A 72,089-nucleotide genomic window follows, 5' to 3' on the forward strand; every position below is an offset into this window, starting at 1 on the left:
TATAGCTCATTTAGTTGATATATATCACTTTTTTGCTGAAATAAAGAACCTTGAAAATGTAGTCTCTATGACTGTGTCACCTTCTTTCTGCTGTTCTTGTTTTGTTTTTTTTGTTTTTTGCTTGTTTGTTTGTTTTTCTGAAAACTGTGTTATGTTCCGTAACCAGAACTATCCTGGATATGTAGCTATATTGGTCTCAAACTCGTGATAATCATACTACTTTAGCTTCCAAATGTTGTTGTGTCCTTTAAGCTCTTGTTAGCATCTGTTTGCCCAGTGATAGTATTATCTTTCAATTACCACACCATGTCTGGATCAGTGGTTCTCAACCTTCCTAATACTGTGACCCTTTAACACAGTTCCTCATGTTGTGGTGACCCCCCCCCCCACACACACACCCCAACCATAAAATTATCATTGCTACTTCATAGCTGGAATTTTGCTACTGTTATGAACCATAATGTAAATATCAGATATGCAGGATATCTGATATATGTGACCCCTTTGAAAGGGCCATTCAACCCCTCAAAAGGGTCACAACATATAGATTAAGAACCACTGGTCTAGAACTATAAAACCTGTATGAAATCAGTATGTTTTAGTTTGTTTTCTGTTGCTTTCAAACATTCATGACTTAAGGCAACTTGAGAAGGATTGAGTTTATTTGGATTACATAATTGAGGGAAGCCAGAACAGAAACTCAAGTGTAGTAACTGAAGCAGAAAATATGGGAGTGAGGAATGGTGCTCACTGGTTTGTTCTTCAGTTTGTTCCCAGGCTCATGCTCAAATAGCTTTCCTATAGAGCTGAGGAAAACCTGCCCAGTGATGGCACTGCCAATGGGGAGCACAGTTTTTGAGGCTAAAATATTTGTTTCCAACATCTCTTATTCTTAAAGGTTGAGGGAGTGTATGATTATAACAAAGAGAAAAACAAAATTATGAGTAACTTTCATTTAAACTGAAAATATTTTTTAGAAGAAAATAATTATTGTTGCTGGGGTTAGACTCCAGCCTGTGCATAAGTAATCTTCTAACTTCTTCCTTCCAAATATCCATGGCTACAGGCATGTGCCACCACACTCAGTGAGAGATAACATTTCCTCAAAAGTAGAGGTCTTGGGCTAAAAGTCAGTGTCAAAGCACTTAGCATGTCCAAATCCCTGGAGTCCATACCCAGAACCTTACAAGTCATCAAAACATTTCACTGTTGGTCATTTTTACCTGATTTCAGCCCTGATTTAAACTAGAATAAGCCAACCTGTTATGTCAGATAGAAGTTCTGAGCCATATATTACATATTGATCTATTAGAAAATAATATCACTCATTTAAACAATAACAATGTAAGCATTTGCTGTATATATGACAGCATGTTTAGATAAAGAAGAGGAATGCTTCTATAATTTGAAAATCACAAGGCACATGGAGAAATGGCATAATTTGGAATTTCATTAAAATATGTGGAGCAAGTGAGAATATAATCCTCAAAGAAATCATAACACACACTCATAAAAAAGTGGCCTTCTCTGTCTATAGAGGAGGATGGAGTATATTCAAGAACATTCTCAGGCCTCCATTTACAATGTCCCTACCTCTATACCCACTATCACATGCATTTAGTTTCCCCCTTTTTTGCAATAGAGTGAGCCTTTATAGTATTTTTGTCAAATGGCTCTTATTGTCTTGATACTGATGTGATGCATTCAAGTGAAAACAAATAAACAAACACATGCTGGATTCTGTCTAAAATGGAAAGAGGTAGCTATTAGGCTGCAAAGACTGTTCTGCTCTTACAGTATTTCACAAAAATAGCTCTTCATGCTGGCACTCATTCACTGAAAAATATAATTAGCTCTTTCTGTGATCCACCCACTGCAATGTTCAGAGTGCTAATTCACAGAAAAATAAACACTAAGCCCTGACTATGCGAACGTTATGCAGTGCTGAAAGAGCAGAAAGCAGTGTTTGAGGCATTCCTATTTGTCACTGTACATGTGTCCATTTATTGGGATGCTGTGTGCCTGAGGCATTAAGCAATACATGTATTAGACTAGAGGGCTGCTTTCTATTGGACTCATCTCCTTAACCACTAAGTGCAGTGTCTAGAATATAGATGATATAAATACTCAGTAAATAAATAGTTGTAATTATTAATTAACTTAGGTAATTATTCCTTTAGGCATTGGTAAAGTTGCTATAGTGATGTTTTTAACAGATATACAATTAGTCAGTACTTGGAACTTGGTAAGCTGATGTTCCTGCCTGAGCTAATAGTATCCACTGAAGGCTTTAGTAGGTATAGACCCCCTTCACTCATCAGTATCCCATCTAATTCTACAATAGACCCTTGGAACTGATTCTTCAATACACAATCACATGTTCTTCTAACTGGAAATGTGTTTGTACAGAACATGCTTCCTGGAACTTCCCAGGGCTCTGATGGCCTCACAAGACAATATCGTCAAATAGATTCATTAGTGGATAGAGGTCAAGTACATACTTAGCTAAGAGGAAGCTGAGAGAACATCTTCGTCCAGTTTAGATGAGACTGCACACCTTCTAGATTAGGTGAATCTCCTCTTCTAAGTCCGTTGCTAGGAAGCAAAAGAGAAAAGATGTGTTCACATGCCCATGGTAGCAATTTTTAAATGGAAATAACAATAAGTAGAATAATGGCGCTAATGATAATAGCAAAGTCAGATGAACGTGTAAGAGATTGCAATTCCATCAGCCCTGCAATTTCCAAGCCATTCAACCCACTAGTTGAATGGTACAGAAATACAAAGCATTTTCAAATATTGTTAAGCTTAATCCCTATTTGTACCATTGACTAATATTATACTGTATAAAACAAAATAACAACTAGAGATTTACTCAGAGAAAATTATTTTAAAAATCAGGTTGGATTATAACCGAAATATCATCTCATTCAACCATTATCCCATGTCTGAATTCAGCCTTATCATCAAAGAAAATCTCCATCTTTTGATTCATTTCACTTGACTGTCCTCTAGAAGCTGCAAAAGTAAACAAACAAAAGCAACAACAACGACAAAAACTGTTATCAGAGTGGCTTCAAAAGTCACATTTTAACCACTTTCTGATGTATCTTTTGTTAATGATAAACTAAATACATCAGAAATACAGTACATAGAAATGCAGACCTCATTTAAGAGTCTTCTTTGCAGCTTGTCTTCTTTGAGGGTGGGCTCTAGTGATTCAGGTCAGTTTCAGGGACTTTCTGAAGCTATTTTGAGTTGTTTACCCTTCCTACTTAAGGTACTTCCCTGCTGGATAGAATTTTTCAATTCCAACGGAAACTGTTACATACCACCAGTCTATACACATAATATATTGTTCATTTATTCATCAAATCTTTACACAGTACCCCACATGCAATCAATATGTTCAGTAGTACATGGGAAACAAGAAGAGGACAAATCCAAACCCCCACCGTTAAGAACAATAGTGTTAAAAGGTGATTAACGTTTGAGTCAAACTTACAGTCCACTTCTGCTGTTTACCAGGGTCACATTCAACATGTCACTTTACACCTTAGGGATTCTAGTCTTTCGACTTTTCACATACAACATAACAGAGGGTGGAGAGATATCACCATGAGATTGCTTGCTGCACATGCATAGAAACCTCTGATTAGATACCCAATGCCCACCTAAATCAGACCAGCTGCCTGAAAGAAGCAGAAACCAGCTGAACTGACTGGAAGAGGCACAGACCAGCTAACTGAGTCATGTGGCAAAAACACTCTCCAACCTGCAGACTGTGCTGGGTGCTCTAGGTTCCCCACTCTTGGGAGCGGTCACCTGTGCTGCGGTGGGCTTTGGTGATACAGCTGTCTTTGCATCATTTCTGCTCCTGTAAGTAACTCTTCATTCCTATTCCCATAAATAGCCCCAATTAAATTCATTGGTTCAAGTTAGAACAAAAAAAAAAGAAAGAAAGAAAGAAAAGAAATGCAGACCTCAAAGTTACATACTGTTGAATAATTTTGAGGATTAATTTGTCAAATACATAGTGACTATTATTTATTTGTTTGTTTGTACAGGTGTTTTACCTGTATATCTGTGCACCACATGCATGCCTGCTGCCTGTAGTGGTCAAAAGAGAGTGTCAGATCCCCTGGAATTAGAATTACAGATGGTTGTGAGCCATGATGTGGATGTGGAAAACCAAATTTGGCTCCTCTGGAAGAGAGCCTTTCCACTGAGCCATCTAACCATCCCCTGGTGCCAGACTTTACACAGAGAGATAAAAGTAGACACAAGAGAGAAAAATCAAGGTGTTCTAAGAATAGTAAGAAAACCAGAGATAGATAGTCTGTGGAAATGGGATATACTCTAAGAATTTCAGGGCCATGAATTTGAGTTTGTTTTGTTAAAATCACCCACAGCTAACAGGGTGGCATTTTCCTCAATGACTCACACACTCCCTAATTCTAATAAAATTGCTTGATTAACTTCTGTCTGAAACAGGACTATTGCTCAGAAATCAGTGTCATTGTAATATTCAAAAGATGAATTCTGGAGACTGAGTGAGTTGGAACTCAGTGTTTTCAAATACCTTGTGACTGTAATGTCTCAGGATTGTGTTCTATTTCTCAGGCTGGAAACCAATGCTGAAATTCATCAACTGTGTGATATACACTTTCTGCAATGATCACCTTGGGCATGTTTATTCTTTCAGGAGCATGAAGATACTAGTTGCAGTGAAGGTGAGATTATCAGATGTGGTAGTTTATGGAAACTTATCATCTCCTCGTGAGTTGTGGGTACCTCCTGCATGACAGAGTTCTCTAGTGCAATCATTACGTAGCCTGGCTTAATCATGCTCTAGAAAAACAACTACTTGGGTTTGCTTGTGGATCCTATCAATAACTCTGGTTGTAATGACATGCATAAATCACCAAATACAAAATGTGTCTTACTTTCTGAATAAAAAAAAATGAATAGCATTTTCTCCAACAAGGTAATTATGACAGCTTCAGTAGTTTTTAGTTGTAAAAACAACTTTTATTTCTGGGTAGATTAGGTATCCTTACTCACATAATAGTCATATCGAGATTGTTATCATAAAGACAAACTTCTCCAGCTCACAGACAGCAGGAAAGAACTGGACAAATTGAATCATAAACCATTATTAGAGGTCATCTGGTTAGACTTCCCAAATAAATGTCAAAACGACTTTAAAACAAAAGATAAAATCTGGTAATTTCTATTTCTATAAGCCATGCTACAAGAGAATGACGAGTTGGTTTGTCATTGTTAATAAAGTATCATACCATCCAATGACCTGTATTGGATTTTATATAATATCTGTGTGGATCCACACATGCTTGCATAATATAGACATATAAGCATAAAGATATTTTTTTTTATTTCCAGGTGTTTACAAATGAATGCATATGCATGAGCATACCCATACCCACAAATAAGTGTGTGCACATTGCCCATTTATACAATTTCAGATTGGTCTCTATCAATAGTGTTTTATGCACGCATTATTTTCTCTTCATGCTTTAGAAGGTTAAATGCTTCTGGATTTTAAAGTGTGATTGGTTTTTGATGAGGAGGAGTTATAATAAAGCCCCCTATAAATGGAGTGGCATCTAGGAGGGCATGATTGGAAGCATGAAGAGCAGACATGGAGCTATGCTATGTTTGGCACAAATGGTTTGCATTTGGAAGGAGAAGTAATAATTTACCTCCTTGTGAAAACTGGGAATGGTATCACAGGATATTCTGGACAGCAAGAATATAACAAGACAGATAGACAGAAGTAGCAAGTTCTTGACTTTTCTTACACTCTACGCATGCTGATAACTTTGATGAAATTTTGTCAGGTTTGCTTCACTGAAATGATGGAAAAGCGACAAAACTCATAGAAAACACAACATGACAAAGATTTCATCCATGTATAGACATTAATTTAGGCATTAGAGAGTTGACAAACAGCTCTGGGACCCCAAGGAGGCGTGTTATTTTTGTATTCAAGTCTTGTGCATTTCACAATGATCACTGAGAACCCATTTATTCCCAGCTGGATCAAGAACAGAAAGGGAGAATGAGGAATAACAGATCATGATAAATGAAGATCACATGAGAACAGGAATAGGCAGAGTGCTCGAGAGGTCCCCAGAAATCCACAATGATATATCCTCTGTAGACTGCTGGTAATGCTCTAGAGAAAGCTTGATCTGACCTAGTCTGGTGATCAGATGACTAAACACCCTAACAGTCATCTTGGAACTCTTTTTGTGTGTTTTAAATATGAGATCTTGGGGACAAATGAGAAAGGAATGGTTATGGCTTAATAGTGATGTGTTTGTGTGTCAAGTTGACAAGGGGTCAGTTATACTGACTATTTTTGTGTCAACTTTATATAAGTTAGAGTCATCAGAGAGGAAGGAGCCTCAATTGAGGAAATGCTTCCATGAGATCCAGGCATATAGCATTTTCTCAGTGATCAATGGGCCAGGGCCCAGCCCATGGTGCATGGTGCCTTCCCTGGGTTGGTGGTCCTGGGTGCTATAAGAAAGCAAGCTGAGCAAGTCAAGGAAAAGCCAGTAAGCAGCACCCCTCTGTGGCCTCTGTATCAGCTCCAGCCTCCAGGTTCAGTCCTGCTTGAGTTCCTGTTCTGCCTTCCTTCAATACTGGACTGTGATCTGGAGGTGTAAGTCAAATAAAACCCTTTCTCCCCAACTTGCTTTTGGGTAAAGGTGTTTCTTCACAACAATAGAAACACTAAAATAGTAGCTTCTACAGATAAATGCATATTTCTTATCTATATTTCACCATCATTTCATTTTCAACCTTTTTAGGAACACTGATGGCCTCCCTTATCTCTATAACATTTAGCCCTCCCCTCTAATATCCACTTTTTGCTTTCTTCAGTGTGCTTAACCCCCGCACAGTTAAAACCCAGCTCCCCCAAATGCTCTTGACCCCATATTTACCTGTACCTAGAATAGCTCTCTTCCAGCTGAAGGTTGTGTTTTGTGGTATGAGGAGTGTGTGTGTGTGTGTGTGTGTGTGTGTGTGTGTGTGTGTGTGTGTGTGTTTGTGTGGTTCCTGAGTATTATATGCATATGCTCATGCATTAGGGCTTACAAGGCACTTGTGTGAGTGCCTATGGAAGTCAGAGGTTGACACTGAATGTCTTCTTTGACCACTACTCCATGACACTGAATGTCTTCTTTGACCACTACTCCATTTTATTTATCAAGGCAGGGGCACTCACTTGAACCCAGAACTTGCCTAGTTAGCTACACTAGCTAGCAGTTTGCTCTGGAAATCCCCCCATCTTTACTTTCCCAGTGCTGGGATTACAGGAGGCTGCTATGCCTACCTGGAACTTACATGGATTCCAGGGATCTGAACTTGGTTCCTCATAGTAGAACAGCAAGTTCTTGATCCACTGAGTAATCTCCCCAGCCTCCATCACTGTATTTCAGTATTTTACATTCCATGTTCCATTCCCTACCCCCAGTCTGACTCAGTGAGCATTCTTTCCCACCACTCACATAAATATCTCTTTTAATGTGCCAGCGGCTGCTGTGTTATCACTTTAAAATCCTCAGATGTTCAGTTGTCACCTTTGTTGGCATCCAAAGCCTCCTCCTTTGTTCAACTGATTACCCCCTCTTATTGAAATGCTTTGGCTATCATAAATCACCTACTTTCTCTTATTATTTGCTCGTGCTTTTCAGGCTCTCTTCTCTCAAGAGTAATTTTTACCACATCATAGTCGTGGTCACCAAATATTCATAAATGAAGACATGTTTTTAAATCTGCCAATATTTCCTACCTATGCCCTCCTGATATGATTTTCCTTTATCTGGAGTCATAAAAAATTCAGGATATCTAAAAGAAACTCACTATTTCGTATGAATGTTTGCAGTATTTATCGAATAGTATTTTCATACACTCACTTTAACTAATAAATAAACTAGGATTTCCTGTTTCCAACTACTCCTCAATCTCTAAAACAGGTTCACTGAGTTCATTCCTTAAATACTTCCCATATTTTCTTCAAAGCTAAGGCATCTTGGTTTACATTATCATTTTCTCTCATCTGGATGCTGCAATTTCCTGCTAATTGGAGTATTCATATTTCCTTCTCTAATTTGCTATTCCTCCCTCCTCCTCACCCTTACCCTATTTCCATCTGCCCCTCTCCCCACAAAAGCCAAGAGAATGTAATCACACCACACCGCACATGCACACTGACTTAAGACATAAAAATGACTTTACTCTGCCCTGAGGATGAAGATGGAACTCCAAATGGTAGCTAGGATTCTGCTCCTCCCAACCTCCTTCTCTTGATGTGCTGCACATCACTTTTCTCACATTGTGGGGACCATTTCTGAATTCAGTCTGAAAGATCCAGTTTTTAAAGTTTTCGAGTCACAGGACATTTCTGTGGAATGTATTTCCCTTACCTCCATCCATCCCTTCTGTTTTACCGGGATAGACTTTTGCTAACATTGGCAGGCTTCACTCGTGATCTGTATTCAACCACTACACGATCTGTATTCAACCACTACACACAGACAAAGCAAGCAACACTAGTATTGTAGATAAAGAAAAGGCAGCCAATCTTAAATGGCATTGCTTTGTTGCTATGTGCACATTTAATAGGTATCAAAATTTCAGGGAAGCCCCATCCAATGGAAAAGCATAGTCCTGGCATGTATTTCCTGCTCTATTTTTATGAGGGAATATGAACCAACTATTCTAATTTTTCTTATCAATTTCTGAATGACATGACTTCTTGGAATTCACAGATTTTCTAAAGGGAGGGAATGCCTTCCTTCATGCTAGCCTTGTGTATTGCCTGTGCCTGGTTCCACTGAGTAGTCTCTTTTCCCACTCCAGATCTGATAAGACAAGAATCAGATTATATTTAACTATGGCTTCTAAAGTAAGGAAATATTGCCACTATGGGGTAAAATTTTGTACTAGATTAGGAGAAAATGAGCCTCATTTTAGAGTAGATATAAGCACGGGATATAAAAATGAAGATACAGCCTATCAATTTCTATGGTGTAAATGTGTTCCCCAAAACCATGTGTTGGAAACAACTCCCAAACTCATCTGTGAGTGGTATTTTAAGATTAAGCCTTTGAGAATAACCTAAGATTAGATAAGATCAGGAGAGTGGAGCCCCATGATAGCCTTGGTGATTTTATGACAATTTAGAGAGAAATATGACCTAGCTTGCTTGCTTTGCTAAGTGACATGATGCCCTCCAGCATGTTATGAGCCAGCAAGAGAACCTTCCACAGATGTTAACAAGATGCAGGTGCCCTGCTTGGACAGTCTCCAGATCTATGAGCTCAATAAACTTCTATCATTTATAAATTACCCTGTGTGGTATTTTGTTAGAACAACAGAAAATGAAGTAAGACATCTGTGATATTAAAGTTTCATGTGGTGGGAGAGGTGTCTAAGGAAAATGATGGGTAAAAAGTGTCCTGAAGGAGAAACTATTGAAGCATAAGTTTGCAAAACCCTTTTATGTCCTCTAAGCACCTTCACATAATCCCATTTCTTTATCCTTACAAAAGAATGCAGTTAGTCTTTGGGAAACAGCTTGCCAAGTCTTTGCACATATGAAAATTCTTGTGAGTTAAACATCGAATGATGCATTCTTTCTTTGAGAACTCTTTGTGAGAGCACCAATAATGTTCAACTATATCAGAGCACCTAATACTCTAAATGTAGAGTATTTTTCAGTCTTCCTGAGTCCAGACAGTAAACTACAATTTGAATTTGCCATATTCTCACTATGGATATAGTCTTCCCAAAATAAACCTGTTAAGACTGTGTCTCTTAAGAGATAATATTGCGAGATGTTCTGGACCCTTAAGAGACAGGTCCTTAAAAGAGATGGGACTTAATGGGAGATTATTGATCTCTAGGGATGTGCTCTCACAAGGGAACACATGATTCTGGTCTCATCATCTTTCTCTTTTCTGATTCATAACGTTGGAAGTCTGCTCTAACATTCATTTTTCCATAAAAGTTGCCGTAAGTACATTAACCCAACATACAATTACAGAGGCACTAAATCCTGGATGGGAACCTCCATTACTGTTTGATACATATACTACATCTCCTTAGATGTTAATTGCCTCTTATATTTTGAGGTAGAAACATTAAAGGTAGCTAATATAATTTTACATTCACATGCCTTCTCTTGGTATGTGATACCAACAAGATTCTAAATGCTTGATAACAAATAAAATAGTAGCTACAATTGATTTCATGACAATTGCTTACAGATACTAGGATTTCACTTTAATCATGTGACCATGAAATAACCCTTTTGTGTTGCTATTCATATTACCACAAAGTCTATGAGATTAAGGAGCAATATGGCTTGATCTAGGTCATACATATGAAATATGACAGGCCCTAGTACTATGGTCTATTTGTTCAAATGTTTATTTATTTTACACTTGAGGGTCAAACATTCCCACCCTAGAAATGTAGTTATACCACTGTATTATATTAAACACAGTCATATATCTCTTTGTGCACTAGCTTCAGCACATTGATACATAGTATATAAAAACATCAGTAAGCATCTCTGATGGTAAAAACAAATACATACAGTGTGACTGATTTCATGAAGGCAAAAATTCCTCATCTGATAGACCAGTGATCAGTTTCAAGTATTCTAGAATTCTGAAAAACAAAATCCAGTGAAACTCTTATGAGTTAGCTACTGTTACTGCAGAAGCTTAATATAAAAGGTGGGAGAACTAGATGTTGGTTTGTTGGCTGGAAATTGGAATGGTACAGGGAGTTTAGCAAAGTCTGCCATATCTTCCTGGCATTATCTGTAGATCAGGACATAGAACTGGATACAAACACAGCAAGATAATTCTCTGCTCTCTGCTCTCTTGGAAATCCCAGAAGGTACAGAATCAATAAGACCCCATCTATATTGAAACCAATGCATTCCCCTTCAGTAGATTCAAGACAGATTCCCAATGAGAAATCTGGTTTGTACAACTCTATTTCAGGTTGTAGTAGAGAATCTTGATAGTCTGTTTACTGTGATCCAAATAATATCACAGAGATGACTATGTTTATGTGTCTTCTTGCCTGGGTCCAAAAGTCAAGCATTCTCACTGTTCCTGTGATGGTGTTTGTAGACGAAAATAACACCTAAATCATCAAAAGGAACACAAGTAGGTGTCCTTCATAGGTATGAGTGGACCTCACTCAAGGTCTGAGAGAAGAAATGGCTTGCTATGCCCAGGAAGAGATTTCTCTTTGCTAGTGGCCTTTAATCTGGGCCATTAGTTTACTTCCAAGATTCAGTTTTGAAAAGAAAAATGGTGTCCTAATTATCAATTGTTCTCAGTTATCTGCACATCTTGTGATGTGTCCTTTTCCATAATCACACAAAAGATTCTTTAGAATGCATCTCTTCTAGGTATGAATATATGTGTGTATGCATAAAATCAATAGGATTCATATATATCAGTATCAAATATAGATTATAAATTCAATCTATTTTATACTTATGTCTATTGGTCTGTCTGTCAACTTACTATTCCTTATCTATAAACTCATCATTAGCCTGTCTGCACATATATCTTAATCATCAATATGTCTGTGTATGTAAACACATACATACATTGAATGATAAACACTTTTGTTGAGTTTTCTTCATGAATAATAAAATTAGCTTTAGTTTTATCCATTTATGATGGCTATTCTTAGTGATCAGTTTGACTACATCTGACATTAACTAAAACCCCAGCAGTTTAGAACACTTGTGAGTGAATTTTCTTAAATCATTTGAAGTGGGAAGGATACCTTTTGTCAAGATCTTCAATCTGGGCCACACCTCCTTGTGTCAGCCTATAGAAAGAATATAGAAGAAAGAACCTTTGTTTCTTTGTCTGATTGTCCTCACCCTCGCTGGCAAGTTCATTCTTCACTGATGTTAGAATTTGTTTCTGATGTTTACCTAAGACTTGCTGAGACATCTAGTCATTTACCTCCTGTGAGATCAGTACAAGTCAAGGGAATCTGAGGTTAGATGTCACTCTAAACTTGGAGACATGAATCACATCCAAACAGCTACACTTCACTTCTGACTATTTGATTAATATGTATAAAATATAGGCTTAAATAATAAAAAATACTGTGCTGTAGCTGCTACTCATGGGGGGAGGTGAAGTGTATCAGAAGTAAAAATAGCAAAGTACCTGAGGAACAATGTACTGGAGAGAATATTCACTGAGCAAGAATGGCTATTGCACCTGTTTCAACCTCTACATTGACTTTTGTTAAGACTCAAAAATTGTACATCTTAATCTTGCCATTTCTGAGTTCACACAGCTGGACCAGGTACTCCTGTGTTTCCTAGGTAGAAGGCCATGTGGTTATATTTATAAAGCAGTGGCACTTCATCAGTGACTTATTATATCCCCTCAAGGTTTAAATGTCCTGCTTTTGGAAGTGTCCACTCCACTATTCTGTAAGCAACAGGAAATAATAATGGACAGTGCTTCAGGATGATTGGCATCCAGAGAGAAAGCAGGTGTCTGCAGGGCTCCTTTTCTTCCTACATTTATTTCTAGCTTATGACAGTGGACAGGCAAGAGCACTTCCCTCATTGTAGTTAACATGCTAAAACACTGCATCATTAAAACAAATCTTATCTGGTACTTCATCATCCATATTCTATTTCACAATTGGGTGAGGAATCCTCTTGAGGCATTGGCTTACTTGAAAAATGTTATTTCAATTAGTTGGATATCATTCTTTACAAGATTTAGGTCAAATGAGGGGCAGTGCTAAATCCAAACCAAACAATATGTGTCTGCAATAAATTTCCATTCCTGAATTATTCATGCACAATGGCATAGGTGACTCCTGAAGCATTCTGAATTAAGTAGAATTGATTTCTCACTTTTTTATGCTCTGTTGTACAAGCCTTTTTGTACTTTTACTTCTCTCTAACAAATAAAGTATCGATTCATCTCCGCCGAACATGTTTTATTTAAACTTTGTTCTTTGTCAGCAACTTCATCCTTCCTTGGTACCCACAATTCTCTATTTTAACTTCCCAATTGTCTTTTGATCTTGAAGGTGAAGTTCTTTAACCTGGCTGTTTAGCATTAAGTAACAGAAGACTTGGTGAAAAACCTTCTTAGAACTGTGTCCCAGGGCCCTTTGACATTCATTCAGAGACTCTAACTCTATTAGACATCCAAAAACAGCATCCTTGAAAGTATTGTTTCTCTGAGGGAACTTAGAAATGAACAATGGACATTTTACATGGTATTTTGTCTTAACACTATCATATCTTTTCTTTCTAGAGCCATGAAAAATCAGATATGTCCATAAGTAGACTAGGAAGAAACTGAGTATAGAAACAATGTCAATACAAGGCACATGGCCTGAATAAATGTTACACTAAAACAAATACCTCTCTAGCAAATGAATGAATCAATTTTGTATCATGGTTTACTTAGCTCTCTGAAAGAGTTGACAGAACATGAGTACAAACCCCAAGCACATAGCTTGTGCCTGCTGACTCACTTGCTAGCATCTAATGTAGATACATGTCTACATATATATGATATATAATATATAGTGTATACAGTGTATGAATGTGATTTATATGTACACACACACACACACACACACACACACACACACATATATATATATATATATATATATATATATATAATCATATCATATCAATTATATTCACCACATACTCCTCAACTCCTACCAGATTCCATAATTTCTCAACTTCAGGATCTCTGAGTTTTTGAGTATAGCCAGTTAGTCCATAACCAAACAGTCCATTTATCACTGCTCATATATACATGGTTGTAGAGCCATCCTCAGAAGCATGGTCAACCTATCACAGACCATATGCTAAAAGAAAATGTACGTTTCCTCCTATTGAAGCTATCAACTGTCAATTGTTGTATATAAAAGTAAAATTATGCAACAATTGAATGAATTATGAAATATTTTTGTTGAGGAGACCTGACTTCCAACCATAGACTTTCAGTTAAATGTGGTAACCTTAACTTCTGCCTGAGTTTTCCACTTGAGTTAAGAAACCACTGTTTTAGACAATATCTCTTCTTGACCTCCCTCCATTTGTCAGCTTATGCAAGTAGAGTAAAACAAATATGTTTGTTGTGATTGATCATTGCATGGTTGGAGCCAGGCTTTGTGTCCTCTTCTTATCTAGGTTGCATATGGACTGCAAGTAGCCCCCAGCTAAGGTTCTGAGCACTTGCCCACAAATTCATTGTGAACTAGTCACTATTTGCAGACTTGTTGAAAATACCCAAAGTGATACTTCCAGTCACACAGCATGTATCCACATAACATCTCCTTTCTTTGTCAAAGCATGTTTTCTGATGTTAGTCTTGTGCCCTTTGGAATGACTGAAGACATCCATTATTCAACATGTGAGAATAGCTTTTCCTTATAAGCCATGGAACAATCTGCTATAGCCTGATGCAGCTTTCCAAGTCTTCTCTAGCACAAAGATCTGGAGCACATTCCCTGGGCACATTGTCTTCCTCTGCACTAGAATGGTTGCTCATGATTCACAGCTGAGGTGGGCACAAGTCTTCTGAAGTTTGGTGGCTTCTGTGGGAGACACATATAGACAGGCCTTTCCATGTAGGTATATCTTAGTTACTGACATGGATGTCTCCCACATCAATGTTCTCTCTGGTTATCAACCTGTATAAGCAATCATATGGAAAAGCATTGCCCTTTCAGGACCACATGGCTTAGCAATAGCAATTTGAAATGTTCTTCTCTTGTGAATTTAATGGCAGTTTAAATTTAAGTTATATATCTTGTTTATAGTCTCTTTCTCAGTTTCTTTTAATGTTAGTTCTTTAGAGATCCTATAACTGCAAATCTCAGACCACAATAATTCTACACAATTAATTCTCCCTCTGCAACTTAGTGCTGAACACTGAGTTCAATTCCCAGTGCTTGCTGATCTTGCTTGATCGTGCTGTACCCTGGAAGAGCATTTCCTGTATCTTAGTGATGTCTTCGTGAAAAGTGTCTGCACGTACCTTTCCTCCTGAGGTTTAGGCAACCCCCCTTTATTCTTTTTGCTTTATAGATGATGGTTTCAATCTGTTATGATAGATATGTTGTATAGTCTATCTGTTCTTGGCAAAACCTAGTTTCTCTTCACCATGGCCTTTTCAGGGTGGATTTCCTTAGAGCTCCTTGACCCCGCGTGTCCACCAATCATTTCTACAGGAAAAGTGACTTTCTTAACTTCAGTTTCTTTAGCTTGGTCTACTTTCTGTAAAACAAAAGACCAACAAGCAAACAGAAACACTAAAAATGTATTTCCAAATATATGTTTCTATTCTTCCCCGAGTGCATCATCTACCAATAAATAATTCAAACCTCCTATCTGGTGCCTTGGAAGGAATGATGCTCTGGCCCGCCCTGCTTGTGCTTAAATCTCTTGTGGAACACATGTGCTCATCAGTTTTTATGGACTTTCTCTGTATTAGGATTCAGATTCTGAGAACAGACTTGGGAAACTGACTCTGGACTCCAAATGACTGAGCAGTGGTCCACAGGCAAATCAATTGCTCCCTCAATAGGTGAGAGCTGGGAATGAGAAAACTGGCAAAATAAAGTAAAGTAAAATAAAATAAAAATTGGCAGCTTGTCATGATTTATGGTTACTGTCTTCAGTATAGTAAACCTTATCACAGTGGTTACTGCTTAACTACATCCGCCACCAGAGTCCATTAGAAGAGTCGAGTTTACACTGCAGTGTAATTCATCTGTTTCATTAAGGTTACGATTGTATTTATGTTAGAAGTGAAAGTGGCCTCCAGCTCAGTGTTATACAGTCATTCTGTGAAAATGCCACAGGGCACAGCAGTTAATAAGCCTGGAACTAGATTACAGCACCCATATTGTTGACATCTGACAAGTTTTAAGTGAGTGTCATTACTCTGATGCAGGATCTTATAAAAATAGACATTAGCATCATCATTACTAGCCCATTCCAAATAATTACAGATCCCATTTGTGGAGGCAGATAAAGGGTCTTTGCATATACTTTAATGAAAATATTGGCTTTTAAACCTTCCTCTAACCTATTCTCAGTAAAACCTAACTTCATTTGAGCTTGTGTTGAGAGTAAGAAAATCACCTCATCACAGAACAGTGACAATTTAAGGATGAGGATTTCTTGCTTGAGGTATGGCATCATTCCAGCAAGATTAGAAATTTCCATAAAGATATACTTCACCTACTCAGAAACTTTTGAGGAGTTCTGTGGATTGCTGGGAGCCAGCTCTCCTCTACTATAAATAACCAGTAGTGCTAGCTGACAGGGCACTGTCCGTGCATCTCCCTCAGTGATGCTCACATACCAGCATTCCTATCTGGAAGGATGCTAGTCACTCCCTGAATGTCTTCCAAGAACTTTTTTTCAAAGAGCTCATTAGTTGCACTGGGATATGGATGGAAAATTCTTCTTTCCTGGAAGAGAAAATTGAAGACTGAGGGAGTGCATGAGATATTACCAATTATAATTCATAAGACATAGAAGGGGCTGAAAAAACAAGTAAACAAACTATTACTGAAAAGGCAAAGGCAGTTCTCAGTTTATTATTTTCTACCTCATGGACAGAACATCAATTTGACACAAGATAGACTTTCACTTGAATCTGGCCATTAAAACTCACATTCAAGGAGAAAATTGCTTTGCATAATGTCTGACTTGGGCAAGGTGCACCATGAAAACTTTGATCAATACCATTAAAGACAAAGAGGGCAATATCAAGACCTAATACAGTGCTTTCTATCTTATAAAAATCATCAATATTTATAGAATGTGTGAGTAAATTTTCCCAGAATCATTTTAATAGGACATTTCAAGGAACATCAGAGAACAGCACAGATAGAAAGAAAGTGTCATACAGAATCTAGGGAGTCCTGAGGAGTGTGAGACTTAGCTGTCTTCAAACAGTAGGGATCACTGACAATGACATGATATGGGAAAGAAAAGAAAAGAAAAAATTTGGACACCAAGTTCAGGCTTCAACTCTGTCTTTATCTGTTCTTTTGCTTCATATTGATAAATTCATCCACTTGGGTTGCTGTCTCTTCATTTTAAAAATAAGATCACAAGGTATGGATACATGTATTGTCCCTTGCAATATGGAAATTCCATACTTTACCTTTCATGTAAACATCCATACTTCAGATGTGGGACTGTCATATTTTGGAAAGATTCATGGAAGCACCTGCATGATTTAAATCTGCCCCATGTTTATAAAGAATAATTCGCTGTCATAAGTTCTGTCCTTCTGTATTCAACCAGACACTGATTTTTAGATCCTGTGCTCCTAAACATTACTCAAAACCACTAAATTTTCTCAATTATTATAGCCACTTTACAATTTAATGCTTTATCAGTTCTGGTCAGGATTCCTGAGACGCCTGTATGTATTTCTGGTAATTGTGTGTCATATGACACAGAACATTAGTCTTACAACTCAGAAAATAATGTCTAAAATGTTACAATATTTTATGATTCTCATGTTTCTTACAATGCATTACAGAAAAGAAAGACTAAATAATTAGATTTCTTAAGATTCAGTTTAATTCCATGTGTGTGAGTGCTTGTCTGCATGTATCTATGGGTGTATGTCACATGCACACATGGTGCCTGTAGAGGTCTGATAATATTATCAGATTTCCTGGAACTGGACTTACAGATTTTTGTGAGCTATGATGTAATGCATGGAACCAAACCCAGGTCCTCTGAAAGAACAGTAAATAGTCTAACTATTGAGTCATCTCTCCACTCCCTAACCAGTTTTTCCAAACACCTACTTCATATGAGGATTGAGTCATCTCCTGAAGAGTAGCTAGCATAATAAAGCTGTTGGAGTCCATAGGCTTCCACTTGCCCCTGATTCACTTTTGATACTGCCCATTAGTTCCAACAAAGCTCTAAATAATCTAGGCTTTTATGGGTATTTCAAATTTGCCATCAAATTTCATCAGTTTGAACAGTTTCTCATCCCCCACAAGCTGTTGTATCCCATGACACTGTCTTTTCCAACTCCTTCACCTCTAGGAACTTTCTAGCAGGTATTCTGCCACAGTATATCTTTAGGAAAGAATTCTCTCTCTCTCTCTCTCTCTCTCTCTCTCTCTCTCTCTCTCATTTCTTCATTTTCACTAGTGTGTGTGTGTGTGTGTGTGTGTGTGTGTGTGTGTGTGTGTGTGTTTATGTACTTCAAATTTAGTTTTTTTATTGATTCTTTGTGGATTTTACATCATGCGTCTTGATCCTATTCATCTCCCTGTTCCCTTCCCATCTTCTCTCTACCTGTGCAACCTCCTCCGGGATAAAACAAGATAAAATTGAAAAGAAAGGGGAAAAAGTAAAGAAAAGAAAAATCTCACGTGAAAACTATAGTATGACTCAGTTTCACACACTCCTTTAGTCCATACATTGTTAAATCAAGTGTTCATTGAATTGAGTCATTGGTCTTGTCTGAGGTCTCTGGTTTTTGCTAAATCATCAACACTGGGCCTTCACTGGAGCTCCTCTTGGATATCCTGTTGTTGTCTTCTGTCATGGAGATCCTGTAACTTTGAGACTTGAAGACCAACACCTTCACATGCTCTAGTAGATCACAGATGGGGTGGAAGATGGTAAGGGACAACTCATAGCTCTGCTTCTGGGTCTGGGTGGTTGCTCAGTTGGTTAGCTTGCTAGCTCTCCTTCATCTTCAATACCAGGGTGAGCTCTCCAGTAGTGCCCTGGCTGTTTCACCATATGTAGTAAACAGGAAGGGGCAGGCTGAGTGCTCTACTCTCATGTCCTTGAGATTGGCTCACGACACTTACACTACCAGGGACAGCTCTACTGTGTTGCCTAGTTGAGGTGTAGAGGCCACTCTGCTCACTGCTGCAGCTGGTGAGAGGCAGGACCAGCTCTCTTGTTCTAATAACCTCAGAGATGTCTCTCCCATACAAAACAGGCCTCAAGAGGTATGGAAGGTACTTCTCTCCCTTGCCCATACGACCATATGGTAGATGAGCAGCAGAGCTTGGTCACTCACACTCATGGTCTCAGGACCAGCTCACTCATGCCTCCATTAATGGGGTCAGCTCTACTGTGTTGCCCAGGCAAGGTGCAGAGCCCACTCTCCCTACTTCTGCATCTGGTGAGAGGCATGGGAAGCTCTCTCATCTGTGGCAGGTCAAAAAGTGTGAGGGGTGAGGGCATCTTTCCCTTTCCCTTACCACCACATGGCAGACAAGGGGTGCAAGGCCTTATCAGTCTCATGACCTTACACCAGGCTCACCTGTGCCCCCACCAGCAAGGTCAGCACTACTATGGTGCCCAGGAAAGGTTCAGGGCTGCTCTACCAAGTGCTATAGGCGGGGAGGGGTGAGAGACAAGGGGACATCTCTTCCCTGTCCATGTTTCTTGTGCCAACTCCCCTACACTTATGCCCTCAGGGTCAGCTCACATGTACCATCACCAGCAGGGTCAGCTCTACTGAGTTGCCCAGGTAAGGGACATGGCCTGCTCTCCTGAGCACTGCACCTGGTGAGATGCTGGGCCAGCTCACAGGTTCTCCTGTCCTTAGGGGCCAGCTCTCCCACCTGACACAGGTGGTGAGGGGTAAGGGAGAGGATGACATCTTCCCCTTATCCACACCACCATATGGCAGATAAGGGGATGAGCCAGATCTCCTATGGTCACATTCTTGGGACCAGCTCACCAGCATTTCTGTCAACAGGGTCAGCTCCACTGTTCTGCCTAGGCAAGGTGCAGGGCCTGCTCTCCCTAGTGCTGTGGTTGGTGAGGGTCTAGATCAGTTCACCTGTTTGCCATAGGTTGTGAGGGGCAATGGGTGGTGGGGGCATGGCACCTTTCACCCTCCTTCACCACCTCATGGCAGACAGGGGGAATGAGGCAGGACCAGCTCTCCCACTTTCATGCGTCCAGGCCCAGTGCACCCACCTCCCCACCAAGAGGGTCAGCTATGTCAAGCTGCCCAGGTGGGGTGCAGTATCTGCTTGGCCCTCCAGTGCTGCTTGCCAGTGAGAGGTAGTACCAGCTCTCCCTAGTGTTGCAGCTTGTAAGGGGTGGATCCAACTCTATGCAGCCCTACTTTCTCTTTCAGTGGCAGTAGGAGCCAAGGACATCAACACAGATCAGGCCGGCAGCAAGGCCTCAGGTAGAGATATGACACTTGTCCATAGCTCAGGCCTGAAGAGCACCATGACCTAGGGTAGCAAGCAGGCCACCCACCTCAGCCCACTTCTCACTGCTTTCACCTCGTTGGAACTGCCTCTCTCCATGGGACATGAACCATTCTATCTCTTTCTCTTCCACACCCCTCCATATATTTGCTCACAATAATAGAGCCTATCAGACGCCGGTTAGGCTTGTGTTTTTCTTTCATCCAGGCCCATGGCAGAGAGCCTTAATGCAGCATGTGGATCTTTATCTCTCATTTAGTCTTCCTGGTATGGTAGAGGTCCCTGACTTCTCTTTCAGACCACAGGATGCAGCTTCAAACAGAAGTCATTTATCCAGATATCTGGACTGGCAAGGTAATTCTGCTGTGATAGCATAATGGTGCCTGACAGCCTGGTGCCAGAGGTGCCTGGCAGGCTCATGAGTGAATGCTTTCCACACCAAGTCTAGACCTGGGGAAGAGCTGTGTCAGTCCTCTCGAGCTTGACAGGAAAGACTTCTCTTAACACCCAGGGATGTGGAAGTGGGACTTGGTTCACATCAGTTATTAAGGATATTCTTAGAAATTCTAACCAAAGACACAAGAGAAGAGGAACAAGAATGCACACGATGGAAAGAAAAAAGTAAACCTATTTCATTTTCACTTAGAATAAAAATTTTGTAGACATATTTAAGAAACACGTAAAAGGTGACTATAATCTTAAAAGATGTTAAAAAATAGATATATAAAATCAGCATGTCAACATTAATTATGTTTCTGAATGCTTGTGGTGGCATAAACTCTGGTAAGAGAACATTTAGATAATAAGTAAGTACACAGCATGAATTAAATGTATATTACAGTAGTTTCAAAATCACAGAATAGGGATAACTTTGTCTGTGAGCATGTAATACCATAAACTGGTAATGTAATATGTTTCCAAAATGATTAATCAAAGGCCTGAACACATGGAAAGACAATGTTAACATGGGCTGCAAGTGTCAGCAACCTTAAAATGGCAAGTTATCCCAAATTGAAACATGAATGCATATATAAATGTTGTCAATATTTACATTGGCTACTGTCAAGAATGATTATGTAAATACAAAATTTGTAGGGCAATACCAAGTGCCTTGAGAGTAGGTGAGGCTCCCATCACTTGCTTCAAACCTTATTCCAAGTTTTCAGTAGTTATAACAGTTCAGTTTTTCTATGAGATGTGGATGACCACATAGAATAGGCATAGCAAAGGCTCAACATTTATGTGCGCAACTGGAAGATTATAACAAGAATACCAGATTTAGGAAGGAAAGAAAAATATTTGCACTCTCCAAGACTGAAACTGTTCCCTGAGACAGAGCCTGCCAGCACCTGACTGGACTAAGAGGTGAGTCTTTATCCTCATACCCGAACACCCCAGCCCCTAGGCTTTGGGCCCAGGGGCACAACCCTGTGCCCCTACACCCCCACCCATTGCAGTTCCAATTTCAGGCCACTTGGCAGGCAGGCATCCTGCACACAGGTCAGACTACCACCATCCCCCATCAGACCCTGTAACCCAAGCCCTACTTCCCCCAAATTTCACCCACCCTCTGAGACTGCAACTGTTCCCTGAGACAGAGCCTGCCAGCACCCAACTGGCTTCTTAGTCAAACATCCTGCACACAGGTCAGACTATCACCATCTACCACACAGTAAGACTACAGGTACTCCCTGAGACAGCCCACTAGTGCCACTTAAACTAAGAGCTGTTCTCTAAGACAAAAAGCCCATCAGCATCTGCTAGACCAAGAGCTCCCACTGGATCAAGAGTATCAGACCAAGAGAGGCTCCCTCAGACACAGACCCTGCTTGCCCCAAGTGGAGAAAGAGATGGGTAGATGCCAGTGCAAAAATACAGTGAACAACATAAAAACAAATATGGCTCCATCAGAACCTACATCGTCAGCAAGACCAGAACATCCCAACACAGAAGAAACACAAGATATCTACCATAAAATGACTTTAAGAAGATATTAGTGATCTTAAAAGTGGAAATGAAAAATCCCCTTAAAGAAATCAAGAAAAAGTCAAACAAAAAATGGGAAGAAATCAGTAAATCCCTTGAAAGCAAACAGAAAGCATCTAAACAAGTGAGGGAAACAGTTCAATATTTCAAAACTAAAATGGAGTCAATAAAGAAGACACAAACTGAAGTAATGCTGGAGGTGGAAAATCTGAGTAAACGAACAGGAATTACAGATGTAAGTATAACTAACAAAATGCAAGAGATGGAAGAGCAGATCTCTGGCATTGAGATATAGTAGAAAAAATAGATTCATCAGTCAAAGAAAACACTAAAACCAACAAAGTCATGACCCAAAATGTCCAGGAAATTTGGGACACCATGAAAAGATCAAACCTAAGAATAACAGGGATAGAAGAGGGAGAATACCAAGTTAAAGGCACAGAAAATATATTCAACAAAAATCATAGAAGAAAACTTTCCCAATCTAAAGAGGGAAATGCCTATTAAAATACAAGAAGGTTGCAGAACACCAAATAGACTAGATCCAAAAAAATAGACTAGATCCCTTGACACATAATAATCAAACCACTAAACACACAAAATAAAGAAAAAATATTAAGAGCTACAAAGGAAAAAGGCCAAGTAATACATAAAGGCAGAACCATAAGAATAACACCTGACTTCTTAATGGAAACTCTAAAAGCCAGAAGGTCCTAGACAGATGTTATGCAGATACTAAGAGACCATGGATACCAACCCATACTATTATACCCAGCAAAACTTTCAATCAACATAGACAGAGTAAACAAAATATTCCATGATAAAACCAGATTTAAACAATATTTCTCCACAAATCCAGCCCTACAGAAAGCACTTGAAGGAAAAATCCAACCTAAGGAAGTTAGATTCACCCATGAAAACACAGGCAATAGATAGTCCCATACCAGCAAATAATACCAAAGAAGGGAAACATACACACTACCACCAAAAAATAACAGGAATTAACAATAAATGGTAATTAATACCATCAATATCAATGGTCTCAATTCACCTATAAAAAGACACAGGCTAACAGAATGGAAATGAAAACAAGATCTATCTATTTGCTGCATACAAGAAACACACCTCAACTTCAAAGATAGACATCACCTTAGAATAAAAGGCTGGGAAAAGGTATACCAATCAAATGGATTTAAGAAGCAAGCTGATGTAGCTATCCTAATATCTAATAAAATAGACTTCAAACTAAAATCAATTGAAAGAGATCGGGAAGAACACTACATATTTATCTCAGGGAAAATCTGACAAGATGAAGTCTCAATTCTGAATATTTATGCTCCAAATACAAGGGCACCAACATTTGTAAAAGAAACACTAGTAAAGCTCAAATGGCACATCAAACCCCATACACTAGTAATGGGAGACTTCAACACCCCACTCTCACCAATGGACAGGTTTGCCAGTCAGAAACTTAACAGAGAAATAAGGGATCTAACAGAAATTATGACTCAAATAGACTTAATAGATATCTATAGAATATTTTAGCCTAACACAAAATAATATACCTTCTTTTCAGCACTCCATGGAACCTTCTCCAAAATCGACCACATGCTTAGTCACAAAGCAAATCTCAACAGATACAAAAAAATTTAAAATAACCTCCTGTGTCTTATCAGACAACCATGGCTTAAAGTTAGACTTCAACAACAACAAAAATTACAGAAAGCCTACAATCTCATGGAAACTGAATAATGCCCAATTGAATCACCAATGGGTCAAGGAAGAAATAAAGAAAGTAAGTAAAGATTTTCTAGAATTCAATGAAAACAAATGTACAACATACCCAAACTTATGGGACATCATGAAAGCAGTGCTAAGAGGAAAATTCATAGCTCTAAATGCTCACATAAAGGAGTTGGAGAAATCTCACACTAGTGCCTTCATAGCACAACTGAAAGCTCTAGAACAAGAATAAGCAAACTCACCCAGAAGAAACAGACACCAAGAAATAGTCAAATTGAGGGCTGAAATCAATAAAATAGAAACAAAGAGAATAATACAAAGAATCAATGAAACAAAGAGTTGGTTCTTTGAGAAAATCAACAGGATAAATAAGACCTTATCCAAATTAACCAAAAAGCAGAGAGAGAGAGAGAGAGAGAGAGAGAGAGAGAGAGAGAGAGAGAGAATCCAAATTAACAAAATCAGAAATGAAAATGAAAAGGGGGACATAACAACAGACAATGAGGAAATCCAGAGAATCATCAGGTCATACTTCAAAAACCTATACTCCACAAAATTGGCAAATCTGAAAGAAATGGACGATTTTCTGGATAGGTACACCATACCTAAGTTAAATCAAGACCAGATAAACTATTTAAATAGACCAATAGCCCCTAAGGAAATAGAAATGGTCATTAAAAATCTCCCAATAAAAAAAAAGCCCAGGTCCAGATGATTTTAGTGGAGAATTCTACCAGATGTTCAAAGAAGAGCTAATATCAATGCACTTCAAATTGTTCCACACCATAGAAACAGAAGGAACAATATCAAACGTGCGTTATTTGTAGACAATATGATAGCATACATAAGTGACCCCAAAAATGTTACCAGGGAACTCCTACAGCTGATAAACAGCTTTAGTAAGGTAGCAGAATACAAGATTAAGTAAAAAAAATCAGTAAACCTCCTAAATACAAATGAAAAAGGTGCTGAGAAAGAAATCAGAGAAACATCACCCTTTACAATAGCCACAAATAATATAAAATACTTTTGGGTAACTCTGACTAAGCAAGTGAAAGACCTGTATGATAAGAACTTTAAGTCTCTGAAGAAAGAAGTTGAAAAAGATATCAAAAAGTGTAAAGATCTCCTATGCTTATGGATAGGTAGAATCAACATAGTAAAAATGGCAATTTTACCAAAAGCAATCTACAGATTCAATGCATTCCCCATCAAAATACCAACACAATTCTTCAGACTTGGAAAGAATAATACTTACCTTTATATGGAAAAACAAAAAAAACTAGGATACCTAAAAGAATTCTGTATAATAAAACAACTTCTGGAGGCATCATGATCCCTGACCTCAAGCTCTACTATAGAGCTATCGTAATAAAACCAGCTAGGTACTGGCATAAAAAACCAACATGTGGACCAATGGAATTGAATTGAAGAACCTGACTTTAATACACACACCTATGAACATATGATTTTCAACAAAGAAGCCAAAACTGTACCATGGAAAAAAGAAAGCATCATCAACAAATGGTGCTGGCATAACTGGATGTCAACATGCAGAAGATTGGAAATAGATCCTTATCTATCTCCATGCACATCACTCAAGTCTAAATGGATCAAAAACCTCAACATAAATCCAGTTACACTGAACTTGATAGAAGAGAAAGTAGGAAGTAGTCTGGAATGAATTGGCACAGAAGATCACTTCTTAAATATAGCACCAGTAGCACAGACACTGAGAGCAACAATTAATAAATGGGTCCTCCTGAAACTGAGAAGCTTTTGTAGAGCAAAGGACATGGTCAATAAGACCAAACAACAGCCTACAGAATGGGAAAAGATCTTCACCAACCCCACATCTGACAGAGGGCTGATCTCCAAAATATATAAAGAACTCAAAAAAGCTAGGCATCAAAATACTGAACAATACGATTTAAAAATGGGCTACAGAGCTTAACAGAGAATTCTCAATAGAAGAATCTCAAGTGGCTGAAAGGCATTTAAGGAATTGCTCAACATCCTTGGTCATCAGGGAAATGCAAATCAAAACAACTCTGAGATACCATCTTACACCTGTCAGAATGGCTAAGATCAAAAACACTGAAGACAGCTTATGTTGGAGAGGATGTGGAGAAAACTTATACAGCCACTCTGGAAATCAGCATGGTGGTTTCTCAGAAAACTGGGAATAAGTCTTCCTCAAGACCCAGTTATGCCACTCTTGGGCATATACCCAAGGAATGCTCGATCTTACCACAAGGGCATATGCTCAACTATGTTCATATCAGCATTAATAACAAGAACCTCTGAACAACCTAGATGCTCCTCAATGAAGAATGGGAAAAAATATGGCACATATACACAATGGAGTACTTCTCAGCAGTAAAAAACAATGATATCATGAAATTTGCAGGCAAATGGATGGATCTAGAAAATACCATCTTGAGTGAGGTAACCCAGACTCAGAAGGACAAATATACTAGGTACTCACTCATAAGTGGATACTAAATGGGTGGGAAGGGATGGCCAGACAGCAATCCACAACTCCAGAGAGGCTAGCTAACAGGAAAAGACCCTAGGAGGGACTCATGTATGATCCTGTGACGGAGAAGTGGATGAGATCTCCATGAGTGAGCTTGGTGTTGGGGTCATGGGTTGGCAGAGGGTGAGGAGTGGGGGTGAGAATATAGGGAAATGGGAGGGTCAAGATGGAACAGGGACAGAACGGGAGGGCAGGGAGGAAGGTACCATGATAGATGAGGACATCATGGGAATAGGAAGAGTTAGGGTGCTGGAGAGGCTCTCAGGAATCCACAAGGTTGACCCCACCTTGGTCTCCTGGCAGTGGTCCAGAGGGTGCCAGGACCAGTCTACTCTGGTGACCAGCCTAGAAAATAACCTAGCTGTCATCATAGAGCCTTTGTCCAGTGACAGATGGAGGCAGATACAGAGATCCACAGCCAGGCACCAGGCTGAGCTTCAGGTATCCAATTGACGAGAGAGAGGAGAGATTCTGCAGGTGAGGGACGTCAAGATCATGATGGGAAGATATGCAGAGATGACTGGCCACACTAGTGGAAGCACATGAACTTTGGACTGGTGGCTGTGGAGCCCCCATGGGACTGGACTATGCCCTGGCTCCAACCGTTTGGGGGCACCCAGGCAGGGGGATCATGATTTGTCCCTGGTCTACGGGCAGGCTTCTGGAATCTGGTACCTGTGGTGTGACACCTTGCACAGCCTTGGTGCAGTTGGAAGTGGCTTAAACCTGCCTAGGCTGAGTATGCTGGGCTCTGCTGATTTCCCATTGGAGACCTCAATTTGAGGGATGTGGGGATGTAGGGTGTTTTGGAAAAGAGGGCTGGGGGTGGGAGGAGGAAGGAGGGGGTGTCTGTGGATAGCATTGGAGAGAGTAGAAAATTTCTTAATAAAGAAAAATGAAAAAAAAGAAAGAAAAAATTCATTCTTTTGCTAAAAAAAGAAAAATATTTCCACCACATTTTCAGCAACTATTTAAAACATATTTTAAAAAAATCTAAACTTTGATCACTATTAAGACATCTATAAGAAACAGCAAGATACCTATCTCATTAATTAAGAAGGCTCTGTTGTCAAAACTGACAACTTGATTTGGATTGTAGACCATCAAACAGTGAACTCTTCAATGGTGTCTTCTGACCTTCACACATAGGGCGTATCACATATGCACACATATATATGTATGACACACACATGCACATATATACACATACTACACACAAACACATATGCAAGCATTTTTAGATTTATGATAATAAATAAAAAGTAACCAAATTTTAAAACCTTTACAACAATTATGAAAAGGATCATATATTACATTATATACTATTACTTTAAAGGTTCTAGAGAAGCTATAATATATAATCATTATCACTACAACCTGGAATCAGGTAAGGATTTCTTAAAATAGGCACAGAATATTATAAATATAAAATTCAAAAAGATAAATATAACATAAATTGAGATTTCTCATTGACTAACAAGAATACTTAGGAAAAATGAATGTACAAGTAATAGGCAGGACGAAATTATTTATAATAACAAAGACTGTGTGTTCAGTTTGTGGAGTCCCTCCCAAGCACATCACATACAGGCAGCACTAAATGATTCCGTGAGTATTACTAAGGATACAGAGAGAAAGAGAGAGAGGAGAACAGAAAGATATATATATATATATATATATATATATATATATATATATATATATATATATATATAAAGAGAGAGAGAGAGAGAGAGAGAGAGAGAGAGAGAGAGAGAGAAATTGGGAGGTAAAAGTGCTAGGTGGAAGTCAAGGGGAGAAGATGGAAGGAAGATAGATTTTATTAAAATATATTACATGCATATACATCTATTTTATACATATGTGAGGGGGGCAATGGAGGGTAGGGAATGGAGATGAGAATATACGGGAACAAAATGGACAAGCTATATTTTGTTAAGAATCCTAAAGAACCAATGCTGTCTTTCTTTTTGTGTGGAAAAAAAATACACAAAGGACATGTGATCATTTGTATAGTATTCCTACAAAATTCCATATCACCATGTGTTACATTTATATTCTCAGGAAAATTTAAAATTCATTCCTCAAAACTGTGAAAAAATATTTTCAAATACCTCAAGTTGATCAGATCAATCCAAATGAGAATGTACTGCAAAATAACTGGTCTCTACTTATTGAACATAGTTTGGAAACTTTCAATATTTACTCTAATCTTGGTATTGTTTTTCTTTTTAAAAGAAGTTTAAAACTCCAGTTTTAATCGTTTTTGTGGTATTACCCACAAAAGATGTACATATCTGCATACATACCCTCAGACACAGAAACATATGAAGTGTGATGGAAATAAAGATTAATACAGCAAAAGCACCTAGATCTCAACAAATGGCTCTTTCTAGATTTTTTCTCTTGGAAGCAGAAGTCTGTAGGTGCTCATGTTATCCAACAGCATTCTACCACAAGTACAGTGAATTAATTTCCCTGTTAAAGGTCAGTCCTAATGTATACTCAGAGAAGATGTGTCTTCTGTTTGCTTCCTAGGCTGGCTCCTCACCCTTGCTCATTCTCCTCTGCCTCCACTGCCTTCTTCACTATGAACTTTCTCAGAGACATTCCTTTCCAGGCTTGTGCTATGTGATGTTCCTTCTTCTGTGTCTGTCTTTGCTCTGATGTGACCAACTCATTTCCTTATTGCAGATCGACAACCCCCAAAGCAGTATTCTGGTCTTCACATCAGAAATAGCTTGTATTGTCATTCTCTGTCTTCTTTGGCCTGTTTGACATTTCTTTATTAAATGCAGAGATCACTGGGGCTATCATACTTTCATTTTCTCTTTATTATTAACCCACTTTGGAATGTGTGACTAGAAAATACTATATTCATATCCATGCGATCAGATTACACAGAATCAGCTGGCTTATATTATCAACTTGGTAAGTAAGCACAGGGAAAATAAATTAGTGAATCTATAAAATGCAGACATTATTATTTGGTGGCTGTAATGGTGAATGTATAAAAGAGAAAATAAATAAATCTCTATACTTTACTAAAGCTCAAGACTGAGACAAGTTCACTCAGCATTCCTGTCTGTTGTTTGCCTCTCTGTGTGCTTGCATTTTTCATACTTAAGTACATTCTGAGAAATTGAGCAATGTCCACAGTATCCTGTCCACATGTCCTCTTCCAGGGTACCCTACTCAAGGATCCCGATATGTCCATAATCATTATATTTCCTTATATACACTGAGAAAGTATATAGAATTCTCAGAACTTCAATGTTACTCTGCAACATGGCCTAATCTTTAGAATTGTCTTTAATCTCCTTCTTGCCATTATTTTTTTCTCATTGTGCCTTATCTCTCTTAAATGTCTTGATTTTGAGAAGACTGCTGTATTATGTTAGTTAAAGAGAGGGGCAGGATCTCCTACTCATCAAAAATTACCCCAAATAATGGAACCAAATGATCATGTAACTTGAAACATGAGTGGAATCCAGGTAGGCCTCAAAGAATTTGGCCAAATAATTGGATAACAGTGTGCTATTATGCAGTTCAACAATTGTTGCCAACAAATGGTTAAAACTATGAATATTGATTAATGAATTAATGATGAATGAAGGTTTAGCACAGAGTGTTAAATGTGTTGCACAATGAAATTCAGTGGGCTGATAGTTCAGTCAGTGTTGATTGTAGGTGTCAGAGTTGGTTTTGTGTTACAAAGGCTGTAACCCCCACCAAAGCCTCCAGCTTGGGCAGGTTATTCAGACTTGTAAGCAAAACAAAAGAGCTGCAACTAGATGAAAGGTAAGTGTCAGTTCCACAGTAACACACCACAACTCCAGGTTGGTTAAGCTGTTACCAACACAACAATTTAAACAACGACAAAATGCTTAAAGCAAACAAAAGTACATTTTTAGGACTCCTATAACTTTAATGAAAATATGATTATATATCTCAAGGGGCATGAGGTCAACCCTGCTGTAGGATGGTATGCTTTTATGAGGCATAAATGCCCTTTCTGGGATTCCCAGCTTTGCAAAGTATCTAAGTCTAATTAAATCCCTTTGTGCAAACTTTAAATACACTTAATTAAAATAGGTAGACTCAGGATGATTAATTCTAAAAGTAAGTAGGTTAAAGTGCAGGCTCATTTCTTCTGCTAATTAGCTGAAGGATGATCTTCCTTGCCAAGGGGCAAAATGGCAGGAGATTCATTTCTTCATTTCAAATCTGTTTTTAAATGTCTTTTTGAAGCCTTTAGGCTTTGGAATTTAAATTCTATAAAAATTGAATGCCAAGGATTATTTCTTCTTATTTTATACTTAGTTAAACCCAAGACAGGGCTCAGTAAGATCCAAGGATTATAGAGTGCCCAATGGCTGTTGAATTCATACACTTGGTCAGCAAAACTGGCCACATGGCAGTTTTATGTGCTTTTCAATACTCTTGAGAGACTAGCCTAGCTTCATCTGTTATGATAGTTTTCAGAAACTGTGGCTCACTCATTTAAGTTTTGATTCTTCAAAATACTAAGCTTGAAATTGATGTGGCAAATTCATCATGATGGCAGCCATAACTGTCCTTATGGGCTTAAACTCCTGCCCAGAGGTTGGTAGGGTGACCTGACTTAAGTTGTGTGGAAGGAGGAGTCTTCACAGAATGACTCCTATAATTATTTCTATAATATTAAATAATACTGCCCTGTTACAAAAAAAAAAAAACACATTTATGGCATATGCCTTCTAGAAACTGCACTGCTGTGTTCTTGTCTAGATTTGCATCAATTTTCTGTTCCTTCTCCTTTTTTCTGCACAATATGATGGAGATGCCCAGTAACATGATGAAATCTCTCTAAAGTCTCTTCAAATGAGACTCTGTATAATAATATAAAATTTCCTCCATGAAATTTCATCACACTGCAATTCATATGTGATGTGAATCTGAAGGAAGGATTCCCCATCCTCTCAGGTATCTGGCAAACCTGGTAACACAATGATAGGCCTCTGCACACATAGAAGGCTAAGTTCCATGCAGTACCTTCGCATCAAATGAGCTGTCCTCAACTGGTCCCACGTTTTTTCTAATATTACCTTCTTGTAAATCTATCTTCATTGTCAATCTTAATTCAGGTTGTGTTTTTGTCTTTAGGTGAGAGGATACATGTCTGAGTATGGCACACATTTATGTGCCATATATGACATATGACATATAAATATAGTCTATGCATAAACCAATACTGCATACTAATAAGCTGAAAGAATTACCAGGCAGAGAGGTAGGGGTGTGTATGTGTGTGTGTGTGTGTGTGTGTGTGTGTGTGTGTGTGTGTGTGTTCATGTATGTTCAGGAGGAGGCCAGAGGATAACCTATCTGCAATTCCTTAGTGCCAATCACCTTGGTATGTGTTATTTCACTTTGTTTTGTTTTACATTTTTTGAGACAGGTTTTTGGAAGGGCCTTGTATTGTTCTAGTAGGCTAACTGGCTAACTGGCAAGCCACAAGGATCTGCCTTTCTTCAGTATGGTTATAAACATATGTTACCATGTCCAGGTTTTTTGCATATGTTCTGGTTCTCATGCTTGCATAGCAAATGTTCTACTAACTGAAATACTTCCAGAGGCTCTAATGCAATTTTCTTTCATTTATTTTGTAATATTATTAAAGTCCCTGTTCTAGACTCTGAAACAAATTATAGTTCTGCTCGGCAGCTTACTTTCAAATGATAGAATTATATTTAGGCAGACAAATATGAGTATAGTTCTTGAATAAGTTACATTATTGCTTTTAAATTATTTTTAATAATGAGCATATGCATATGTGTGAGTATGGGTTTTTGGATGTGAGTACAGTACCAGGGGAGGCCAAAAAGGGGCATAGTATCCCCTATGCTCTATGGCTTAGGCCTTGAGTTATCAGTGGCTGTCAACTGCCTGAAGTGGGTACTAGGAGCCAAAAACTTTGGTCCTCTGAAAGAACAGTATACACTGTCAACTGCTGGTCCATGTCTCCAGTCCCTCAACTAACACACTTTTAAAATAATCTTTATTTTGGAAAGGTATTAGTTTATAACATAAATAGCAGGAATTTATAGAAATTTTCTATTTGTCTTCCCCATATGCATATCTCCTTCACTATCAGTCTCCCCATCAGTATAGTGTACTTGTTACAGTTGAAGATTGGATGTATCTCAAGACCCACAGGGTTTAGTCTTGATGTTGTACTTATAAAGACAACAGTCACTGTACAATGACATGTGTCTGTCATATAGAATCGCAACAGCATTTTCAGTGCCTACAAATCTTTCTCATCTTCCTGCTCACATATCCATTCTGATACCCATTCCCTCCACTTAAAGCTGTGACCACTGAAATCACATTTGAAAATAAAGGATCTCATCTGATTAATTTTTGCATACACTGTCCCAGGCCTAAATAAACTTGTCATAACTTAGTAAATGTGAGATACTGAAGTAGATAATATTATCCTAAAACTTGCAAATAAGTAATGAACCTCTAGATGATTATCTTGGTTTTCCATGGAGTAATCTATATTTATAAATGGTGGCTATTTGCAACTCTACTTTATTAAGGAAAATGTAGAAGTTTGATAACTAATTAAGTCTGTACAACCAAACTCATTATCTACTCTTCCTGCTTTGACTGTTATCATGATCTTCCTTCATTATCTTGTCAAGTAGATATTAAGATCATCCCTTCTTTTTCTGACATCTCGTGGAAAGTATTCTCCAAGGGAAAGATATAAGGTAGTACCAGCCTTGAGTCTTCCAGGAAGATGAACACATCTGAAGAGTTATCCTTCACCAGTGCTGTAGCTTATGTCCAAGGAGAAATTAACATCTGTAAATGTTGAAACTACATATTGAGCTGGAGGTTAAAATTGTGTTCTGGAAACCTTTTTTAATCTACCCAAGGCCTTTTTTTCAAAATACAAAAATATGTTGCTGCTGTGTTTGAATCTGGTTTTGCTTTTCAATTTGCACAACTGCTTTGACTTATCTCCAATGCCCCGTTGCTTGAACCCAGGTCTTAGTCTTCTGTGGCCATGGGGTGACTTTCTTTACAAGGTAGAAGAATATGGAGTTAGGAGTATGGGATCCTGCCTTACTTCCACCACTTACTATTTGTCTTAGTTCTGTTTTTTATTGCTGTGAAGTGAAAACATGACTACATAAACTCTTATTGAGGAAACATTTAACTGGGGCTGGCTTACACTTCAGAGGTTCTGTCCATTATCATAATCATGGGAAGCATGTTGGCATGCTGACAGACATGGCGCTGGAGAGGTAGCAGAGAGCTCTACATCTGGATCTATAGGCAGCAGGAATTAAGTGACATTCACTGGTCCTAGTTTGAGCATCCGAAACCTAACAGCCCAGCCCCAGTGACACACTTGCTCCAACAAGGCCACACCCATTTCAACAAGGCTACACCTCCTAGTTGTGCCATTCTGTGTAGGCCTACAGGGGTCATTTTGTTTCAAATCACCATACTGGTTGATGGAAAATTCAGAATAATTAAGGTCTTTTTTTAAATTATTATTTAAACTGCTTGGCCATTAGCTCAGGCCTACCATTGTCTAGCTCTTACTCTTATATTTAGCTCATTTCCATTAATCTATACTTTGTCACGTAGCTTGTGGCTTACCAGTACCTTATCTCTTGTCACTGCGGGGGCTGGCTGTATCTCTCTCCGCCTTCACTTCCCAGAATTTTCCTCCTCCTTGTCCTGCCTACCCTATCCTTCCTGCCTGCCTACTGGCCAATTAGCACTTTATTTATTTTAACCAATCAGAGCAACACATTTGACATACAGAACATCCCACAGCACTTCCCCTTTTCTTTTTTTCAAAAAGCAAGGTTTTAACTTTTATATAGTAAAATTTCAGATAACAAAACAATTACCAAGCAAGAATTACAGTTATAATATTAAAGAAGATATCCTATCTATCTTATATTTGTGAGTCTATGGCTTTATATCTAACTTATCTTTTATCTTAACTGAGAAAATTATAACTATCTAGTCTTCAGCCACATCAAAGACCTCAGAAGGATATAATATTACCTGAGAACTGGGAGGAGGATGCAAGCAACTTTTGGGAGTCTTGAAGGGTAGGCAGAGACAGCTGGCAGCTTAGACAGTCACCTAATGTTCCTTTGTAAAGTTGGGGCATTTGTCTTCAGCCCTCAGGGCTAGGGTCTCCTGGTCACTTTTTTTCAGTGTCCTGTAGAATATCTGGCAGTTTCCTCTGCAAAGCAGGAACCTGAAGGACCATTTTGTCAAGCAAAGTTCATTGGCCACCTTTCTATGGGTCTTGCATGTCCAGTTAATCAAGCAGTCCAGGCAAGAACAGTTTCTTGCCCAAATGGCTAATTTTGCCAAGGTGAAGATAAACTCCAATGCCAATTTATTAAATGAAATATGAAATATAAACATAAATCAAAGAATTTGAGAACGAATGATCTTTTATTACCAGGTGTGCAAATGAGTGTGTCTTGGTGTGTGTATTTGGGTTTTGTGCATTGTCTTGGGCTTTTTCCCTTCTATTAGTTGGTTTTATCCTATTCTGATTTTTTTTTTCACTTTGTTTTATTATTATCTCTTAAATGAGTGTTTCTTTCTTTTCTAACGAAAGATTGAAAGATGGAAAGGTATTGGAATCAGATGAGAAGGTAGGTGGGGAAAAACTCAGAAGAGGAGAGGGAGGAAAATGGTAATCATGATATAATGTATGAAAGTAAGTCTGTTATCAATAAAGGAAAAGTGTATATATAGCAAAAGTATGCATATGTTGGCTCTGGTGGCATTAGTGCAATAAGATAAGAAAACCATATTTATAGCCAGGTTTCACCTAAAGGGCCAGAACATGACTGAAATATTTCTTGACACTCAGGCATGAGAGGCTGTGTAGATACTGATGTGTGGTAGCTCAAAAACAAACTGTGATTCCCCTTTCAGTAGAGAACATTAAAGCAAAACACATATCAATATTGATAACAAGTTGAAATTTAGTGAATTCCTGTAGGAGGAGTTGGAGGAGGACTCTGATTCCTGCAATGCCTCTGAGTAGTAGGAAATAATTTCTGCCATTCAAAGCAATTTCAGAGTATTTCCAAGTAGACTGTTCAAAGACTGACACAGTTTCTTCTGTTCCCTCAAGCACAGAGATCAATAGAAACTTATGTTAGACTCATCCCTGACAAATGCAATGGCTAATAAGTATCTGAAAATGCTGGTGGCTGGAAATAATAGGTTGAAATGTCCTATCATGGGTTATTAGACACAAGTTTGTATGTCTACTTAAAGTATGCATTTGCATTCACAAATCTTACAACCTTTTTAAAACACATGCTGATTGCAAAAGCAATCATGGATATCCATGGAATCTGAAACAAGCAATAGACAGTAGCTTCTGCATCTCTGCAGATGATAAACTAATAACAATGTGAGTCTACAGAGATACCAAAATGTGATGCACTAGAAAAAAAACCAAAAAACAAAACTTAGTTCCGAGTTACCTACCAAAGATGCATTTATGATCCTCTCTCCTAGGGAAGCCTGACCTGTTCCAACTGGAAGGATCTAGGAAAGAAGCAAAGGATATATATATATATATATATATATATATATATATATATATATAATGTTCAAAATCAGAACTCCATATATACATCCATGGTTGACAGCCTGCTCAGAAAGCAGATTGCTACTGTGATAATTCCCTTTCATTACTTGAAAGTGACAGCATAAATGACAAAAACACTTTGGTTTTTATCCCAATAGAATAGGGCAAGAGATGATTGAATATATTTATGGAGCCAACCATGAGAAAATATAATCAATTTTTATGATTTATTTCCCTTTATTGAAAAAAAGATATTTTCCTCTCATAATATATCCTGATCATGGGTTCCTCTCCTTCTACTCCTCCCTCTATTTCTCCCAGTTGCTCCCCATCTCTCCTCCATCCAGATCTACTCTCTTCCTGTCTGTCATTAGAAAACAAACAGGCTTCTAAGGGATAATAGTACAATATATTTTAGTATAATATGATATAACATTCTAAAACAAAATCTAACACATTGGAATTGAACAAAACCAACAAACAGAAGGAAAAGAGCCTGAAAGAAAGTACAAGAATCTCAAACTCTTGCTATTTGAACCACCAATGGTATAATTACACTACTTTTTCCATCCCCATAGTCAACATCACTGTGTTTTTAAGTGCCTGGGAATAAGCTACATTTCAAGCATCTTTTTTCCTTTGTTATTAATTTTTAAGTCAGTACATAAAAGAATAATTATAACATTTTTTCACACATATGTGTCATTGGTTGTACACAGTCATGGAAACAGAATGTGTAAACATTCAGAAATTATTTAACTATGAAGTTTGTAAACCAAAATCATTGTGTTAAAATCTTAAATATGAAGGAAATTTTATCACAAAAGAGGAAAGAAATGTATTTATCTATCAAATTAGAAAAAAAAACAGTGAAAGGAATTGGTGTTCCATAAAACATGGTCAACCAAATTCACAAGTAAGGTTTACAACTGTTACTAATTAGATTTAAAGCTTTCTAATACCTATTCACTTAAAAAATATTTATCTGTGTGTATAAAGATAAGAAGGATGAGCACCTAGAGTACAGTTAGAAATTACACTTGTTTAGAGAAGTGAAAGTTCTTTTTAGAGTCCATGGGCCCAGTAGCACGGAGAGATGAAAAAGAGTAGGGGAGGAGGAGGCATATGGGATGGTTTTCAGTGATAAAAGGGAAGAGAGAAATTATGTAATTTAATTATAACCTCAAAAATTAATTTGAAAACAATAAAACAAAACACAGATTAGGAGAAAGTATATGTCAATTTACAGATATGACAAGAGAAAGCCAGTGTCATTAATTTATACAGTACTATTATAAAGAGAAAAGCAACTAAATGAAACATGGAAATAAATAATATAATAAGAAAGACCGATAAATCTGTAAGAAGTGCCAGGCGGTGGTGGTGCATACCTTTAATTCCAGCACTCAGGAGGCAGAGGCAGGCTGATCTCTGTGAGTTCGAGGCCAGCCTGGGATATAGAGTGAGTTCCAGGAAAGGTGCAAAGCTACACACAGAAACCCTGTCTCAAAAAATCAAAAAAAAAAAAAAAAAAATGGTAAGAAGTAATTAACGTCCATAGAAGTAAAACCTAAATCTGAATGGAATATTACTTTGCTCCAAAAGAAGAGCCATCACTAGCAAAATGAATATAAAACCTTGGTCCAGAACCTAATTAAGCTAAAAATAGTTAACAGCTGGCAGAGCAAAGTAGCCAGTGTGTTATGTCTGTGACTTCTTTTGTTATTCAGTATTGTGGATAGAGACCACTTAAATAGTCCATGCAAATAGTTTGCATTGTGCTGCATCCCTGGCTCAAGTACTTGTCATACTCCATTTCGGTGATGGTATATTCTTCCTTTCTTTATTCATTCATTTATTTATTTATTTTTAGTAAAAGCTAAACATTGCCCCCCACACACACACCACAACACAAAGGCAAGAAAACATGTTAAAACTAACACAAGAATATTTATAGTAACTATTCCTTATAGCCCCAAGTTAGAATCAACCTGATTATCAATAGGAGAAATGACTGGAATGCCTGGTTCCTGAAATAGAATACAATTCATCAAGGGTAAACCCATAATTTCTAATATGTGCAATAACTAAACTGTATTTGGAGAGAAAAAGAATATGAAAAAGAAAGCATACAATCATATTATGCATATTTCCATTTACAGAAAGTCCATGCCAATGAACTTGGTGTTGATGGACACAGAAGCAGTGCCTGATTGGAGGCTGCAGACTGACTGAACTCGGTCATGGGAAATTTTCTGGTGGAAGGAAATGTTCTGTTTACCACCCAGAAGTCTAATGCCATTACATGCACACTTTAAAATCTCATCAATGTGTATTCTTGAGATCTTTGCATTTCACCCTAAGGATGTTTCATCTCAATTTACAAGTTGATTAACCCTAATGTGTACTATGTGGTAGATACCTCATTATGCATGATGCACAGACACTGTGCAGCAAGTCTTCCTCCCCAGTGAAGGAGCATCTATGTGTATAACACAGGAGCAAGTTATAGTCTGGAAAAAGAAGGGAGGACGAACAATAATGTTATCAGTGAATTAAGTTTTAAAGTGTTAGATGGGCTTTGGCGAAACTGTTTAAACATTTGCACATTGCTCCCAGGTAAATATTTAGGACACAGGTAACATTTTCAGAGTTGTGGACATTGGAAAGGAGAAAAAAATTAATTATCAGTTGTGAGTACATCATCATGATGGGAAGAGGAAATTGGAAATTTTAGTAGGACATACTAGGGGGCTGGGCATAGTAGTTCATGTACAACCCCAGCACTCAGGAAGTTGAGGCAGAAGGATTGTTGATTGTTTCAAGCCCATCTTTTAAAAAGTGAACAAAGTGAGACCAAAAAAGATACAAAAAGAAAATATTAGGAAATGCTTGGAGTGAAGGAATAGACATTTGATAGCTCAATAGGGACTTTGCCTAGCCACTTCAGGGAAATGGACTTAAGGCCAGTGGGCATGATAATTACACAGATAGAGTTCTCAATCCATGTTGAGTAGAAATCTTGTCAGTGAAGAGACAGTAAACCCACTGAAAAGCTGTTTGAGGGCATTGCAAAGTTTCCTTCACTGGCTCTCAGGAGCCTTTTCCATAATGTGTTCCTCCATGGCTATATTTCCATGAAAAGTCAAGGTTGTTAACTCCTACATCAGAAATTTAAAAAAAAATGGATGAAAAGCACATGATACTGCTCATTGATTTGGAACACTAAGCAGGATTCCAGCACAGCAGAGCCCTTCTTACCAGTGTGCTGGTTGCTCAGACAGCTGATTCCAGCGTATCCACACAACTTTAATACAACAAGAGTAACAACTAGAAAGCAAGGATTAAGAATAATGACCTATACGAATAGTCAGTGAGGATGACTCGATGTGACATCCATCCAACTTTGTGGCAGGTATCCACATGGATTATCTCATTAAACTCACACCATACACTCTCACAGTTGTTCCAATTTTCCAACAAACAGTTGAATCTTAGAGAATGTTTGATGCTTAGAATCATATATTCAGCAATCCACCAATACAGGTTATATTTATCCTTTAAGAATCATATATTTAATTCATATTTATAAAAAGATTCTGAGTCTAGGCATCTCCTCTATCCCTCGGGTTGAATGTCCCTTGCACTATTAATTGTGTGTTTATCATTTCTAGGAAACAAGATGTGTGAGTTATCTAGTTACACACTCCCAGCTTTCCATAAGTTTTATCTCATATTACTCATCTGTTTGAAGATACCATCTAGGAAATGTGTCTCCTTAAATTTCCCTTAGTTGTGACAATTTCTGATATTCTGTTTCTGAGGTCAATGGCTTTCTTATTGTATAGAATACTTCTCTTGGAGTTTGTAGAATATATTTCTCATGATTTAACTGATAATGTGCATTCTTGAGATAAAGGCTGTGATGGAACAATGATGTTAGGCTAAGCTAGTGAACTAAAAAGGACAAACAGCATGTCCTCAAGTATTTCTGAAGCTAAATATTGATCTTATAGAGAATAGTGGTTGCCAGAGTCTAGGGAGGATATATCGGAATGAGAATGGGTAAAACATGCTTAAGAGGTAGAGAGCTGTAGTTGGATATAAGAATTGACTTCTAAATCTAAAGTATGGTGACATGACTATGATTTTGTGAAAGCTTAACAATTCTCTACTTTAAGATAAAGAGGTGGTAGGTACTTATTACTGTATTCTGATTATTGCATATTATATGCACACAGGGTCAGACTTTATATGATGTGTGAGTATGCATGCACAATGTACTTTTCTGATTACAAAGGTACATACTATTTATACAACTCCACACTGATATTAATTTAAGCTTGATCATCTGTTTGAAGCAGTTGGTCAGTGAAACCACTTGTCTCTTCCTCTTTCTACAAAATACTCTTTAGGAGATTCAATATATGTAGCCTACACTTACATTGTACTTTTAAACACTATTGTACATCTGAGGCAACTTTTCCACACAGGATTGAGTTCATGGTGCCCCAAGAACTGCTACTTATTACTTCTGTTCATGTGTCTGTCTTCTAGTTTACATCAGTTGACCCCAGCCACACCAGCATTCCTTGTCTGTTCTTGAAAGAAGCTTCTGTATGATAATTGATTCAGTTGAATCTTATTAATGCAGTCAGCTCATCCACACTATCACCAATAGTATCAGTATACAGTGCATGCCGGCATTTTTCTGTATCACATCTCTGCATCCTTTAGAAACTTTTAAAGCAGAGTATATGTATTCTAGTTATGTGCATACAAAATGTCCTTCATATTACATATGCACCTTTTTATCAAATATCATCATATTCTATCAGAGGAAAGTAAATTATGTCAGAGGTTCTTCTTGTGTTTCTGTCCTAACTTTTGCCTAAATAAATGATGTTGTCATGAACATGGAAGTACAAACATCATTGCAATAGACTGTTATTAACTAAATTAGATAAATATCCAGAAGTAGAACTGTTAGACTGGAGAAACTCAGAAGTGTTCCCATTTACTTTCCAAACAACAGTTTCTTCACATCCTTGATAACATTGGCATCTGGGTATTTTTTAAAACCTTTTAAAAAATAAGAACCATAATAAAGAACATTAGACATCTCAAACATCTGTCAGTGTATGAATATTGGTGAAATTGTTAAGGCCACTCCACATAGTTAAAAGGGAAGTTTGTTTTGTGGGGTAACTTACAAATGAAGGGATAGGTTGTAGGGTCTGGTGAAGGTATGATGCAGTCCGGTGGTGTTCTCTAGAGAACTCTGCTCAGTCTACCTCCAACATCCAGGGTCCTGGAACCAAGAGAGACCCCTCCTCTCAATCCTGGGTCTTCTGCTTCCTCCCTCAGCCCCACCTTGTGGGTGTGACCATTACTGAAGCCTCAATGGTGGTTGGAACTTCCAGGCCATGGCTGGGATGGCTACCCACTTCATCTCCCCCTTTTGTCTAAGAAGGTTCTAAACTAATACAAGAGTATATACAAAGAAATGGTTATCAAATATTGTCCAGGAGTAATGAGGGATAATGACCTAGATAAGTTGGAATTACAATAAATGCAAACAATATCAAGCAAAAAACACATACTAAAATCCAGGGAAGTCTAGAGCGTGGATAGGTGGCATGTTACAAAGATTATTCCAAAAGGTGTCCTATCCTAAAGAACCTTAGTCTAATACTTAATGTATATTAGTTGGTAGAGCATGGGACTCTTAATCCCAGGGTCGTGGGTTTGAGCCCCATGTTGGGTGCCAGATATTGGTGAAATTATTAAGGCCACTCCACATAGTTAAAAGGGAGGTTTATTTTGTGGGGTAACTTACAAATGAAGGGTTAGGTTGTAGGGTCTGGCAAAGGTATGGCACAGTCCAGCGGTGTTCTCTGGAGAACTCTGCTTGGTCTACCTCCAGCATCCAGGGTCCCAGAACCAAGAGAGACCTCTCCTCTCGATCCTGGGTCTTTTGCTTCCTCCCTCAGCCCCGCCTTGTGGGCATGACCATTACCAAAGCCTCAGTGGGGGTTGGAACTTCCAGGCCAAGGCTGGGATGGCTACCTACTACATATCAATACATAAAGTAAATGTGGCAGACATGTACAGTGCAATATTATTCATCTACAATGAATATGGAAATTCTACCAGGTATCCTAACATAGGAGAGCCTTGACAATATAACAATATGTGAAACAAACCAGTCATGGGAGGAATGGTACTACACCTTTGAGAAGTGCTTAAAGTAGACACTTTCTCAGAAGTAGAATGTGGAATGTCAGTACCTGGAGGTAGGAGAAATGGTGATTTGCCATTCAGTCCACATGAGATAAATCAGTTCTATAGTCCACTGCACAAAGTTTTACCTATAACATGCAACAATACTATATTGTAAACTTAAATTTTATGAAACTGTAGATAGTCTGTTACTGTTGTTACCAACAAAAATTAGGAAATAACAAAGGAAAAGTACATTTGGGAAATTAATTAAGCCATATAAAATCATTTTGATATGGTAATCCACAATGAATCCAAAACATTAATCAACTTTTCATGTTGCCAGATATTATCATGAAAATTAACAGAAAGGACTTTTAAAACATGTGAGGAGCCTAGATAGATGGCTCACTGGTTAAGAGAACTTACTGCTCTTAAAGAGGGCTTATGTTCCCAGTAGCCATATATGAGCTCACAAGAATCTATTTCTCCAGTTTGGGTGAATCTGGCACACTCTTCTGGTCTCTACCATATCAATCACACACATGGTGCTCTTAATATACACACAGGCAAGAAATCCATACTCATAAAATAAAAGTAAAATACATAAATCTTTTTTTACATAGTTTTATTTTTAAGATTATAATGTAATTATACCATTTCTCCCTTCCCTTTCTTTCCTCTAAACCTTTCCATATATACCTTCTTAATCTCCTTCAAATTCATATTCAAATTCATAATCTCTATTTTATTAATTGTTATTACGTATATGTACTTATATATTTTTATATTCCTAAATGCAATCCAATTAGCTATTACTCATATGTATGTTTTCAGGGTTGACCATTTAGTGTAGCTGAAAGGTTTCCTGTGTCCCACCCAGTACACAGCCACTCAAACCCAAATAAACACACATAGGCATATATTATTTTTAAACTATGGCCATGGCAGGCTTCTTGCTAGCTAGCTCTTATATCTTAAATTAACCCATTTCTATAAATCTATGCTTTGCCATGTAGCTCATGGTTTACCAGTGTCTTTACATCTTCCTTCTCATGGTGCTGGCTGGAAGCATCTCACTGCTCCCTTTTCTTCTCCTCTCTCTCCCTTTAGAAAGTCCTGCCTAACCTAATTCTGCCTCAGTGTTGGCCAAACAGCTTTATTTATCAACCAATCAGAGCAACACATATTCATAGCATACAGAATGATATCACCCATCAGTTTGGTAGTGGATAATCAATTGGTGAGCTCTTTCTTGACAAAGTATTTCACCTATACTCAGCACTCCATAACTGCCTATAGTTATGTGTATAGTATTGAGACCTAGTGTGTTTTTCTCTGATCACTGTGGCATATCTATTGGTGTCATCCTTGTTGAGCTCATGGTTGGTGAGTTACATACATCATAAAACACACATGAGAGATATATGAAAAAAGACTGGTGAACATTCATGCAATTGAATCGGAGTGAAATTTATATGGCATCCAACAGTTTTTTACTTTTATGCATTATTGAAATTACACAAATAAGGAAAGAAAAAAAAGAGGAAGATGGAAGGAAATAAAGTGAGCTTTTGAGGAATTATAATAAGTTCAAAGTATGCTGTGAAGAATAAAATGATTCATCTTAATTACTTTGTAAATAGTTAAATAAGTACTCTGAGCTGCTGACTCACATTCAATTAGTTACACTATGTATAAAGAGTTGCATAGTTATATAAGTTACTAAAAATAATCATCATTACTATTTGTGACATAAAACAATAAAAGAGATAAAATACAAAAATTACAGGTAGCAGAAACTAAAGATAAAGATTATAACATGACAGACAATGATATTTCTCTGAATCAATATTCTGGGATTTCACAGGCAACCAGGTATAATTCCATCTTGGAAGCTTTAAATAAAGCCCCTCAGGTGCTTATTACTCCATCTTTCAGCTCTGGAGAGTCATCAACTCACTTCCTAAGACTATTTATAATTACTAAATATATATATTGTATATTACACACACATATATATATGTATATAAAATATATAGCCAAGAATTTTGTGCAGAGTGATATTTCCAGAAAATTCAAGGATTTGCCCTAAAGCAATTCTTTAGCATATTTAAAAAAATAATGCCAGAGACTATGATATAGAATGATTGAGTCCCTTGATACTTAAGTATAGCAAAAGTTATAGCAATTATCCCCACCATTTGTTCCAATATCTTTATAAAAAGAGACCGACGATTAGAGAACCTGAACTTGATATCAACTTCTTAATATGTGTAAGTTTATAAAAAGTTGTAGGTGTTCCAATGAGTGGAGATATTTAAGGACATACTTTCTGAGGATAAGGAAACACTGCTGTACAGAACATGGTAGTTTGGGTAAGTAGGGCGGGCTATAGGGTAGATGACACCATAAACATTTTCAGTCATTAGAATATTATTGTTAATGATATTGACTTATTATTATAGAACACATCATAAATATCATGTCTGACCCCTTTACTTTATATTTTCTTATTATTAATATTTTCACTAATTCTTTAGTTGTTTGATTCTAAATTTAATAAAATAAGAAGAATTAGCCAAAGATCTGCTTCATATTCTGTATGGCTATTAAGAAAGGGAAGCAAACACTGCTTGAGCAATTGTGATCTCTGTGACACATCCACAAACTTGCTGTGGGATGATTCTTCTGTATGCTATGAATATGTATTACTCTCATTGGTTAATAATAAACCTCTTTGACCTATAGCAAGACAGGATAAAGTTGGGGAGACAATCAAAATGAAGCCTGGGATGAAGGATGGAGTTAGGAGTGACTCAAGCGAGCTGCCCAAGAAGCAAGATGGTGTAGGACTGGAAAAGCCACAGGCCACATGGCAATACAAACATGAATAGAAATGGGTAATTTAAAAGTAAAAGCTAGTTAGGAATTAGCCTGAGCTATTGGCCAAGCATTTTTGTAATTAATATAAGCTTTTGTGTGTTTATTTGGGACCAGGCAGACAGGAATATTTATACAAAACCTTGTTTTCTTTAAACGCTTTCAAGAAGCCAAAACACACACACACACACACACACACACACACACACACACACACACACACAAAGTGTTACAGCAACAGTACTTCAAAAATATAATAATATACATTTTAACATAATCTGTAGTGACATTTGTACCTAAAGATGAAAAGCTCTTCCTTATATGACAAGTAGAATGTATTTCAGTTGAACCTGAGTTTGACAGGCTCATTTTGCTAATTCAGAACTTAGTGCAGATACCCTGATAGTCCACAGTTCCTTCAAATGTAGTTGATGATTCAATCTTCAAGGTAAATTTCACCATTTTATAAAACTCACCAAATTTTATGTAATCTTAATGAGTTAATAAATTTATCCCACATCTTGCTTGTGTAGAATACTTATTATTCTGTCTTTTAAATATTAATTGAGATAAACATCAGCATTTTTTGTATCTTGTTCGTGGTGAACTAGAAAGCTACTATTTCCAAATCTAGTTTGTTATATTTTCAAGTTCATATAATCTCAAGTACTTAATGAATTGGAATTAAGTACTTTATAAATCATGGTACTACAGTTATTAATGACTTACAGATTCTAAAGGCTCACTCATGTAAGCATGAATTTAAGGGGACAGGGGAAAACTCATGTTAAAAATTACTATGTAGAACTTGAGTCCCTTCTGACAATTCTGTCTAAATTTCAAAGGTGTAGTAACATATTCTGTTTTACAAGCAGCCCTTAAACTGAATCTCCTATTGGCTTAGTAACTTTGAGCTTTGTCTGATTAGACCTCGTTGGATATGTCTTAAAAACTAAATCTTACTCTACTTTCTCAGGCAACTCTTTAATAGCTGCAACTAACTCAGCTCTCTGCTTCTTCTTTTACTTTCTACTTCATTAGGAACAAGGATTATGTTTTCCAAGCTTATGATATTAAACTTGCCCATATTTTCTCAGTCATCGTAAATTTTATGAAGTGCACATTTAATCAATTTTTGGCAAAATAATGAGATAATTCTACTGGTTGCTGCTGTTGAGGTGAAATAGTCTTGCTGTTGAATTAGAGATGCTTAAATTGGATGCGCTAAAATTTAGTTTGACTTTTTTTTCTCATTCTTCTAAACCTTAAATACATGTTTTTGCAAGGCTGGGCATTTAGCTCACATAAATATTTCCTCCCAGTACAGAAAAGAAATCTCATTTTACAAGCATTTTCAATCAGAAATGGTATACAGGAATTGAATTTGTAAGCAATATATAGGCTGCCATTTAGTACAATGAAGCTATTTATGTATTTTAGCATATATAATTCCAAATGTGACACTTGGGCATTTGCAACGTTCCTCATATGACCTATAACTTCCCAGTGGTTTCTGAGGCCCCTAGATCCAACTTCCTTTACCAACAAAGATTAAGAGAATGCTTTCTCTATAAGAACCATCCAAGTGTTATAAGTGTTTCAGAAAGATACAAAACACAGTATCAGACTGTTAAGAGTTACACTTTATTAAGAAAAATCAGCTTGTGTGAAAACAAGCCACTCTCCCATGTAATATGGGATAAAATCCAAACACCAATTACCAATTCTTAAAGAGATAAACTAATGAAAAAGTAATCACCATTTTAGAGTTTAGTACCAGGTTTTGTTTGGGGGGTGGGTTGTAGCAGAGTGAATTCTGCTTACTTGTAACCTACTTATTGGATACACTATGAGAGCTAAGTAGATAGATACACAAAAGGAATGCATTGTAGAAACAAAGTAATGCTGAATCCAGACCACACATCTCATGAGCTACCAATGGCAAGGGATCAAGAAAGGACAATAGAAATGTAGTAGACAAGGATAACAAGAGTTTGAATAATAACCAGGATGAGGAACCCATGGGGGGGGGGAAACGGCATTTAAACAGGAAATTGGACATTAATTTTAAAATTGCTTATTTGTTTTACCATTGATTAGGCAAAGCAACTCAAAGTCAGCCCATATTTGAAAGACTAGTGGGCATAAGAGAGAAAGAGATTCTATAAGAGTGCCAAAACCATGTCAAAGCAAGAGGATGAAGATGATTATGAATCCTTTGCCTTCCAAGGAGATTTTCCTTATACCTCCACTAAATCAAGTAATAATTTATTGCCAGATTGTCTAGTGGTAATGAACCTTCCATTTTTAGAGAACCTTCCTTCTAGACAACACATAACTTTATCTGAAGATGAAGAGGTTGGAAAAGATACATGTTAATGGGATTTAGAATATAAGAAGACAAAATGGCCCTGACAGAACCCCTCCATGATGTGATCCTGCCAGTATTGCTCCATAATCTGAGGGAGAGGAACAGGGTTTTGCTTAATCAAATCAAGTCAGGGAACCAGAGATAACTCAGATCAGGCATATTTCTTTAAGGATGAGATTGTAAGCTGGATTCTCAGTGCTAGGAAGTTCTAGGACCAGCAGGGTTGCATGTACTGAGGTTACATGACAAAGGACATATTTACCAAAAAAATACAGTGGTTTGAACATCCCATGGGGAATGCTGCAGATAAATCTGGGAAGTAGGTGGCATTCAGATCACAAAGGTTTGATAAGATTTATTTTCTTATGTCAAATGACAGTATAGATTTTACCCTGAAGAATTATATGATGCAAATTAAGCTTCGTTATAATCTGACCAGTGTGAATAAAATAGTCTAATAAGACTCAGTTAGGTTTGACTATAGACCAGCTAGGAGTTTCTGGTAAAAAAGTAAACAAACGAACCAAATCTTGAAGTTGGAGTTTAATGAAGAAAACAGGGAGAAACCAATTGCTCAAAAATAAAGTATTTTAGTTAAATTATGTGGAAATGTGCTCTGAGGAAGGACAGGTTTCTAAAAATAATTTCCTACATTCTAACTTGTATGACTAAAGAGTATGTGTATACCTTAATTATGTGTAGACCATAATTGTATCTAGTTTATAAAATATAGGAATTTATACATGAGAAAAATAGCCTACATTGTACTAGATTATTGAGATAAACCTATTTCTAGACATAATTATGTAGCTTTGTAAAATTAGTATCTTGTTAGGAATATAATTATATATACTATTTTAACTCGTGTTTGAAGGTTTTTCAAATATAGGAAATACCACAAAAGCATAATTTTAATGGATTGTATTATTTTGTCTTAGAAAATTATCATAACTTACTAAAAGAGTGTATTTTATGAGGTAACTGGATTATTTCTATCCTTTCTATACTTAAAAGGATAACTTTGTAAACATTTATGAACTGTTATTTTGTTTAAGGTCACAGAAACTACAGGAATAAGATTGTGACTTCACTATAGATCTTTTTATGTTGACTTCACTAGAGCTCTTCTTATGTTGCAAAGTTCTCTTTAGAAATTTTGTTACAAATTATAATTCCACAAAGCATATGCTCCTACGGGACCATTCTAACCCCTGGCTTTTGGTTTTCTTACACAACAACTCAAAGGATTGAAGTGAATTGATGACCAAGGACCCAGTCTCAAGGGAAAAAGATTCTCAAGCCCTCTGGATTTGAAATCTCCTCTGTTGTTTTTTGCCATGGAATCGATGCACAGACCTGATTGTGGTAGCTATCCCAATAAAGGAACCAAACACTAGAGAAGAGAAAAAAACACAACTTATTCAGAAAACTCTAGAAAGATACCACTGAGTATGTCACAGAGGAGGAAAAATATAGATTGTTGGGAAATACAGCATAGTCCTCAAACAATATAAAGGATTTATATAAATAAACTGTAAAGGACAAACAGAGCCAGTCTTTGGAGCTGTGGGTAGTGTACAGTGTTAGAGAGCTTTCCTGCCAGGTGCAAGGTCTTAACCACTGTAGCTAGCACTTCCTATGAATAAATAATTAAATAGATACATTGGATATTTTGAAAATTTTTCCTATTTTAGAAAATGCTTATAGAGCACCAAATTTTATTGGTAGTAACATCTACTCTGCTTGATTAATATCATTCCTTACTTTAAAGCTGGGAAGAGAGACTCAGACTATTTCAGTAACCACCTCAAAGTAGTGCAGTTAATGGCAACTATAGGTAATTGCTTAAAATATTGTTACATTTTTTTCTAATGGAATATATGGTAGGTCAAGATACATTTTGTCTACTTCTAAATAGGGAAAAATAAATTTAATTTATTTAAATTTAAAATGAAATTAAATTTCATAAATTAAATTAAGAAAATACATATTATTTGTTTAATTTGCTATCTTAACCTTAAGAATAGCACTCATAATTTCTAAGCAAAAATACCATTGAGCTTACTTTGGCTGTATGTTCTTATAAATTTCAATGTAAAACAAATAATTGAGGTCCCCAACCCAAAGTGAATGATAGTCTAAGACAATGTCTGTTTCTGATCAGGGCTGACACATCATCTTACTTCTTTTTTCCACCTTACTTTGGCAATTTTATGTTATTTCTTTTTGTAGCTTCTTTAAAAATTCAGAACTCTATCTTAGTGCTATTGAGACACCCTTCTGGTTCCCCAAATCTGATGTCTAAAGGTAAATGTGAGGAACCAAGCTACAGAGGGAAAGACATGGATTCCTGGTACCAATTCTGGACATGAGGATAGTGTAATTATGTTTGACAGCCCCAGAAAATTATAATGATGTCAACTAATCATGCCAAGGGACAAATTACAGAGAATATAAACATAGCATCAAGTAGCTTCCTGTGACAACACAAGAACTTTAAAGTCACATTATAGCTGAGGTCTATCTGAGTTTGTGGTTATATTCCATTCAACTCTCAGGATATAACCAATGAAAATTTTCTAAAATTTGTTTTTGATTATCTCAGCAGCCATCATTCCTCTTCAGAGTCTACAACAAAGATAAGCTGTCATGTGTCATGTCCCCTTCAATACAATTTGACATTCACTGTGTGTTAGGGTTAACAGAGCATAGATGCAAAGATGCTGATCTTGGACTGAAGAAAATTGGATATTGAAATCTGACACCAACTAACTAGACTCTTGTTCTTCCACCAGCCACTGTGACCTTGATGCACAGATTTTTCAATGTGTCATAAATGGAAAATAACTGCACATTTTGTTTTAGTAAGGACATTATAAAAGCCAGAAAGCTATGCGCCTGTCATGTTAAACCCATGGGCCTTTGCTTGTAAAGATTGTGTCTCTAAGGAAGTAACAGCTAGTGAGAAGATATTTCAGGAACTTCTGGGGTTCACTGTGTCCATGTGAGATATGCCCTTGTCCACATACCTTGGGCTTTTTCACCTTATCTATAAAATAAAAGAGAAAGAAAAATGTAATAATTCACAGAGTGAACACCTGCTCCAGTACAATGGGATTCCAAGGCATGTTTAGCATATTGTTAATGTAGACTTGTATAATCTATTAACATTTCTGCTATTTTCTTCTAAATGACTCTTTCCCAATTATTTCACACCTTACATGCACATTTTTAAATCTATTTCCTCCAACATATTTTCTGCAGGAGTTTTACATTATAAGCATCTCTGATCTTTTTTTCAGTACCTATTCAATCTTCTTGTGTTATTTTTTCCATTTATATCCATAACCTTTCAAATTTAAATAGCATTGGCTCATTTAAATTAGCAGGCAGGTACTTCATTCTTGGTGGCATGCTGCATGGAGGGAGATTGAGCACATGAGATTTCAAAGTAAGAATAAATAGCCTGTTAATACACTTGGCAAATTACACTAAATTGTAAGATTCAGCAAGAACAGAGTAAATAGAAACATAACACAGAAAGATATGGGGGGGGGGATAATAGCAAACTTAGATTTGGTAATAAATAAATCCACTAACAAGAACATGTTCTAGGAATAATTGCTAAAGGTAGCGATAAGTGGAAAGGTGGAGTAAGAGGAATACAAGCATCAGCCTGTAATAGATTAAAAAACCCTAAGGGCTTGGACCCAAACCTGGAACATGTGGCTGTACTTTTCTCATTGTACATAGGTAATGGATTTACTAGTGAGTCTTCAAATCTGTGACTGTGAAAGTCCACACTAGGTGTAGCATGATGGTTATTCTAAGACCTAAGAGGAGTAGGTACATAGGACACAATCATTCCTTTCCTAAGAAAACCCACAGTCAACAATATCTGGAGACTGTCATCTAGGGATTGAGTTGAAATTAGCCAGATGCAATAAACAAACAAACAAACAAACAAATAAATAAATAAATAAATAAATAAATAAATAAAATTATTTCACATGTGACATGACCACAGGACACCCAACCCCTTGGCCTCATCTGTTATAGTCTTTTCTATGGAAATTTCCCTACTCATTGAACCCCATCTCTGCTTATGATCTATCAGTGTCCATCCTTCTTCCAAGATGAGGCACTGCTATTTGACATTGTTACACGTGTTCTAGTTTGGATGAAAAACTTTCTTTTTTTTTTGTCATTTTTAAGGTATTACATCAACAAAAATTCCACATTAACCTGTTAATCTACTTGAATCAACTCATCCCTTGGATTTGGCTTAGTTTCCTTTTGCTATTTCTGAAAATCTCTACCTTTTATCCAACTTTTTCTGATAGTTTACAATTCCACTTTTTCTGATAGTCTAGAAACAGGGCCTGTAGCTAGTTTAAAGCATATTTAGGCATGTATCCCTGGTTAGGATTTTCATCAATGTTTGTTGAATAAGTGACTGAAGGAGTTCTATTGACTCTAGAAAAAAATCAAATATGTGGTGATATGTTGAGGCAGAAACACATTTGGGCATCTGTGTTTGTGGGTAAATATAAATCAGGAGCAACTGGGGCTCAATTCTGCCATTTTGCCTGGCTCTGAGCTGTTCATATCATCTCACTGATCAATGTTAAAACAAACATCCCTCAGACTTAAAGATTAAATGGGATGATAGATGTCAAAATGTCTAGTGTAATGCCTCATAGGCCCTAGGTAATCTAAATTTTATCTCCTTTTCTCTATTTGCCTTGACCCTCAAAATGTTATGTGTCCAAATGTCCATGTTTATGTGACTGAGCAAATGCTTGTTTACAAACACCATGTGGAGACAATTGTTCACTTGTTAAAAAGGAAAAGTGAAATGGTGAATCAAGATGTGAGGCACAACATGTAACTCATAAATAGTCACAGATAGACAGTTATGTTGAATGAGAAATCTTTTGGATAACTGAATTAAGTAGTATCCTTCTTTATTCATAATATTTTATCTTATTCTGTCTCAGCATTTCTTTGGAAAGTGTCATAGCATTTTAGCCACTATGAGTAGAATTTAGGGAGTTGTCTTTGTGGACATCCATGAGATGAGCCCAGAGTACCATATTTTAGCTAAATGAATTTATGTTTGCAGAAAGCAGAACCTGACTGCTCCTCCCCTAGACCTGAGAAAGGAGCATTTTGGTGGAGGCTCAGAATTGAATAAAATATAATGAGAATTACTTTCCAGAGCCCAATATATAGTATTCATATTGGGCCCTGTTTTCACTTAATTATCAGCTGCACAATCAAACAGTCTCTAATGATTGCCATTGTGTTAGCATATATAAAATATGAAAAAAATAGTTTATATTTTGTAGACCTATCTGAATAAGTTCAGTGTCTCCACTGAGAAACTAATATCTCAGAAGAATGAAAATAATGTATGTTATGGGTTCCTTTATTTTATTATGATTATTTTATTAAAAAGCATTAACACTTCATGTATGAGTGATAGATGCCAAATAAATGGAATTAGGGTTATTATTAAGGCTTCATTAAATCAAGCAATTTCAATCAGTCATTTATGCCCTTTCTAAACTTGGCATACTAATTAAACAGAAGAAGTGTTAATATTTAAATCTCATCTGGCTTTTGAGAACAAGCATCAGGGTCTTCTCTTCCTAGAAGAATTATTGTGCACCTTAACCATCCAGACTTTGTCAGTGTGGTCTCCATTAAGTGGTGACCTACTTCTACACAGTGGACTTAAAATCCAGAACAATTGTCTAAGTAAACAGCTTATGCTAAAGCCAAATAATACCATTTAATTTATGCTTCCATTCATAAAAACATGTGGTGGTTTAGATTCATACTCCTGTCAAACCTAGAATATAGATTACGATAGGAAAAGCAAAGATTGATTTTTGGCATTGCACTAAAGGTGTTGTCAAACTGTAATGACGGGTAAGGATGTATGTTGGGAGGGGTCTCACAAGCACCCTGATTTTCTGTCCCCAGAAATAACCTACTGAAGGATGGAAAACAAACCAAAGTAACACTAAAACATTTCATATAGAGAGACAAGGGGAAGTTGAAGAAAACCAGGAGAACTAAAACCTGGAGATTCTGCAAAGATTTCAGGACTTTGCTCAGCCTCAGTATGTTGTCTATCCATGGAGCTGGATGATTAAAAGCTGAAACAGTGACTGACAGTGAGAAATGATTTACTTTTTGAGAATTCAATTAAGTTACAGTCAAGAGCACTGTAAACAAAAAAGATTTGAAGTTAGGATTCACACATTTATTGTTCAGAGCCTGGTTTGCATTTCTCTATAGAAGTTTTCCCAGTTTCATCCATTTACTTGCAAATTTCATAATTTCAATTTTCTGTAGAACTGAATAAATCCCATAGTGTATGTTTATAATATTTTCATTATCAATTCATCAGTTGATGGAAAGCTAGTTTAATTTTTTTCCAAATATTTTATATTATTGCTATATAACCTCAACATGATTAAGGCAATATTCCAGAAGAGGAAGCATAAAGATTCTAAGAGCTAGGGTTTGGGTAGTATGAATCAGTGTCTTCTGGACATGGCAGGACCATTGTACTCATGAACTAACAGCCACCATGGTTTTCTGAGTTAGACCTTCACAAAGTTATGCCAGGCAACAATCTAGCATAAGAGAGTCAAGTCACATGAGACTCTATCCTTACTTAAAGAGCCATGGATAGCTGATGGCTACCAGAGGAGAAAGATTATTTTTCTTCAAGGATGTGATTCCTTTTAGGGTGTCCATAGTATAGTGGCTGGCCTCTTATCTATGGACATATGGGCAGCACTAATTTGACTCAGCATGTTAATATATATAACTATGTATTATACTATATTATGTATAAATTATATTTTGTATATATTATATATTAATATTGTATATATGAAGTTGGAAAAAGGAAAATATGATCTTGAAAGCAGAGATGATGAAGTTTGCAACAACTGCTTGCTATAAATATATTCTGTGTCTATCTGCATAATGGAAAAGGTGAACATGAGGCAAAATGGAAATAATTAAAAGCACTCAAACCAATGACTATTTCTGTAATCTTTCTATTTCTTTTTTCCCATGGATTCACTCAGAGAGATGTTAAGATGCTGGAGTCAGATGTCTGAGTTGAACATTGAATCCACACTCAATGATGGTGTGACCTTGAAAAGCAAACTACTCTGTTTTCAGATCTCTAGATTGAAAATTGGAAAAAAAAAAAAAAACCAAGGATAACCACACAAAAGTGTGTGGAATTCAAACATGAAAATACATGCAAAAAGTTTCATCATAGGTTCCCACCAGTGGAAAACACCTGGTGTCAGACATTCTTATACAAGACAGGAGTGAAGGAAGCATATGAAGGGGAAAAAATGGCTTTACCAGCAGTGCAGACACAGTGAGAAGCATAGGCAGGTCTACAGGGTGTGTCTTGCTTTACACCCTACAAAGGCATTCAGGCTTTCATTCCCATTGGTTCATTTCTTCCTCTCTCTTGGGGGGAGTTATAAAGCCTTTTGATTACATTTGTCTTATCAGATTCCCCCAAGAGTCTCTTCTTTCCTAGATTATTTGACTTTCAAGCATTTGATGAAATACATTTATCCAAATTTGACCTATAGTTCCACAAGTTTTGCATAGAATAAGAAAAGTGGAAAACAGTTCTGCTCTGTCCAGTGCCTTAGTGTCTTTTCTGTTGCTGTGATAAGACAACATGACTGAGCCAATTCATAAAATAAACCGTTTCCTTTGGGTTATGGTTTCATAGGGCAGAAGAGAGATAACTGGGAATGTGGGAGTCTTTTGAAACATCAAATATATAATATATCAGTACAACATTCTGAGGTCATTTTGTGTAGCTCATTATTCATTTGTGTTTAAGGATGACAGCTTGGTATAGCCAATTAGGGTGCTCATCCCTAGGAAGAACCCATCCTCTTTCTCTCAGAAGTCATTGATGCCTGTAGCTCCTCACTCGGGGTGCAGCATTGTGAAATGCTCCTCCTCTACATCTGCATGTAAGCTGGTGTTGTCATTGTGCATGTGTCTTTTAGAATAAGGTGCTGTTGAGATTTCATGGGTATAGCTCTCTATCCTACAGAGAAGGCACTATCTCACTGCAGACATCCTGGTCCTCTGACTCTTACAATCTTTATCCCCACTCTTTGATGTTCCCCGAGGCTTAGCATAGATAGCTGTGTTGTACATAGTCATTTGGGGCTGAGCACCACACAGTGCTAAACACTACATGTCCAGTTATCAAAATCACTGTTGAGATGCCCCTTTCTATTCTACCTGCACATTGTTGTTTGTCTACATCCTGGGGATTTTCCAACTAGGTTTTGCTTTGGAGGATAGATCAGCTGATTTTGTTCAAGAATAATAACCATTCTAATACTATTTCTCAATTTTGGAGAAACACAAACATGCAATTTTTTTTTTTTGTATTCTGAAAGTACTAATTTACCTTTGTTCTCTGAAATATTTAATTCTTTCTCTGGACTAACAAAATGGGTAGAAATAGTTTTATTTCTAGAAACAGCATAGATCACCCTGTTCTTTTAGCTCCTTTGCAAACTTTATTGTTACCCCATTGCTATGTAAGTCTGACATCCTTCACACTAATGATAGATTGATAAGGAAGAAGGAAACCTCCTCCTTGCTTCCTCCATTTTCTTCATAAACATCCCATGTCCAAGGAGAGGCAAAGCATTTCACAATTGATAGGAACTACTGAGTTCAGTAAAAGTAAGAGGATTTCTTTCAATTAATAAAACTTTAACCCTCAAAGGAAAATGTCACCTCGTCCAATTATGTAACTTCCATCTGCTTCAGATTCTCTAATAAGTTACTTAGACTGCATCTCATGTCATTTCTGGTTGTGAACTGTGATTTCTGAATGGTGATACATTGTCTTTTATCCTGTATCTCCAATGTGCTTCATTTCTTCCTGCTTCTACATGCTATAGTTTATAATATACAGTCTAAGTACCATCTCGTTTTTCAAAGCCACTTTTGCTTTCTTACAATGATGTGTCTGCATCTCCACTAGAGATCTTTACTTTATACTCTTCCATCATGGATCCCTTATCTTTTAGCTGTTAGTTTCTACTTGGTAAGAGATTCTCCTCCCTCTGCTTCCACATCCTCTATTGTCAGTCACTCCATTTACTTCATTCACCTATTATCATTTATATTGTGTCTTTATGCGTGTTCTTTTAAATTCCCTGCTCCTCTTACCCAGAAAACATATTCTCACCATAAGAAGAAAAGTGTCAACTGATTTTAGCAGTGCCTAGAGAGCACCTGGCCTAGTAATGTTCTCAGTAATATTTGTTGCACAGTGTCTTGCAAAGGAACCCAAGAGAAATCGACCATCCTACAGACTGGAAGAAATCTTCTACTCTTCAATCTTTCTCTTCGACTGATGTTCCATGTCCACGTTGAAAACATGGAGATGCTTCAGGATCTGCAGGGTTATTTTCAGTGCTCAGAAAAGAGGATCTGCTATTGTCCTTCATTTGTCTGTTGCTTATCATTTTAGAAATGGACCTAATCAGAATGTGGCTCATCTTATAGAATGAGTTTAGATGAATTTTGTGAATATAATTAGTTAAATTAAAATGATACAGATTCAAATCTGGTGTGCTGGAATATCCCTGTAATGTCAGGACTGAAGAGATGGAGACAGGTGGATCCAAAATTCAAATTGTCCTTAAATAAATCCTTAGTAAACTCAAAGTCAACCTGAGCTACATCTTTCACTGTTTCAAATTTTTTTTACAGTGAAATATAAATAAAATTTTATATTGAAAGTATAATTTATGTGGCTTTGCAAACTATGGAAACCAGGTAGCATAATAAAGTGATATTAGTTAAGCCCAAATACCCTGTCTAATCTCAACAGTGGCAATACAATATTATTTAGAATAATATTGACTAATTTACTGTTTTATTACTGTAATGAGATGGCAGTCATGTGACTTCCCTCCAAATTGAAGAACTCTCATCAAAAGCAGGATGCTATTATTTAAGTAATGGTCAAGTGGTCCTCATCCAATACAATTCTAACCAGAACAATATCAGGATTATCTTAGCCACTGTGCTCTCAGTAGGGAAATTTGCATACTTAGCAGGTTACTTCACTGGATTTGTTTGAACAGCTCATTCAGATCTAGTGCAGTAGAAAATCACTATTAGAATGAGTAGGATTATGGTTCAAATTAGTGAATTACAAAGGAAGTAGAGAAACTGCACATTAAGTACTTTCCTGTGAATAATTTGAAAATCAAAATGCAGCATAACAAAACTAAGGAACAACTAATTCCAGCAACCAGTGTTTCAGGTAATCATCCCCTTGAAATCCACAACTCACTCTCTAAACCCAAAACTCCTCCATACCTCTTTTTAACTGTGCACATTTCATAATAAACTTATAATTAGACTACAGAAAATGAATGAAAGGAACAAAATAATTTTTTTTTATTCTTATGATTTCATGAACTTGACAGAAAACGGGTAACTCAATAAAATCACAAAGAGAGAAAGAGAGAAACAAAGACAGAGACAAAGACAAAAACCCTGAGAGATAGAGGCAGAGAGACAGACAAAACACATTACAAGATTATGAACATTAGGGTAAATAAAATAATTCAAGCCCATAAAGAAAACACTGCATGATCTACCTTTTATGAAAAATTTAAAAAAAAAAACTAAATTTCAGAGAAGCAGAGAGTAAGGATCCTCACATCCACTGTCATCTCTGCTGAGAAAGACTACCATGAGCAGATTTCTGTAGCAGAGATCACCAATGCCTGCTTTGAGTCAGCTAACCAGGTGGTGATATGTGATCCTTGTCATGGTAAATATGTGACCTGCTGCCAGCTGTACTATGATGATTTGCTTCCCAAAGATGTTAATGGTGCCATTGCCACCAACAAGCCCAAGCATACCATCCAGTTTGTGGACCGGTGCCCCACTGGTTTCAAGGTTGTCATTAATTACCAGCCTCCCACTGTGAGTACCTGGTAGAGTGAGACCTGGCCAAGGTCCAGAGAGCTGTGTGCATACTGAGCAGCATCATAGCCATTGCTGAGGCCTGGACTCATCTAGATAACAAGTTTGATCTGATGTATGCCAAGCATGCCTTTGTGCACTGGCATATGGGTGAGAGAATGGAGGAGGGAGAGTTTTCTGAGGCCCATGAGAATATGGCTGCCCTAGAGAAAGATTATGCAGAATTTGGTGTGGATTCTGTTGAAGGACAGGTTGAAGAAGACGGAGAAAAATACTAAATTAAATGTCACAAAGGTGCTTCTTTCATTGGGAAATTTAATCTATTCCAACACAGACAGTTGTGGTCTGATAAGTTCATATGCATGTGGAAATGCGTGCTTTTATACAGTTACTGACTTAAAGAAAAAGAAAAAAGAAAGAAAAGAATGAAAGTTTCCATGGACTGTGGTATGGGAAAGTAGGAAGATGAGCTCATAAGGTTCAAACTTAGTCAAGGAGGATAAAGTTCTATGGCTCCAACAGATGACGTATTGATCATAATTCATTAAACTTCAAGTTACCTCATGTCATCGGATTGCAATTCATTAACATAGCAGATCATATGTAACCTAATCATAAGCACAGTCAATGAAAACTAATGATAGATATTAAATATCTATCATCAATATAATATATATAATATATATATATAATTAAATATAAAATACATGTTTTTCTAATTAATGTATTTGTGAACTGTTTCTAGAACCAAACACCCGGACAACAGAAACACTACAGGAGCAATTCATTTATGGAAAAGTACATTCAGAAGTTCCCATTACTTTCCAAGGTACTTCTCTATCATCTTGAAATTTAGGACTCTGATTAGCAGGCAAAATGCAGATCTCTACCAATATTGAAGTCAGAATAGATTATAGAATCATAGTACATGTATGACTTAAATATTGCATAAATATGTAGCAAAATATGAGTTAGCACTCTTTGGAGATTAAAGTTAATTGGGTAGTCCCTACCTTGATTTGCCCTACATCATGCTCCTTATAAAAAGAAGGTGTTTTGAAAATAGACACTCTTCCCATAGGTAGTTTCTGGTAGAACTGCATGAGGATAAACATGAGGTTAAACCGTCTTGGTAGCTAAGCAACTCTCTCAGATGTTCTTGTGCTTTTGAAACTGCAAGATCCATGCAAAGTAATTTAACTGTTGCTTTATAGGAACATTTTAATGTCCTTGTTGTTTAAGAATTGCATAGATGAATATAATGCATTTCAATCAAATCTACCTCCACTTCCTTGCCCGTGTCACCCACCACTTTTCCCTCCCAACTTCAAACACCTCTTCCTAAATCCACTGAGTTTATTTAGTGCTATTAGTATGTAAATGTTTCTGTGACAGTTTTTAAATTTAAATTACCTCAGTCTTGTTAATAATATGAACACAGTGATCGCAAAAATAGCAATGGCTTCAGTGGGAAGGTGTGTAAGTGTATGATAAACATGTACAAAACATATTCCCATACAAGTTAAGAGTAGCCATACATATGAATACTATTTAAAATTGATTACCAAATATGTTCAAGTAGTCTTAATTTATGAATATATAGAGAAAATAAATAAATGCATTTAGTTATGGAAATATGTCTCTCTAATAATTTGAATTCTGAAGAAAGAGTAACTTGAGTTCTATGCAGTAGAGAATTCCTAAATTGTAGCACGGCCATTAGTTCTGGGAACACAGGGGAAAGTGGTATGCTATTTATGCTACTTTTCTGTATTTTAAAGAGTCTTTAAAACAGACAAAAAAGTTTATTCTGTTCTTCGCATCTCTTAATTTCACAAAAGGCCTGTTAAATGATTAATGGGCACATGTAGAGAACTCAGTCTGGTTTTGTGCTGGCTCTCTGCTTCTCTACAACACTTTCTTTCTACCACAGGGAAAGACTTGTGCCTTCTGTGGGCCTCAATCAGCCAGTGCTCCCTGAGTTTTATGGCCCTTGTCAAGTCCCTGCTCAGCTTCATTTCTACAACAAAGATGAAAGTGCACAAAATATTACAAATGTGAAACATTGGGATTGTACAAACTCAGAAAATTCTTTAAGCAAAACGGACAAAATACTCATATTGCAGTCTAAATTTTCTTGGAATGGATGAATGTCTCTGAACCTTGTACATATTTTGTCTGTAAAGAGAAATGGTTTCTTACATTTAATCATTAATTTCTCATGAAAACTCAAGTGTGTATGAGATTGTGAAATACTATTTACTTGTTTGTGTGTGTGTGTTTGCTTGTGTGTGCATGTGTGTGTGTGTATGCTTGTGTGTGTTACTTACTATAATTAAGACTCTTCCACAAGAATTTTCTCATCCAGGTTTTGAGTATTTTTTTTTCAATCAATGTTTTGTGTTTTGATGTAGGAATCAAGAATGACCACCAATTCTGAAATCTATTTAATATTTCTGGAGTATGAATATCTTCAGTTTGAAATGGAATATGAAAATTAAATATCAGAAAGAGAAGGACTGAAAAGTTCCCCCAGGACCCCTACTACTTATGATGAACTATATATGCCAGCAAAGAAACAGCTTTTGTTAGAAGCTATAGCTCAAGGCATGGAAAAGGTGACTAGAAATACTCTGCCTTGAAATTCCACAGACTGAATCCCACTGTTGCTTGTTGTTACAAATAAAATTTTATTGAACCACAGACTTTGTTCCCATCCACAGACTCCTCCCAATTTAATGCTGCATTTTGTTGTTGTTATTTTAACTCACAAAGTCTAAATAGTACCGCCAGTATGCAAGGGAGTATAGGACCATCCACCAGACTATGGGCAACTTACCAGAGTCTATGCCCCTCATCAAAACCATTCTCCCTCCTCTAACAATCATCAGCCATCAAAGAATTTTTAGTTAGAGGTGGGGTGTTATCATTTCCTTCTCTGTCCGTGCTGGAACAAGATAAAACCATTAAAAAAAAATAGTACTAATCTTCAATCAAAGTAGTAGCAAACAAAAAACAATGATATTCTCTAATGGAGCAGATGAGGTTTAGAGCCAAAAATGGTAAGATCAGTTAGATGACATGAAAGTCATTCTCTAAATGTTGTACCTAAATAATTAAATTCTTTGTGCGTCTAAGAAGATTTTTGCCATAATTTTCCATGGTCAAATGTAATTTCTTTTCTTTAATGACTTCATATATTTCCTCAGAGTATATAAAAAACAAATGATGTAACTATTCAACATCAGAAAATACTGATTTTTTTTCTACTCCTTCCCAGGGGACCTGCTAGACAGTGAAAAGTATAAAAATGCCATAGACAAGATCCTGCTTGCATTAGTTACTTTTCTATTGGTATGACAAAATACTATGACCAAAAGCAAGAATACATTAGTGGTAGGGACATGGCATCAAGATCAGGAAACTGAGTGATAACATCCCAAACACAAGCCTGAAAGAGAGACAGCAAATCAGAAGTATGGAGGATCTAGAGACACTTGAAGACACTGACTAATTACATATTTCCTCCAGCAAGTGTGGACCTAAGAAACTTTCCCAAACAGCACCACTAGCTTCAGATCTAGCATTCCAATACCTGAGCCCAAAGGTATACTTTCTTTTTCAAACTATCACATTCCATTCCATGGCCTCCATAGCCTCATGCATCAATATAATGCAAAATTTCTTTAGTACTACTTCAAAAGTCTGAGTAGTCTTTAACATTTTCACAACTGTTTAAAAATCCGAAGTCTTCTCCAAAACTCAAGACTGAAGGCAATTTCTTGATTGTAACCTTTAGTAAAATTAACCATACACACACACAGACACACAGACACACAGACACACACACACACACACACACACACACACACACACACACAGTGTACTTTCAACATACAATGGCAGAAAATGTGCATTACTATTTGTGAAGGCTAATCTTGCTTGTCAACTTTTTCACATGTGGAATTAACTAAAACACAAGCTGAGCATGACTATGAGGGACTGTTTTACTAGATAAGTTGAGGTGGGAAGACCCACCCTAATTCTGGGCCATACATTCCGCAGGCAGCCCACACAAAGCCAAGGTTTGTGCTAACACAGAGGCTGTAATTGTTAAGATTAATGTGCTTAAGGAGAGACCTCCTTCCCTGTTCTGTAATGAAGGAATGGTTTTCTCAAAGGCAAGATCCCAAGTAGCCAGCCTTTCAACTTGTGAGAGAGATCAGGTTGTAAGCCATTTAATATTCCTAGAAAGCAATTATATATAAAAGCTACTGTTAATGTGACTCAAGGTCCATCTGAAACTGGAAGCTGAAAATCTGTTAGTATTGTCCATGAGTGCTCTGGAGTTTAGAAGTATGAAGGATGTATGAGTGAAGGGATCAGAGGTTATTCGTCTGTGATTTAGAAAGCCACTGAATCCAGGTAGCATGTGGCAAAGGAAATGCTATATGAAGACCCTGAGTGGGCAGGAGTCCCTGATGGCTGCAGTGTGAAACTGAAAATGCAACCTGGGTTATGTTGGAGATTCTAAGATGTTGGAAATGCCAGATGAATGAGACATTTGCCAAGGAGAGATGGAATAAGGAGGGCATGGAATCTGCCCAAGGGCAAGACATATGTTGCAGACTACAAAGCTGGAGCCATTTCATTCCTTTAAAATTAGATTCTGGACATAATGTTACAGGATTTTCTGTTTTTCTTACTTGGAGGCAATCTTGATTTAGTCCTGGTATTTACTCATTAATTCTTCCCTTTTGAGTTGTGTATTAGAGTTCTTTTAAGGAAGAGAACTGATTGAATGAAAATACATGCATAGTATATATCTATATCTGTATATGGAACTCTGTATATGTACATATAGAATTTATTAGAGTGGCTGCCAGCTTACAAGCTGTTGTCTGGGTAGTCCAACAATGTCTGTTTCCCAGCAAGAAGGCCAACAATCCAGGAGTTGATCAGTCCACAATCTATTGGCTGTTACATTAAGCTTCTTCATATTCTTTTCCTATCCAAACTTTCCCTTTTGCATTTCTCTCTGTCCAATGTTTCACTGTAGACGTGCATAAGTATGGTCATTAACAACCCAAAATAGATTCAATGCCAGGCTGTCTTGGAATTTCCACCATCAAAAAAATGAGTCCATTACTATTCAATGTAGGCTCAGGCAATTCTGTTGAAGGTGGGCAGAAGATAGCCAGAGTCTTTGCCTATCTAGCATGCAAACGGCCTAACACAGAGTTGCTGATATTGTTCTCCTCTTTGAACCTTGAGATGGACCCCCACAGTCTTCATTCCTCTTGGCATTACAACCTTCCAGTCTTCTAGAATGGTTTTTAAACTCTAATTAAAGCACTTCACTAGTCCGGAATTTCAGCATCTCCCACATTCTAGAAACAAGCATAGCCATGCTCTTCACAGCAGTAGCCCATGCTCCTCTGACACAAATTCTGTATTATTTACATAGCTACTGCTGCAATACAAAACCATGACCCAAAGCAACTTACAGAAGAATGGGATTATGTTGGTTTAGGGTGTCGACCGTGGCAGGAGACATGGCAGCAAGCAGAGAATGCACGGACAGGTGAAAGATGCTGAACAAACACATCTTCCTTCACAAAGCAGAAATCAGAGAGAACAAACTGGGAGTAGAGTGAAGCTATGAACTCCTCAAGCCTGCTTCCAATGATGCACTTTCTCATAACATTCCTCAAATAGTGCCACAAACCAAGGACCAAGCGTTCAAAAGCCTGAGCCTGGCTGAGGGGCATTTCTTATTTAAACCACCATGCTGCCCTTACACACACCGCAGTTAAGGAAGCATGACCACACAGCACAGAGAAGCAAATGTTAAAAGAAAGGAAAGCACACTGCAAAAGAACAACATCGAAACATGCTTTATGGAAAATAAATGCAAATCCCTATTTCTCTGTGTACCCTCTAGCTGTATGTCTTGATGTAGTATTAATTATCAAAGAAGGCTTGTTAAATATTTGGTCTCTAGCCCAGACGTGGTGGCGCAAGCCTTTAAATCCAGCACTTTGGAGGCAGAAACAAGTGGATTTCTGTGAGTAAGAGGCCAGCCTGGTCTATAGAGAGTTCCAGGACAGTCAAGGCTGCACAGAAAAACCTTGTCTCAAAAAACTTAAAATAAAACTAAAAAAAAAAAAAAATGGTCTCTAAATTTCTGTGCAACAGAAGGGTAAGGAAATTAATTAGCAGATGAGCAAATATCAGCTATATAGACAAAGAGATTTATGCATGAAAAGATTAAGTCAAAGACCCACATGACACAAAAATGAACCTCAATGCATATGATGGATTTGGGGGAATAACAGTGAGTTAACATCAACTCATTGTTTCTAGTGTTCAATCATGTAAAATATTAGTAAGAAGACTAATGGGCTGAGATCAGGAGTGTGAATACAAAGTAGGAACACTTTGTTTTCTGTAAATCTAAAGGTATGCTAATATGTAGAGTACATTATCACTTTGAAGTTATTTTATTGTACTGGGACATGTCCTACCATGTAAGTACTCTACTCTGAGCTGTGCTCCAGCTCTAAACTTTATGACACTTTAACAGGCTTACAGAGATGATTCTATTGAGACATCACAAAACAGGAGTGTCTGTTAATGATTTATATTTATGGAATGGATGAAGAAAAGGGAACTGAGAAGTCAGTAGCACATGAGCCATGAAGACTCAAATTATTGTTCAAATTATTAGGATCAAAGATCATGAGATGCTAAATTAATTAAATTAATCATCTGTAGATATAATATGTTCATGTTTGGGTTTTTACTTTCTTCTCACATCTTTTGATGAACTCTTAAGAAATGCAAAGAGAATACTCAAGATTGAAGGATGACACACATCTGAGAAAGTCCAGACATAAGTTTGTGTCAGAGGCTGGAGGTTAGCTAGAGCTGCATAATCTAAGCAGAGAAAGAACATCTTGCTACCTGGAGGGGCCGAGGACATCCTCTCTGTACTAGTTATTTGCCTTTTCATTGTGACACCTCCCCCCATAAAAAGAACCCTGATAAGAAACAATTTAGGAGAAAGATTTGTGGCAAGGAAGGGGGTAGCCTCTGAGCCGCTATCTGAGCTGTGGTGGAAAAGAATGCAGCATCACTAAAAGGTGGAACATAGACAGACTAGATCAGTTATAAAAGTGTCAGTCTATAACACAAAAGCCTGTCCATAGTGCACTACATACCAGACTTGGACTTCACCTCCTCAGTTCTACAGCATGCTAGTGGAGAGCCACCACCTAGGGACTGTGATAAAACTAAAACAAAAGCATAAACCTATTGGGGACACTTCTCATTCAAGGTATAGTATTGTATAAGCAATCCCTATGTGTATTACTAGACATGTTTGTTAGAAGAGAATGAGTATACACATGGAAGATTAAAAACCTATGATCATAGTTCTCCTGCTGTCTGTGGACATTCAAAATAGAGGACTTTATCCCCATTATTTCAGTGGTGTGTGGACACTGGGAAGTAGCTGTCTCAATTACTTGTAGTTCTTGCAGGTCTGTCTCAAACATGTTAAGGATTTTACTCAAATATTCAACAGAAATTACTTCCCATGGGCTATGCTGAGGATGCCAAGATAAATACCAGGAACTCAATTTAGACATTCACCATCTGGAGAAAGTGCAAACATATAAATAAGAAACTGTGCTCCATTAATGGAAAAGTACTGTGGTAATTCAAATGAAATGCCCCTCCCATATGCTCATGTATTTGAACAGTTGGTGGCACTGTTTGTGGGATACTATGGCATCTTTAGGAGGTGTGGCCTTGCTGAAGGAAGCATATAATTGAAGGTTGGCTTGGAGTGTTTGTACATGGAACCGTGATCTCTCAGCTTCCTGCTCTGGGCACCTACTACTGTGCTTTCCTCATTATTGTATATTCTTCCTTCCTCTAGAAAGATAAGCCAAAATAAATTCTTTCTTCTTTAAGTCACAATTGGTCATTGTGTTTTATCACAGCAACAGAAACTTAAAACACAGACCAAGTAAAATCCTGAGATATTTTATCTGTTCTTGCAACAAATAGAAGGACTCCTAAAGTAACTCTAGAGTCTAAGACTGAAAAAGTGTTCTAAAGTCTCTTAGAGGAGGGATGGGTATTCAAGGAGGGAACAGAGAGGAGATTCAGGAGACTGCAAGCTTGGGCTGGTGAAAGATAGACTTAAATCACATGGAACATGAGTTGGGGAAGTTCCATCTTATTTTTAGGGTCACAGAACCATTGTTAACAAAGCATCCTGGTAGTGCCTGACCATAGAAAGGCAGCACACAGTCATTTTGTCTTATCTAATGTGTCCTTTGCTTTACAGAAGCTTCTTAGTTTCAGGAGGTCCCATTTATTAATTGTTGTTCTCAGTGTTTGTGCTACTGAAGTTATATTTAGGAAGTGGTCTCCTGTGCCAATGTATTCAAGACTATTTCTACTTTATCTTCTATCAGGTTCAGAGTAACTTGATGTATATTGAGGTCTTTGATCCACTTGTACTTGAGTTTTGTATGTGGCCATAGATGTGGATCTAATTGCAATCTTCTACATGTTGATATCTAGTTATGCCAGCGCCATTTGTTAAAGAGGCTTTCTTTTTTCCATTGTACATTTTTGGCTTCTTTATCAAAAATCAGGTGCTCATAGGTGCGTGGGTTAATGTTAGGGTCTTCAATTCATTTCCATTCATCCACATGGCAGTTTTAATGCCAATCCCAAGCTGTTTTTATTACTATAGCTCTATAGTAGAGCTTCATGTCAGGGATAGTGATGCCTCCAGAGGTGGCTTTGTTGTCCAGCATATTTTTAGCTAGCTTGGGTTTTCTGTTTTTCCAAATGAAGTTGAGTTATTGTTCTTTTCAGGACTGTGAAGAATTGTGTTGGGATTTTGATGGGGATTGCATTGAATCTGTAGATTGCTTTTGGTAAGATTACCATTTTTACTATGTTAATCCTACCTATCCATAAGCGTGGGAGATCTTTTCATTTCCTGATATCTTCTTTATTTTATTTCTTCAGAGACTTCAAGTTCTTGTCACACAGGTCCTTCACTTTCTTAGTTAGTTACCCCAAGGTATTTTACATTATTTGTGGCTATTTTAAATGGTGATATTTCTTTGATTTCTTTCTCAGTCCTTTTATCATTTGTTTATAAGAGGGTTACTGATTTTTTTAAATTTAATCTTGTATCCTACCACATTACTGAAGGTATTTATCAGCTGGAGGAGTTCCTTGGTCAAATTTTTAGGGTCACTTATGTATACTATCATATCCTCTGCAAAAAGGACTTCTTCCTTTCCAATTTGTATTCCTTGATCCCCTTTTATTGTCTTACTGCTCTAGCTAGAACTTCAAGTACTATATTGAATAAATATGGGGAGAGCAGACAGCCTTGTCTTGTTCCTGATTTTAGTAGAATCACTTTGCATTTCTCTCTATTTAATTTGATGTTATCTGTGGCTTGCAGTAAATTGCCTTTATTATGTTTAGGTATATTTCATGTATTCCTGATCTCTCTAACACCTTTACAATGAAGGAGTGTTGGATCTTGTCAAAGGCCTTTTAAGCATCTAATGAAATGATCATGTGTTTTTTTTCTTTCAGTTTGTAGATTTTTACCAACCACACATCTGACAGAAGGCTGATCTCCAAAATATATAAAGAACTCAAGAAACTAGACATCAAAGTAACAAACAATCAAATTTAAAAAAAAATGGATTATAGAGCTAAACAGAGAATTCTCAAAGGAAGAACTTCAAATGGCTGAAAGACATTTAAGGAATTGCTCAACATCATTAATCATCAGGGAGATGCAAATCAAAATGACTCTAAGATACCATCTAACACCTGTCAGAATGCCTAAGATCAAAAGCACTTCAGATAGCTTATGTTGGAGAGAATGTGGAGTAAGAACACTTCTCCACTGTTGGTGGGTTTGCAAATTGGTACAGTCACTTTAGGAATCAGTATGGCAGGTTCTCAGAAAATTGGAAATCGGTTTATCTTGAGACCCAGCTATACCATTCTTGAGCATATACTCAAGGAATGCTCAATCATAACGCAAGGACACATGCTCAAATACGTTCATAGCAGCATTGTTTGTAATAGCCAGAACCTGGAAACAACCTAGATGCCACTCAACTGAAGAATGGATTTAGAAAAAGTGGTACATATACACAATGGAGCACTACTCAGCAGAGAAAAACAATGACATCATGTGGTTTGCAGGCAAATGGATGGAACTAGAAAATATCCTAAGTAGGGTATCCAGATTCAGAAGGACAAACATGAGCATTTCTCCAGTAACTGATGGAAACAGATACAGTGATCCAGGACCAAACACCAGGTCAAGCTCCAAGAGTCCAGTTGGAGAGAGAGGAGCGATTGTATGAGCAAGTGCATCAGGATGGTGATAGGGAAATATGCAGAATAACCAAACCAAACTAGCAGGAAATCATGAAAGTTGGATCAGTGGCTGTGGAGCCTACATGAGACTGGACTAGGCCCTCTGCATGGCAAGACAATTGTGTAGCTTGATCTGCTTGTTGGACCCCCTAGCGATAGGATCAGAATCCATCTCTGGATCATGTGTTGGCTTTTTGGAGTCCACTACCTATGATGGGACACTTTGTGGAGCCTTGAGATGGGGGAAAGGCTTGGACTTGTACCTATTGGATGTGCCTCTCCATGGAAGGCCTTGCCTTCTTGTGGGTGGGAGTAAAAGATGGGTTGGGAGGGAGAAGCTAGAGGGTGGGAGGAAGAAAGAGGGGAATCGTTAATTGGTCTGTAGAATGAGTAAAAAAATCCTAATTAAAAAAAAACTATATATATATATATATATATATATATATATATATATATATATATAAAGGCAGTAGACAAGAGAAAAATGAAATAAGCAGCTACATTGTAACAGAAGATTCACAAGATGACTACAGGAAGATAAGATGACAGGTGGTGTTAACATTCCATTTGGGTAGTTTAAAAAGACTGGGGCATAATGAGTAAAATCTGTGGTGCTAGAATATGAGACAGAAAGTCCATTGCTCTATATTTGTCTGCCTAACAAGGTGGCTGGTAGATTTATTGGGCAACGTCCACAGCTTTGAGTGTCAAATGACTCTATAATCTTCATGGTCAGTTACTGATTATGTGGCTTCAATCACATTAATGAACCTCAAAAATTTCTTATCTTTTTTAATATTAAAAGATAACTTATTTATATTTCTATGTACAATATAATCTAGGTATTCCAAAAATGCCTATATTCATAATAGAGAGGCTGAGAATATGGTAACTCCTCAATCCACAAGGGTATATACTTAAGCAGTCCCATCCTAAGGATAAATGCCTGGAGGATTCCTGGGGAGCCTTTGATGGCTGAAGATGCTTGGTTCTGATGTCACCAAAGAAATGCAGCAGTAGATGAACAGAGTAGATGAACTCAACACAGAGGCATCAGCAAAGAATAACTTGACAGCATAATTAGAAGGCAAGATAAAGAAAAGTAAGAAAGAAAGAACAAACAAAGATTTCCCCACTTGGACCTCTTTATGAGCTGCTACCAAAATATAGCCCATATTTAGGGTGGATCTTTCCACACATAACCTTATCTAAAACAAAACAAAACAAAACAAAACAAAAAACCTTACAGGAATATCTATGAATTATCTCTTATCTCTTAGTTGTCCCCAGATCAAGTCAAGTTGACAACCAAAATTAATCATCACAGAAAGAATGTTTGTCAAGATTAATCATCACAGAAAGAATGTTTGTAGTTGGAGAGCCTCTCTTCAGGGCCCACTAAGCCCCAGCAGTCCAGTAGCCTACTTATAAAATAAACACATAGACATTTATATTATTTAAACTGCTTGGCCATTAGCTCAGGCCTATCATTGTCTAGCTCTTACTCTTATATTTATTTAGCCCATTTCTATTAATCTGTACTTTGCCACATGGCTCGTGGCTTACCAGTACCTTACATTTTTCTTGTCATGGCGGCTGCTGGATGTGTCTCACCAGCCTTCACTTCCAGAATTCTCTTCTCCTTGTCCTGCCTACCCTATCCTTCCTGACTGGCTACTGGCCAATCAGCACTTTATTTATTTTAACCAATCAGAGCAACACATTTGACAAACAGAACATCCCATAGCACTTCCCCTTTTCTTTTTTTTAAACAAGGTTTTAACTTTTATAAATTAAAATTTCATAAAAAATTTTATAACATAAAATTTCAGATAACAAAACAATTATGAAGCAAGAACTACAGTTACAATATTAAAGAAGGTATCCTATCTATCTTATATTTGTGAGTCTAAGGATTTATATCTAACTTATCTTTTATCATAATTGAGGAAATTATAACTATCTAGTCTTTAACCACATCAAAGACCTCAGAAGGATATAATATTACCTGAGAACTGGGAAAAGGATGCAAACAACTTTCAGGAGTCTTGTAGTGTAGACAGAGACAGATGTAACCGTCTTGTTAAACAAGAAACATGAAGCCAATTGCAGAGTTAAAAGCCAAGAGGTCAGAGCAATACCTAAGAGTGGAAAACCTTACCCTTCACTGCTGCTCTGTCTTTCCTCTCTGTAACAGAGCTATTTCCTATGTCCTGTCTTTTATATAGACTTTCTGTTTTGCCTTCTCATTGGTTGTAAACCCAGCCACATGACCTCCTTGTCACTGCATGTCTGTACAGACCTCCAGGTCTTCTATAGTTGATAATGAGATTAATGGCGTGTGTCGCCATGCTGGCTGTATCCTTGAACACATGGAGATCCTGCCTAGCTCTGCCTCCCAAGTGCTGGGATTAAAGGCGTGCACTACCACCACCCAGCTTTTGCTATGGCTTGCTCTGACCCCAAGGCAACTTTATTAATATACAATTAAAATCACATTTCAGTACAAATAAAATATCACTATAAATGTTTTTTTTTTTTATCTTAAAGTTAGTAGTACCTGGATTTCAGGTTGTAGAAATTAAAAAAAAAAATAGTAACGACAACAACCAAAAAGCTGAACTAAAAGTAGAAATGATATTGAGTGAGAAATAGAATGCATATGTCAGTTCCTACATTTCTCAAAGTTGTCAATCATTTTTATTAAAAATAATGTGTCATTTATGAAGGTGACCATTGTGAAAAGTCAGGCTCAATACATATTTGTAGATTAATAGATGAGTGAATGAATGAATGAATGAATGAATACTGGCTTGTTTTTGTTGTCAGTTCACTAGCATCATATCTGCTTGGGAAGAACTCTGGCAAAGTTGATACTTCTAAACAACCAGTTTGTACTTTTTGTCCTTTGATTGCAATTAATGAGA

The 72,089-nt window shown here is 37.2% G+C and overlaps 1 protein-coding gene across 1 annotated transcript; it reads left to right on the forward strand.

The window, feature by feature from the left end:
* The first annotated feature begins 19,118 nt into the window (after positions 1–19,118).
* LOC118597120 (tubulin alpha chain-like) lies at positions 19,119–59,000 on the forward strand. The gene is given in 4 exon segments (XM_036208393.1): positions 19,119–19,308; positions 20,226–20,279; positions 58,430–58,725; positions 58,728–59,000. Coding segments are annotated over 4 exon segments (813 nt in total).
* The last annotated feature ends 13,089 nt before the right edge of the window (positions 59,001–72,089 follow it).

Source organism: Onychomys torridus, chromosome 16 (assembly GCF_903995425.1).
Source record: "Onychomys torridus chromosome 16, mOncTor1.1, whole genome shotgun sequence".
Taxonomy (NCBI): domain Eukaryota; kingdom Metazoa; phylum Chordata; class Mammalia; order Rodentia; family Cricetidae; genus Onychomys; species Onychomys torridus.